Source organism: Budorcas taxicolor, chromosome 22, assembly GCF_023091745.1.
Source record: "Budorcas taxicolor isolate Tak-1 chromosome 22, Takin1.1, whole genome shotgun sequence".
Taxonomy (NCBI): domain Eukaryota; kingdom Metazoa; phylum Chordata; class Mammalia; order Artiodactyla; family Bovidae; genus Budorcas; species Budorcas taxicolor.
In genome coordinates, this window is record NC_068931.1 from 16,515,711 (window position 1) to 16,587,799 (window position 72,089).

Sequence of the window (72,089 nt, forward strand, 5' to 3'; positions counted from 1 at the left end):
AAGGGTCTTTTAATTTCATGCCTGCAATCACCATCTGCAGTGATTTTGGAGCCCAGAAGAATAAAGTCAGCCAATATCCCCATCTATTTACCATGAAGTGATGGGACTGGCTGCCATGATCTTAGATTTCTGAATGTTGAGCTTTAAGCCAACTTTTCTTTTCTTTTTCTTTTTTTTTTTAATAGTTTTTTATTTTTTTAATTTTAAAATCTTTAATTCTTACATGTGTTCCCAAACATGAACCCCCCTCCCACCTCCCTCCCCATAACATCTCTATGGGTCATCCCCATGCACCAGCCCCAAGCATGCTGTATCCTGCGTCAGACATAGACTAGCGATTCAATTCTTACATGATAGTATACATGATAGAATGCCATTCTCCCATATCATCCCCACTCTCCTCTTTCACTTTCATCAAGAGGCATTCTATTTCTTCTTCACTTTCTGCCACAAGGGTGGTATCATCTACATATCTGAAGTTATTGCTATTTCTCCTGGCAATCTTGATTCCAGCTTGCACATCCTCCAGCCCAGCGTTTCTCATTATGTACTCTGCATAGAAGTTAAATAAGCAGGGTGACAATGTGCAGCTTTGATGTACTCCTTTTCCTATTTTGAACCAGTCTGTTGTTCCATGTCCAGATCTAAATGTTGCTTCCTGACCTGCACATAGGTTTCTCAAGTGGCAGGTCAGGTGTTCTGGTATTCCCATCTCCTTCTGAATTTTCCACAGTTTAATGTGATTCACACAATCAAAGGCTTTGGCATAGTCAATAAAGCAGAAAAAGATATTTTACTGGAACTCTCTTACTTTTTGATGATCCAGCAGATGTTGGCAATTTGACCTCTGGTTCCTCTGCCTTTTCTAAAACCAGCTTGAACATCTGGAAGTTCATGGTTCACGTATTGCTGACGCCTAGCTTGGAGAATTTAGACCATTACTTTACTAGCGTGTGAAGTGAGTACAATTGTGTGATAGTTTGAACAATCTTTGGCATTGCCTTTCTTTGGGATTGGAATGAAACCTGACCTTCTCCAATCCTGTGGCCCCTGCTGAGTTTTCCAAATTTGCTGACATACTGAGTGCAGCACTTTCACAGCATCATCTTTTAGGATTTGAAAAAGGTCAACTGGAATTCCATCACCTCCACTAGCTTTGTTCATAGTGATGCTTCCTAAGACCCACTTGACTTCACATTTCAGGATCTGGCTCTAGATGAGTATCAATGATCACACCATCATGATTATCTGGGTCATGAAGATCCTTTATGTACAGTTCTTCTGTGTATTCTTCCCACCTCTTCTTAATATCTTCTGCTTCTATTAAGTCCATAGCATTTCTGTCCTTTATTGAGCCCATCTTTACATGAAATGTTCCCTTGTTTCTAATTTTCTTGAACTGATCTCTAATCTTTCCCATTTTATTGTTTTCCTCTATTTCTTTACACTGATGGTTGAGGAAGGCTTTCTTATCTCTCCTTGCTATTCTATGGAACTCTGCCTTCATGAATATATCACTCCTTTCCTTCTTTGCTTTTCTCTTTTCTTTTCACAGCTAATTGTAAGGCCTACTCAGATAGCCATTTTGCTTCTTTGCATTTTTTTTTTTCTTGAGGATAGTCTTGATTCTTGTCTCCTGTACAATGTCATGAACCTCTATCCATAGTTCATCAGGCACTCTATCAGATCTAATCCCATAAATCTATTTCTCACTTGCACTGTGTTGTCATAAGGGATTTGATTTAGGTCATACCTGAATGGTCTAGTGGTTTCCCCCACTTTCTTCAACTTAAGTCTGAATTTGGGAATAAGGAGCTCATGATTGGAGCCACAGTCAGCTCCCGGTCTTGTTTTTGCTGAATGTATAGAACTTCTCCATCTTTGGCTGCAAGAAATGTAATCAATCTGATTTTGGTGTTGACCCTCTGGTGATGTCCATGTGTACAGTTTTCTCTTGTGTTGTTGGAAGAGTGTATTTGCTATGACCTGTGCGTTCTCTTGGCAGAACTCTATAAGTCTTTGCCCTGCTTCATTCTGTACTGCAAGGCCAAATTTGCCTGTTAGTCCAGGTGTTTCTTGACTTCCTACTTTTGCATTCCAGTCCCCTATAACAAAAAGGACATCTTTTGGGGGTGTTACTTCCAGAAGGTCTTGTAGGTCTTCATATAACCATTCAACCTCAGCTTCATCAGCATTACTGGTCAGGGCATAGACTTGGATTACCATGATACTGATTTTTTGCCTTGGAAACCAACAGAAATTATTCTATAATTTTTGAGAGTGCATCCAAGTACTGCATTTCAGGAAACTTTTGTTGACTTTTCTGTCTACTCCATTTCTTCTAAAGGATTCCTGCCCATGGAAGTAGATATAATGCTCATCTGAATTAAATTAGCTTCAAGGTCTTTTCAAATGAGTCAGTTTTCTCATCAGGTGGCCAAAGTATTGGAGTTTCAGCTTCAACATCAGTCCTTCCAATGAATATTCAGGACTAATTTCCTTCAGGATCCAGTGGTTGCATCTCCTAGCTCTCCAAGGGACTCCAAGAATCTTCAACACAATAGTTCAAAAGCATCAATTATTCGGTCCTCAGCTTTCTTTATAGCCCAACTCTCACATCCATACATGACTACTGTAGGAAGATCCAAAGCTTTGACTAGTTGGATCTCTGTCAGCAAAGTAGTGTCTCTGCTTTTAAATATGCTGTCTAAGTTGGTCATAACTTTTCTCACAACGATCAAGTGTCTCTTAATTCCGTGGCTGCAGTCACCATCTGCAGTGATTTTGTAGTGCAAAAAAATAAAGTCTCTCACTGTTTCACCATATTTGCCATGAATTGATGGAACCAGATGCCATGATCTTAGTTTTCTGAATGCGGAGTTTTAAGCCAAATGTTTCACTCTCCTCTTTCACTTTCATCAAGAAGCTCTTCAGTTCTTCTTCACTTTCTGCCATAAGGGTGGTATCATCTGTGTATCTGAGGTTATTGACATTTTCCCGGTCATCTTGATTTCAGCTTGTTCTTCATTCAGTCCAGCATTTCTCACTATGTAATCTGCATGTAAGTTAAACAAACAGGGTAACAATCTACAGCCTTGATATGCTACTTTCCCAATTTGTCAAAGGCTTTGGCATAGTCAATAAAGCAGAAACAGATATTTTTCTGAAACTATCTTACGTTTTCATTGATTGAATGGATGTTGGTAATTTGATCTGTGCTTCCTTGGCCTTTTCTAAAAACAGCTTGAACATCTGGAAGTTCATAGTTCATGTAATGTTCAAGCCTGGCTAGGAGAATTCTGAGTACTACTTTACTAGCATGTGGGATGAGTGCACTTGTGCAGCAGTTTGAACATTCTTTAGCATGGTTTTTCTTTGGGATTGGAATGAAAACTGACCCTTTTCAGTCTTGTGGCCACTGCTGAGTTACAAATTTGCTGGCATATTGAGTGCAGTGCTTTCACAGCATCATCTGTTAGGATTTGAAATAGCTCCACCTCTACTAGCTTTGTTGGTTTGTAGTAATTCTTCCTAAGATCCACTTGATTTTGAATTCCAGGATGTCTGGCTCTAGGTGAGTGATCACACCATCATGATTGTCTGAGACATGAAGATGATTTTTGTATGGTTCTTTTGTGTATTCTTGCCAATTCTTCTTAATATCTTTTGCTTCTGTTAGGTCCCTACCATTTCTGTCTTTATTGTGCCCATTTTTTTTTTTTTAATTTTTATTTTTACTTATTTTACTTTACAATACTGTATTGGTTTTGCCATACATTGACATGAATCCACCACAGGTGTACATGCGTTCCCAATCATGAACCCCCCTCCCACCTTCCTCCCTGTGCCCATCTTTGCATGAAATGTTCCCTTGGTATCTCTAATGTTCTTGAAGAGAGCTCTTGTTTTTCCCATTCTATCATTTTCCTCTATTTCTTTGCATTGATCACTATGGAAGGCTTTCTTATCTCTCCTTCGTATTCTTTGGAACACTGCATTCAAATGGGTACATCTTTCCTTTTTTTCTTTGCCTTTCACTTCTCTCCCTTTTTTTTGCCTCCTCAGACAACCATTTTGCCTTTTTTCATTTCTTTTTCTTGCATATGGTCTTGATCACTGCCTCTTGTGCACAAACCTCTGTCCATAGTTCTTTAGGCACTGTCTATCAGATCTAATTGCTTGAACCTATTTGTCACTTCCACTGTATAATCATAATGGATTTGATTTAGGTCATACCTGAATGGTCTAGTGGTTTTCCCCACTTTCTTCAATTTAAGTCTGAATTTGGCAATAGGAAGTTCATGATCTGAGCCACAGTCAGCTCCCAGTCTTATTTTTGCTGACTGTGTAGAGCTTCTCCATCTTTGGCTGCAAAGGCTGCAAAGAATATAATCAATGTGATTTCTGGAAGTTCTCAGTTCATGTATTGTTAAAATCTAACTTGAAGGATTTTGAACATAACCTTACTAGCGTGTGAAATGGGTGCAATTGTGCAGTAGTTTGAACATCCTTTGACACTGCCTTTCTTTGAGATTGGAAAGAAAACTAATCTCTTCCAATTATGTGGCCACTGATGAGTTTTCCAAATTTGGTAGGATATTGAATTCAGCACTTTAACAGCATTATCTTTTAGGATTTGAAATAACTCAGCTGGAATTCATCACCTCCACTATCTTCATTGGTAGTAATTCTTCCTAAGGTCCACTTGACTTCACATTCCAGGATATCTGGCTCTAGGTGAGTGATCACACTATCTTGGTCATCTGGGTCATTAAAACCTTTTTGTTTGTTTGTTTAGTTCTTCAGTGTATTTTTGCCACTACTTCTTAATCTCTTCTACTTCTGGCAGGTCCTTGTTATTTCTGTCCTTTATTGTGTCCATGTTTGTAGCAAATATTCCTTTGGTAGCTTCAATTTTCTTGAAGAGATCTCTAGTCTTTCCCATTCTATTGTTTTCCTGTTTCTTTGCATTGTTTACTTAGTGCTCTCTTATCTCTCCCTGCTATTCTCTGGACTATGCATTAAGTATGGTATATCTTTCCCTACCTACTTGCCTTTTAATTATCTTCTTTTAACTATTTGTTAGGCTTCTTGAGACAACCACTTTGCTTTCATGAAACCCTTTTTCTTGGGGATGATTTTAGTCACCACCTCCTATAACATGTTGAGAACCTCTTTCCATAGTTCTTCAGGCACTCTGTCTATGATATCTAATCCTTTGAATCTACTGACCACATACACTGTATAATCAAGGGATTCCCTGGTGGCTCAGATGGTAGAGTCTGCCTGTAATTCAGATAGACCTGAATTTGATCCCTGGGCCAGAAGATCCCCTGGAGAAGGAAATAGCAACCAATTTCATTATTCTTGCCTGAAAAACCCATGGATGGAAGAACCTAGAAGGCAACAATCTATAGGGTCCCAAAGAGTGAGACATGACTGAGTGATTTCACTTTCACTTTTCACTGTATAATCATAAGGTATTTGATTTAGTCAAACTGAATGGTCTAGTGTCCAAGGAAAGGTGGCTGCACAGGCACAGGAGGGCCTAGAGGAACTATTACACATCAAGGTCAGGAGAGGTGGCAGTGAGGAGATACTCTTCATCCAAGGTAAGGAGTAGCAGCTGCGCTTTGCTGGAGCAGCCTTGAAGAGATACCCAGGTCCAAGGTAAGAGAAACCCAAGTAAGATGGTAGGTGTTCCAAGAGGGCATCAGAGGGCAGACACACTGAAACCATACTCACAGAAATCTAGTCAATCTAATCACACTAGGACCACAGTCTTGTCTAACTCAACGAAACTAAGCCATGCCCATGGGGCCACCCAAGATGGGCAGGTCATGGTGGAGAGGTCTGACAGAATGTGGTCCACTGGAGAAAAGAATGGCAAACCACTTCAGTATTCTTGCTTTGAAAACCCCATGAACAGTATGAAAAGGCAAAATGATAGGACACTGAAAGAGGAACTCCCTAGGTCAGTAGGTGCCCAATATGCTGCTGGAGATCAGTGGAGAAATAACTCCAGAAAAAATGAAGGGATGGAGCCAAAGCAAAAACAATACCCAGCTGTGGATGTGACTGGTGATAGAAGCAAGGTCCGATGCTGTAATGAGCAATATTGCATAGGAACCTGGAACGTCAGGTCCTGAATCAAGGCAAATTGGAAGTGGTCAAACAAGAGGTGGCAAGAGTGAACGTCGACATTCTAGGAATAGGTGAAATAAAATGGACTGGAATAGGTGAATTTTACTCAGATGACCATTATATCGACTACTGTGGGCAGGAATCCCTCAGAAGAAATGGAGTAGCCATCATGGTCAACAAAAGAGTCTGAAATGCAGTACTTGCATGCAATCTCAAAAATGACAGAATATTCTCTGTTCATTTCCAAGGCAAACCATTCAATATCACGGTAATCCAAGTCTATGCCCCAACCAGTAACGCTGAAGAAGCTGAAGTTGAACGGTTCTATGAAGACCTGCAAGATCTTTTAGAACTAACACCCCAAAAAGATGTCCTTTTCATTATAGGGGACTGGAATGCAAAAGTAGGAAGTCAAGAAACACCTGGACTAACAGCCAAGTTTGGCTCTGGAATAAAGAATGAAGCAGGGCAAACACTAATAGAGTTTTGCCAAGAGAATGCACTGATCATAGCAAACACCCTCTTCCAACAACACAAGAGAAAACTCTACACATGCACATCACCAGATGGTCAACACCAAAATCAGATTGATTATATTCTTTGCAGCCAAAGATGGAGAAGCTCTATACAGTCAACAAAAACAAGACCAGGAGCTGACTGTGGGTCAGATCATGAATTTCTTATTGCCAAATTCAGACTGAAATTAAAGAAAGTAGGGGAAACCACTAAACCATTCAACTATGACCTAAGTCAAATCCCTTATGATTATACAGTGGAAGTGAGAAATAGATTTAAGGGACTAGATCTGATAGATAGAGTGCCTGATGAACTATGGTTGGAGGTTCATGACATTGTACAAGAGACAGGGATCAAGACCTTCCCCATGGAAAAGAAATGCAAAAAAAGAAGAATGGCTGTCTGAAGAGGTCTTACAAATAGTTGTGAAAAGAAGAGAAGTGAAAAACAAAGGAGAAAAAGAAAGATATAAGCATCTGAAAGCAGAGTTCCAAAGAATAGCATGAAGAGATAAGAAACCCTTCCTCAGTGATCAGTGCAAAGAAATAGAGGAAAACAAGAGAATGGGAAAGACTAGAAAGCTCTTCAAGAAAATTAGAGATGCTAAGGGAACATTTCATGCAAAGATGAACTCGATAAATGAGAGAAATGGTATGGACTTAATAGAAGCAGAAGGTACTAAGAAAAGGTGTCAGGAATACACAGAAGAACTGTACAAAAAAGATCTTCATGACCAAGATAATCATTATGATGTGATAACTCATCTAGAGCCAGACATTTCAAAATGTGAAGTCAAGTGGGCCTTAGAAAGCATCACTATGAACAAACCTAGTGGAGATGATGGAATTCCAGTGGAGCTATTTCAAATCCTAAAAGATGATGCTGTGAAAGTGCTCCACTCAATATGCCAGCAACTTTGGAAAACTCAGCAGTGGCCACAGGACTGGAAAAGGTCAGTTTTCATTCCAATTCCAAAGAAAGGCAATGCCAAAGAATGCTCAAACTACCGCACAATTGCACTCATCTCACACACTAGTAAAGTAATGCTCAAATTCCCCAAACCTGGCTTCAGCAATACATGAACTGTGAACACCCAGATGTTCAAGCTGGTTTTAGAAAAGGCAGAGGTACCAGAGATCAAATTGCCAACATCTGCTGGATCATGGCAAAACAAGAGAGTTCCAGAAAAGCATCTATTTCTGCTTTATTGACTATGCCAAAGCCTTTGACTGTGTGGATCACAATCAACTGTGGAAAATTCTGAAACGGATGGGAGTACCAGAGCACCTGACCTGCCTCTTGAGAAATCTGTATGCAGGTCGGGAAGCAACAGTTAGAACTGGACATGGAACAACAGACTGGTTCCAAATAAGATAAGGAGTATGTCTAGCCTGTATATTGTCATCCTGCTTATTTAACTTCTATGCAGAGGACATCATGAGAAATGCTGGGCTGGAAGAAGCACAAGCTGAAATCAAGATTGCCGGCAGAAATATTAATAATCTCAGATATGCAGATGACACCACCTTTGTGGCAGGAAGTGAAGAGGAACTAAAAAGCCTCTTGATGAAAGCAAAGTGGAGAGTGAAAGAGTTGGCTTAAAGCTCAACATTCAGAAAACGATGATCATGACATCTGGTCCCATTACTTCATGGGAAATAGATGGGGAAACAGTGGAAACAGTGTCAGACTTTATTTTTCTGGGCTCCGAAATCATGGCAGATGGTGATTGCAGGCATCAAATTAAAAGACCCTTACTCCTTGGAAGAAAAGTTATGACCAACGTAGATAGCATATTCAAAAGCAAAGACATTACTTTGCCGGCTAAGGTCCATCTAGTCCAGGCTATCATTTTTCCAGTGGTCATGTATAGATGTGAGAGTTGGACTGTGAAGAAAGCTGAGTGCCGAAGAATTGATGCTTTTGAACTGTGGTGTTGGAGAAGACTCTTGTGAGTCTCTTGGACTGCAAGGAGATCCAACCAGTCCATTCTGAAGGAGATCAACCCTGGGATTTCTTTGGAAGGAATGATGCTAAAGCTGAGACTCCAGTACTTTGGCCACCTCATGAAAAGAGTTAACTCATGGAAAAGACTCTGATACTGGGAGGGATTTGGGGCAGGAGGAGAAGGGGATGGCAGACGTTGAGATTGCTGGATAGCATCACTGACTCGATGGATGTGAGTCTGAGTGAACTCCGGGAGTTGATGATGGGCAGGGAGACCCGGTGTCCTGCGATTCATGGGATTGGAAAGAGTCAGACACGACTGAGCGACTGACGTGAACTGAACTGAATGGTCTAGTAGTTTTCCCTACTTTCTTCAATTTATGTCTGAATTTTGCAAAACGGAGCTAATAATCTGACACGCAGTCAGCTCCCAGTCTTGTTTTTGCTGACTGCATAGAACTTCTCCATCTTTATTGAACATTGGCGATGTCCATGTGTAGAGTCATCTGCTGTGGTTTTGGAAGAGAATGTTTCCCGTGACGAGTGCATTCTGTTGGTTAAACTCTATTAGCTTTTTTTCCCTATTTCATTTTTTACTTCAAGGTCAAACTTGCCTGATACTCCAGGTATCTCCTGACTTCTTATTTTCATATTCCAATCCTCTATGATTTAAAGAGCATTCTTTTCTTTTTATTTTCTTTAGTGTTATTTCTAGATGGTCTTGTAAATATTCATAGAATCATTCAACTTCAACTTCTTTGGCATTAGTGGTTAGGAAATAGATTTGGATTACTGTGATACTGAATGGTTTGCCTTGGAAATGAACTGAGATCATTCTGTCATTTTTGAGATTGCACCCAAGTACTACATTTTGGACTTATTTTATTTTTTTTACTATGATGGCTACTCCATTTCTTATAAAGGATTCTTGCCCACAGTAGTAGATATAATGGTCATCTGAATTAAATTTGCCCATTTCCATCCATTTTAGTCTACTGATCCCTAATATTTCAGTGTCCATTCTTGTCATCACCTGCTTTGACTGAGTCCAATTTACCTTGATTCATGAACCTAATATTCCAGGTTCCTGTGCAATATTGTTCTTGATAGCACTGGACTTTACTTTGACCATCAGACACATCCACAACTGGGCACCATTCTTTCTGGAGCTATTTCTCCTCTCTTCTCCAATAGCATAGTGCACAACTACCAACCTGGGGGATTCGTCTTCTGGTATCATCTTTTTGCCTTCTTATACTGTTCATGAGTTATCAAAGCAAGAGTGGTGAAGTGTTTTGCCATTCCCTTCTCCAGTGGACCACTTTTTATCAGAACTCTAAACCATGATTCATGTGTCTTTGGTGGCCTTACATGGCATGGCTCATAGCTTCATTGAGTTACACAAGACTGCAATCCATGTGATCAGTTTAGTTAGTTTTCTGTGATTATGATTTTCATTCTGGAGGGTCTGAGATTATACTTCTTATTTTTTATGTCTGTCCTCTGATGGATGAGGATAAGAGGCTGTGTAAACTTATTAGTGGGAAGGACTGGCTCTGGAGAAACCTGGGTCTTTTTCTGGTGGGCAGGGCCATGCTCAGTAAATCTTAAATCTAATTGTCTGCTGATGGGTAGGCTGTGCTCCCTCTCTATTAGTTGTGTGGCCTCAGGCAACCCAGTCCTAGAGTCGACAAACACTATAGTAGGGTTACTGGCAATATCCAAAAAGGACTTATGCCAACACATAGCTCCCAAGACTGGCAGTGCTAGTGTCTCTGTGCAGGCCATTGCTCTGGGTATTTATCATTATTATCTCTTTCAATCTAATATTTCTAAAATGTATGACTAGCCTGTATACTGTTCTTCAGCTTTAAACTTGCACTTTCAATGATCAAGTGAACATTGTCATCAGGTTATACTAAAGGAACCTTACATTTCACTCATTTTCTAAGCCCCTTTTCTGCTTTCAACCCCCAAACTTATTTGATATTTGATGTAATAATTAATGGAATTAACATGAACCCAGTATCACAGAACAGATCTTTCCATATCATCCTCAAGTGTTTCCTTTCACTTATCTCAACATACAATTATTTACTGATTCCTGCTTCCTAAATAAATATCCCCTACATCTAGCTATTCTTGCCATTCCAACAATCATTGTCCTACTTTCAATCTGTTTATCTCTCCTTGTACCTATGGGATAGCTTCTCAATTAGCTTTCTTGACTACAGCTTCTACCCATAAACAATGGAATTGCCTTTCTAGAGTACAAACATAATTTTGCACAGTACCATCCTTCACTCCTGCTTAGAGAACAGATAGAAGCTAAATTAAGAATTAGGCACCTCACAATTGTTTTCTCTTTTTCTAGTATATCCTTCTCAATTTTTGTTTACAAATTTTCCAACATTCTTTACCACAAAAATTATATTTCAGTAATACCTAAGTACATTAAATTATATTTCAATAATACCTGAGTACTATTTGCATATGCCATCTTGTGTCAAATCATTAGGCTATAAACTATGCCATATATACTACTTGAATTGTCTTTCCTACTTAACTTATAAACATTATTTTCAAGTTGAAGCTAAAGTATTCTCCATACTCTAAAATCTTTCTTATTTTTCAAGGGAAGAATTTACAGAAATTTGTTGTTTTTTAATTTTGTATATATTTCACTTTGATTATACATATTCTATTACAGTAATTTTTAAATCCTCTATTTATATTCCTATCTCTATCTTTATCACTATCTCTTTTGGGAGACTGCAATTTCATTAAGGGAAGTGTCAGATATATTTATTATGTTAGTCTCAATGTTAAGTATCGGAGAAGGCAATGGCACCCCACTCCAGTACTCTTGCCTGGAAAATCCTATGTACGGAGGAGCCTGGTAGGCTGCAGTCCATGGGGTCGGTAAGAGTTGGACACGACTGAGCGACTTCACTTTCACTTTTCACTTTCATGCATTGGAGAAGGAAATGGCAACCCACTCCAGTGTTCTTGCCTGGAGAATCCCAGGGACGGGGGAGCCTGGTGGGCTGCCGTCTATGGGGTCGCACAGAGTCGGACATGACTGAAGCGACTTAGGAACAGCTGCAGGGTAAAACAGCCACAGCAAGGTTAGAAGCATAACTTGAAACACTCATATTGTATCCCCTTTGACTCCTCAAGGAACAATTATAGAATTTCCTTCATTTCTCTTGATTACATATAAGAAATAATATTTCATCCAGGTCCTCTTTGCATAAAGACCACAAACATGTGGGTTCCATATGAGAACTGTCACCATTCAGTCTACATGTAGGAGCCCTATTGAAAAGAATAAATGAATAATTTTTATATTTGGCTTAAAGGTATCTTAGTGTCTAATTTAGTCTGTAGCATGATGAGTTTCAGTCAGCTGAACTATAAGGCAGCTGCAAATCTGGATAATGCAGAAAATGCTCAATTTTTTGGCCATTTGTAGGCATAGACTTTGTGTTGAATAAGCAAGACTAAACCAAGCTTTTTCTTAAATGAGAAATGCACATGCATGCTGATGAGCTGTAAGATCCTCTGTTGATTCAGGAAAGCAGAAAAGGAAGTCATACAAATCCATCTTTTACAAAAAGAAAGTGTACAAATTTTCATTGAGTTTAATTTCCTAGAAGTTTAATTTATTCATACCTGTTAAGGACACAAAAGCCACTCAATCTATTCACACCTAGAATCAGTAAATTTATTGCTAAAGATTTATACATGGAAAATGTGATCAATAGAGGGAATTCACTTCCATGGGCCAATGGGACACACTGGTGGCCAATTCTCTAAAAGAGGAGTGTCATTCTAAGGCTACATTACTCTTTGTAGTTAAACAGGTACATACTAAAAAGAAAACAAACAAACAAACATCATTTCCCTGTATGTTAAGTCTCTTCAGTTGTTTCCAACTCTTTCAGACCCTATGGACTGTAGCCTGTCAGGCTCCTCCAAACATGGGATTGTCCAAGCAAGAATATAGGAGTGGGTTGCTATTTTCTTCTCCAGGAGATCTTCCCAATCTAGGAATTGAAACCATGTCTCTTATGTCAGAGATAGGCTAGGAAGACAGCCCACATTTCATACTCTTCTGTCTCAAGTCTTTTGACTTCTGATCTGGCAAATAAAGTTATTTCCCAGTGCCCTCTAGCAGTCTCTGTTCTAGATGGCCTTGGTCCTTGACTGACCCAGTGTATGCCAGGCATGCTGTGAACAGCTGTGCTCCAGCTGTGCCATGGATGAAAGAGAGCCTATTCTGTAGCTTGTAGGCAGAATTTCAAAATGTGAAAATATGTCTTTAATGTCCTTCTAACCTTAATTCTGCCTAATCTTCCTGTTCCTTCAGGTATCCTGGAATTACATGGTGCCCCTCCCTCATGGTTCTGCCACTTCACAAGAGAATTTCATCTAAGATCATCACTACAAAGTAGGAACATAAACGGTGACTCTTTTCTGAATTTCCCCATCAAAACCACGCTGTCCTTTCCACAAGCTATTGCTTATGCACCTTCCTGTCAGCAAGAATTACTTTTACCAAATACATCAGGTAAGTTTAGCTAACAAGGTCTATGATCATCTTAATCTGAAGAAGAAATGTTTTTGGCAGTGTACAAATAAATATAATTTGGCAAAAAGGAATTGTGGAGGCTTTAAATCATACTACTTTTATGACTGTGGTATTTGGCTCTGAGATTTGCCACTCTCCATCAGAAAAAAACAGAACACCAGAGAAGCTTTCTAACTTAGCTCAATTCTTACTCCAATTGAAAATAGCCCCTGAATTATTTAACTCACAATGATCCTGCCTAAGAGATTGCAAAGACAAATTTAGTGGTAAATAGCATACCCTTCATATGTTAAAGAGGACCTCATGTTTCACTGAGTTTGAAGATTAATGTTTTGTTTGCTTATTTACAGTTTTCCATCCATGTTGGACACTGAGAGTATTTTTCATATATAACTCCTCATAACTAGGAGCCATTTTTCCCTGCCCTGTGCTCATGTTTTCAATGGGGTCATTTGGGAAAAAAAAAAAAAAAAATGTGTAGAGAGTGCATTCTAAGTTCCCAAAGGCATCTTGGTTTGCATAAGGCTGAAGACTGCCTTCAGGGCTTGCAAATATGAAGGAGAGTGTTTCACCTCAGTATCCCTGAATTTCAGCCAACTTGGGTTAATAGTGCCCAAAAGTCGTTTTCTCGCCTACTCACATGATTGGAAGGGGATGATGTGATGGCGGCAGTTTCAGACATCCACCTCCCAGATGAGCATTGCCATATGGACGCAGAGCTGGAAGGGAAAGTATGATGAGTTTGGAGGCAGCGGATATGAATGGGTAAGGAAGCAATTTGAGCCAGGATGCCAGGAAGAGCAGGGCACAAATGAGGGAAAATCGTTTAGAGAAAACAGCTTATGGCTAGAGATCAGGATACCTGAGATTTTCTGGCTGTACCTCGTTTCAGCTAAGTGACCTTGGAGAAGCTATTTATTCTGTCTAGGTGTATGTATGTGTACGTGTGTAACAAATGAATTTAGCTATTTATCTCTACAGTTTCTTACAGCATCAGACTTCTGAGGGAAGAATTATTGAGCAATGTTTTATTATCAAATAATTATGCTTTGTAAATCAGTAAAAGAATCTGCATCTCAGTTTTACTCACTTATATGAATAGAAGGTATTCATAGATGCTTTGCAAGTTCCTTAAGACAATCCAATCACTAGTAATAATACATGTGCATTATAAGATATATGTACATTATAATTCACTTTACATATGCTCACATATAATCTTCTCAAGAATCTTATGTAGTATTATTATTCCTTTTTTGTGGATGAGAAAATTAAAGGTCAGAGAATATAACACTTTACAATGTCATATAGCAGATAAGAATCCAGGATTTTCTGACATGAAGGCCAAACTCTTTTAGTATGAAACAATATTAATTCCATCACATGTTTAAATTTTATAATAGACATGAAATGTGTCCAGTCTCTCTTCTTTATAGAGCTTATGAATTATCCATGGAATCAACACACACCCAGCACATATTTAAACATCAACATGAATAACATTAAGGGTATAATTAATACACATGAAAAGATCAATAAAACATAATAATACAAAAATTATTAATTGGCAATAAGTGTCATTGATGACCAAAATTTGGGGAGATGTAAGTACTTACTGTGTGTTGAACACCCTGCTATATGTGTCTGCTTCTCTAATTAGTATTATAAATATGATTTAGTACTATAAATATGATTCTTCAACTTAGACACACACACTCATGTCCCAAATTTTGTGTTAAACAGTATTATCTTTTTCCACATGATAGAATTATAGTTCAGAATAGTGAACTGTCTTGCATAGGACTCACAAAATTACAAAGCCAGGATTTCAGTTACAATTAATAAATGGTGCAGTTCTTGAATTTTTTCCAAGGGCCAGTTATGTTGGAATATCTTCATAAAGAACTTGAAGGCCATGATGGTGGGGTAGGGAGAGCTTTCCATGTTGAAGCAATGGTGTGAGGAAATGCACAGAAGTTAAAATTAATCTTGGGAAGAAAAATCCAGATATCAGTTGCCATTCAGAAAACTTATATATAGGAAATTTTGACTGATACAAAGGTGATCATTCCAAAGAAAATTGAATTAGTTATAAATTTTAAAATAAAAACATAGACAGGATCTGTATGCCAAAAATTACAATATGCTAATAAAATAAATATTAAAGAATGGAGAAAAGATTTAACATGGAAAAGAGATCAGTTCTCCCAAAATTGACCTATATTTTTAATGTGCTTTCAAGTAGAATCCCAGCAAGAGTTTTTGTAGACATAGACAAATTGATATAAATTTATGTAGAAAGACATAGGCCTTAGTGAAAAGAAAAAAAAATGGATAAAATAGAAAGAATTACTCTTTGTTATATTATCTTACTATGTTGTTGCTGTGTCTGTAGCTCAGTCATGTTTGACTCTCTGCAACCCAGTGGAGTGTAGCCTGCTGGGTTTCTCAGACTGAAATTCTCTAGGCAAGAATACTGGAATGGGTAGCCATTCCTTTCTCCAGGGGATCTGTCTGAAGCAGGGATTGAACCCATGTCTCGTGTATTGCAAGCAGATTCTTTACCATCTGAGCCACCAAGGAAGCCCACTATATGTAAATATATATATAAGAACTTGATATAAACTTGATACTTAAAAAAAAAATAACTCAGAATCAGTCACTAACTTAAGTGTAAGCATAAAAGTATAAAACTTTTAGAACAAATAATTGGAAAATCAGAACTGTGTAGGAGTTTCTAGATTTAACTCCAAAAGGCTTGATCAGTAAAAGGAAAAGATAGATAAGTTGGATCTCATCGAAATTAAAATCATTTAATCTGCAAAAGATCTTGATAAGAGGATGAAAGATCAAGCTACAAAATAGAAAAAGAAAAGAAAAGAAACAAATAGGACATTTCAAAGCAAAAAATAAAAAAAAAAACAATTTCATTATAAAATGAGCAAAAGATATGCTGTTGCATACAGAGGGTATACAGATGAGAAAAGAAAATAAAATGATATTCAACATCCTACTAGCCACTAGGGAAATGAAATTAAAGCAAGAATGAGGTATCACTATATAGTTATTAGAATGTTTTAAAAAATTACTGACATCAGCAAATTAAGGTGAGAATAAACGTGATCACTCCACTTTCTCAATCATTAGTACAATGCTAGTGAATATATGAAAAGGTCCAGCCATTCTGAAGAACAGCATGACACTTTCTTATAATGCTAAACATGCAATTACCACATTCCCCAACAATTCTACCCTTAGCCATTTATTCCAGAGAAATAGAAATACATGCTCAATAAAAGAATCTGTATAGAAATATTTATACTAGCTTTATTCTTAATAGCCACAAACTGGATATTATCCAAATATTCTTCCCTGGGTGAATGATTAAATGAATTGGTATTTTCATGTCACCAAGTATGATACAGGAATAATTTTTTAATGTATTGATACAAATAATTTGATGATTTTATAGATAATTATGCTGAAAGAGAAAAACTAATTCAGAAACATTACTTATCAAATATTACTTATCATATGATTCAATTTTTTAACATTCTTAAAATGACACCTTATAAAGATGGAGAACAGTTATAGTAGCCAGAGGTTAAAGAAGAGAGCAATGAGGAAGATGAGTATGGCTATTAAAAGATACAGGAGTGATTCTTGTGGATGAATGTGTTCTGTATTTTGACTGTGGTGATATTACATGAACCTATGCATTTGGTTAGAATGGCATAGAGCTAAATACATACACACACACATAGGAGTATATATGAAACTGGGAACTTTAATCAAGGTCAAAGGAATATATCCATATCAATTTTCTGGGTTTGACATTGTACTATGACAATGGAGGAGGTTGCCATGAGGTTACTGGGCAAAAGGTATACACAATTTTTCTGTATTATTTTTACAAGGAGAGGGTGTGGACAAAAGGGAACCCTCTTGCGATATTGGAGGGAATGCAAACTAGTACAGCCACTATGGAGAACTGTGTGGAGATTCCTTAAAAAATTGCAAATAGAACTGCCTTATGACCCAGCAATCCCACTGCTGGGTATACACACCGAGGAAACCAGAATTGAAAGAGACACGTGTACCCCAATGTTCATCGCAGCACTGTTTATAATAGCCAGGACATGGAATCAATGTAGATGCCCATCAGCAGATAAATGGATTAGAAAGCTGTGGTACATATACACAATGGAGTATTACTCAACCATTAAAAAGAATACATTTGAATCAGTTCTAATGAGGTGGATGAAACTGGAGCCGATTATACAGAGTGAAGTAAGCCAGAAAGAAAAACACCAATACAGTATCCTAATGCATATATATGGAATTTAGAAAGATGGTAATGATGACCCTGTATGCGAGACAGCAAAAGAGACACAGATGTGTAGAGCGGACTTTTGGATTCTGAGGGAGAGGGAGAGGGTGGGATGATTTGGGAGAATGGCATTGAAATATGTATACTATCATGTAAGAAACAAATCGCCAGTCTATGTTTGATGCAGGATACAGGATGCTTGGGGCTGGTGCATGGGGATGATCCAGAGAGATGATATGGGGTGGGAGGTGGGAGTGGGGGTTCCTGTTTGGGAACTCATGTACACCCGTGGTGGATTCATGTCAATGTATGGCAAAACCAATACAATACTGTAAAGTAAAATAAAGTAAAGATAAAAATTTTAAAAAAAGTATTCTGTAATCATCTCAAAACTGAAAAGTTTAAATTAGAAAATAAAAATGAAGCTCTGAAAAAAGTCGAAGTGTCTTGAAAACATTCAAGTGTGTTGTGTATAAAATTTGGGAACTTTAGCTAGCAAAGAAGTGATATATGAGGACCAAAGCCATTAAATCTTACGTTCATGTAGAGATTTTGTGATAACATATCCTCACTTTTGAGCTTCCATTCTTTCCACTCAAAGAAAAGTTGTCATACTTATCTGTACAGTCCTTCTCTCCCCAGGCTCTTTGATCCCACAGGTACCAGACTACCTGGACTGATCCTACTCTCTTGCCATAGAATTGACTGAAAACATTATTTTTGTGTTAACTCATGCATTTTTTGTCAAGTTTATCAATTTTTCTGTCCTTTTCTTTCCCAAAGCAGGGATGAGTGGAAGAATTTCCTGCTGTGAAATAGAGCATATTTTTCCTAATTGTTAAGCAGCTCTTCTTCATGTTTCTATATAGACCAGCAATAACTTATCATCTTTCCTGTCTTATTGCAAAAATGGGTCCTGGCGGAGTTGCACGTACATCCCAAATGCTATATATTACAATTGATTACACCAAAACAACTATTAGGCTTTAAAAGGAATAATGTTTTAAGCCTACTCAACTAAAATACTATAGTCTATGCACAATCAAACCTCTCTGAGGAGATTAGACAGAAAGCATTTTAATTTATCCATTATGGAGCATGGTGCCAAGAGTGCTTCAAAGGTAAAAACAAAGAAACCTCTAAGTTCACTATTTTGTTTTTTTAATCCATCAACAGCAGTGTCCCTTGCTTTGGAAAAATAAGGAAGAGCACCATGCTTCATCCAGCTCACTCAGTAACAGATGGAAGGACCTCCTCTAATCAAGTTCCTAAATGACTCTCATTTACATATATTTAAGGTTTAGAGAATTTGTGTTCAGGTGTCCTTTTCCTTTATTTTATCAGAGCCTCCTTTAGACAGAGTCCTCACAACAGAGCTCTATGTTACCCAGATTTCTGCACGTCCTAAAATCAGCTTGTTGATACTGCTATTTCTATAAATATGAATGCCGAATATCATTGTTAATTTGACATTGAAAACTTTATAAAAGTGAATTATACAAAGTGTCCCATAGTTGAATAGGAATCACACCCTAATCAGTTTACTTAGTAAGACCATTTTTTTAAGTTCAGTTGGCTAGAACATATCAGACAGCTATGCGTATGATTTCTAAGTTAATATTACTCTTCTGAGGTCCTGCAATAAGTGAGGCAAAAATGTTTGAGACTAGGAATCAGATGCACAAATACCTTTAAGGAGGACTTGACATGTCACATGCATAGTCTGCCGATATAGATGGAAGGAAAAGTTGAAAATAATTAAAGTTGAAGCAACTAGTGAAGGGAGTCTACACTATTAAAATATTTGTAGAGCTATTTGAATGGAATAGTAATAGCTATCTGTAATTGAGGATCTTCTGAGGAATATGGTAGAAATTTGAGAGTCTCAATGATTTTTTATAGAAGAACTTTGCTAAGAAAAATGACACTTGACTTCAATATTTTCTATTCCTTTATAAATTAAATAACTTAATATATCTATTGTTGTTTACTCAGTAAGTTGTATTCGATTCTTTTGTGACCCCATGGATCTTAGCCTCCTGGGCTCCTCTGTCTATGAGATTTCCCAGGAAAGAATATTGGAGTGGGTTTTCATTTTCTTCTCCAGAAAATAATATATCAAAAATTAGTTGTTATTGTCATTCTTTACTATTAAGCATTGTCAAGATTACCATAGGCAGCTATCACATTTGTTCCTATAAAGAAAATTTGAACCCTTACGTTCTATGGCAGGCAGTATCCTACCCCACACCACTCTGCCCCATTTCTTCCTGGTGGAGTGTGGATTTGACCTTCCTGGTGTCCAAGTACAATCACCCTTTCTCATGTCTCATTGCTGGCATTTTTTATTATCAGTACAGGACAGCACTGACATTGTTTTCTGTGATCTCAAACTCTCAATAACTAATATTGTGGCTAGACTGGCTCTTGTGACTCTTATTATGTTCTCAAGATACCCTTCAGTGGCAACTATCAGGAACAAATAAAAGTTTACTACTTGCAAGACCTAGGAATTACATAACACACCTGTGCCACATAACGAAGTCATGGTGGGAGAGAGAGAGCACATGGGCCTTGGGTTCTGCCTTGACTAGGGTCAAAGGTGGGGGCCTAGGATCTCACAGGTTTACTCTTTGAAATGAACGTCTCAGCAGTCAAAGCTTAAATCAGGCACTTGCATTACAAAAAAAAAAAGAAAAAAAAGAAAAAGAAAGAAAAGAGAGAGCGAGCAAGCAAACAAGCAAACAAACCAAAACAAAACAAAAAAACAATTCTGTCAGTCAGGGTTTATTTTATAGATATATTTCCTGAAACATCCACAGTAATTTTCCTTCTAGGTAAACATTGTGCATATGTGATAAATCGCTTCAGTAATATTGGACTCTTTGAAACTATGTCAACTGTACCCCACCAGGGTCCTCTGCCAATAGGGTTCTCCAGGCAAGAATAACTGGAGTGGATTTCCATGCCCTCCTCCAGGGGATCTTCTGGACCCTGGGATCAAATCATATCTCTTACATCACCTGTATTGGGAGACAGGTTCTTTACTACTAGACACACCTGGGAATCCTAACATGGGAGACAAGTGAAGCAATTTCAAATTATGTGCATTTTACTTATTTGAGGGGAAAAAGTGAGAAGAAACCAGAAGATAGTAATGCTTTCACTGTTGTATGTAGTTTGTCACATATAGACTGTTCAAATTTTCAACTGATAGAAGCACACTGTGGGGCAGAATGTTCTGATTATGGCCTTCTAGAACGGCAGGCTGGAGTGTTCACAGGTGTTAATAAGAGCATCTAAAGAGGAAAGAATTCTAAGATGGAGTTTCTTAGCTAGTTTTCCACATGCATGACTGGAACTATGGTGAATTTCAGAAAAGTCTTTGAGATACATTTACATATGTTTTTGCATTCCACAGTTCAGTTCAGTTCAGTTCAGTCACTCAGTCGTGTCCAAATCTTTGTGAACCCATGCCAGTCCTCCGTGTCCATCACCAACTCTAGGAGTTCACTCAAACTCACGTCCATCAAGTGGGTGATGCCATCCAGCCATCTCATTCTCTGTCATCCTCTTCTCCTCCTGCCCCCAATCCCTCCCAGCTACTGAGTCTTTTCCAATGAGTCAACTCTTCACATGAGGTGGCCAAAGTACTGGAGTTTCAGCTTTAGCATCACTCATCAATAACCTCAGATATGCAGATGACAACACATTTATGGCAGAATGCAAAGAAGAACTAAAGAGCCTCTTGATGAAAGTGAAAGAGAAGAGTGAAAAAGTTGGCTTAAAACTCAACATTCAGAAAACTAAGATCATGGTATCTGGTCCCATCACTTCATGGCAAATAGATGGGGAAACAGTGGAGACAGTGTCAGACTTTATTTTGGGGGGCTCCAAAATCACTGCAGATGGTGACTGCAGCCATGAAATTAAAAGACGCTTACTCCTTGGAGGAAAAGTTATGACCCACGTAGACAGCATGTTAAAAAGCAGAGACATTACTCTACCAACAAAGGGCTGTCTAGTTAAAGCTATGGTTTTTCTGGTGGTCATGTATGCATGTGAGAGTTGGGCTATAAAGAAAGCTGAGCACTGAAGCACTGATGCTTTTGAACTGTGGTGTTGAAGAAGACTCTTGAGTGTCCCTTGGACAGAAAGGAGATCCAACCAGTCCATCCTAAGGGAGATCAGTTCTGAATATTCATTGGAAGGACTGATGCTGAAGCTGAAACTTCAATACCTTGGCCACTGGATATGAAAAACTGACTCATTGGAAAAAACCCTGATGCTGAGAATGACTGAAGGTGGGAAGAGAAGGGGACGACCGAGGATGAGATGGTTGGATGGCTTCACTGACTTGATGGACATGAGTTTGAGCAAGCTCCAGGAGCTGGTGATGGATAGGGAGGCCTGGCATTTTGCAGTCCATGAGGTCACAGAGTTGGACACAGCTGAGTGACTGAACTGACCTGAACTGAATGATCAGAAAATTCTTTCTGTCAAGAATGCAAATAATAAGTATTTTATGTTTTGTAGGTAATGTAACATTTTTGTCCCTTATTCTTTTTCATCTTCTTTTTTTTAATCCTCTTTTTCCTTTTATTTTTTTCATCTTATCATCTTTAATAATAAACATTCTTAGCTTAAGGAACGAATAATAAATTGAAAAATAGAGTTTTGATCCACCAATGATAGTTTTCTTGTCCTTGCTGTTTTTCTTTTTTAACCTAGACAAATATACCATTTAAAATTAAAGATAGATACATTATTTCCTTTCCAATATGGAGAAATGTTAATTATTTCCTTTTTTTTCCTTACAAAATGGTATGTACAAGTAGTGACAGTGGATCTCCTTGTTTAATTTTTGGTCTTAAGGACAAAACATTTAGTATTTTCATTGTGCCTTTTATTAGATTGAAGATGCTCCATCAAAAGAAATTTTAAAATATAGGTATGAATGCAAGTGACATATTTCCTTCTAATACTGTAGTGAGTTATATTGTAAAATTTATTGTACAATATTGTTATTGTTATATTGTAAAGAACACTTAATTGTAAAGAACATTGTAAAGAACACTTTATAATATTGTTATATTGTAAAGTTTTATTGAAAACAACACTTGAGTAGAAAATTATATGCCCAGCCCCAAATTCATGTCATATTCTTTTGAGAAGTTTACATTTGCATACAGTGAGTCATCATTTATATGAGAGAAAATATCAATAAAGCCATATTTTCCCAGACAAAATTTTACACATTTTATTCAAGCACTGAAAACATGACCTTTTATTCACCCTAAAATAATTTCCATTTATCAAAATATCCCTAAAACTACAATAAAACAAAAGAAATTAGAATTGCTGTCAATTTTGCAATTCCTACAAAAGCCATCTCAGTTTAAATGGCCTGGTTGATAAATGTACATGTTGTTTTATCAAAAGCTCTACCATGTTGTTTTATCAAACAGGCTGATGCCATTCCATCCTAATCAATTACTGTGTCATGAAAATATAAGGTTATTTGTTTCAATAATTATCAATTTTATAGATTAATAATGATGTTTTTACCCTCATTCCACTACACTAAAACGTTAGGCACGGTCGTGCCACCTTGCTGTTTATTTGTGGACAATAACTTTACCTTCTACACTATTTGGTGGAGTCAAACTCATTTTTAAAGACATAGGTCCCATAAAATGATTGTCTACTCATCTACCCTAGCTACAGTTTCTCCTTTTTCTATTCTCCTAGATGATATGATGTGTTTACCTGTCTGCTCACCTCAACTAAACCACAGTCATTTTTTTTTTCTTTTTGCAATAAGACCTAAAAACAGAGATCTGTATTCTTCATGTCCAGTAGACTGTTTATGAAAGTCAGCAGTGATGTTTACTCTGCAGTGATTTGTTTCCTTTAATGAATAGTAAACTTTGTCTTAGGAGATGGCAAATTTTCTAAGTGTCAAGGGAAATCAGAAAATTTAATTAAAAAAGGAAGACTCATCACTTCCCCTAACATACTCAAGACTTTAGTTAGGAAAAACCCTAAATAGGTAAATACAAATCTATAACCACTAGCAAGATTGTCAGTGACCTTGAACAGAACACATAGATAAGGGATAGGAATCTGAAAATCAGTGGGACTGAAGTAAACATTGACAAAGGACTGGCAAAAAGGTTTTGGCCTTGGACCAGGAAGAACAGAACAGAGCTTTAAATTAAGGGCAATAGAAGAAAAAATAATTGCTTAGGTGGGCTTGTAGCAGAAAGAGAATGTGGGGGTGAAGTGCAGTGTGGGTTGCAGAAAGAAGAAAATAGATGTTGCTAGCTTTGTATTTTTGTGCCTGTACTTGACTAACTTACATGTGCCATTGTTTACATTGATCAGAGAACTAAACTTCAAAAACTTGTTAAATTTTTTAAACATATGGCATAAAAATGTTATTTCTTTATTTCATTGTAGTGACATAATGAGGAAGATAAGTTCTCACTGGAAAACAAATTCAGCTGTCAATACTCACTAACTCTTTACAAACAAACAAACAAAAAATACACTTTGGTTGGAAATGAAATAATTCAATCACAAAAAATTCCTGTTCCTTGACAGATCAATTTGAATTTGCCCCTCAGCCTGACTGTAAGAATATGACTGAAGAGGACACATTTCCAGCAGGGTACCCGAAGCTCTAAAACATTTCACACTTTATAACACTAAAAAGGAAATTTGACCAACCGGGAAAAATGCCCTATTGGCAACTTGACAAAATTCTTGGGAGAAAAAGCAAACCTATGTGTTCTTTGAGTACTTTATGTAAATGTGTTGATGTATATGCACATGTTAGTGGGAAAATAAATGCAAAAAGATGGAAGTTCCAACGAATGAATATGTTGAATTGCTAAAAGCAACATATTGCAACTTACGTTCTGAGAGCTCTTTGCTCGCTATGAAATCCCCAAGCTGAATGTATCCAGAAGAAATGCAATAAGGTATGGAATAGTTCCAGGTTCAGATGTGAACACAGATACAAACACAGTGAACGTCGAAATGTGTATTTGATGCTGTTATGCAATATTGAAAAAATAAATTGGATGTTGTTCATGTTGCTAACGCAAAAACAGAATGAATGCTAAAATGAAGTTATCTGCTGATTTTTGAATCTCATTTATCCCCTGCTGATTCATATCATCTGTTTTGGTTATACACGTGATACAAACATTCGTTTTGTGAAATCCCACTCCTAAGTCTTCAACGTTACCCCAGCTTTTGAAAATTAGCACTAGTTCAAATACCAGGAGTGTGAGATAATTGATTTCCAGCTGGTTAAGAAAGTATTTTCTGGAGTTGACGCTCTGTGGAAATAAAAGTTTATTTTTTTTAAATTTGTTTATAAAAGAGAAGTATGCTTCTTTCACCTAATAGGCATACCAAAATATCTGTTTACTGAAGAAAAATATAAACAAATAAAACCTTTTGTCTCTGATCTAAAGAATCTGAAGATACAACTGGAGTAGTCAAGGACTATATCTTTTTATACCATTAAACTAAACCATAAAACCAAGCCAAACAATTATCACAATACAGAGCAATGCCTGTTTAGGTGTCAATCTTAGTCAAAATCCATTTCAATAGGAATTTAAGGAAGGACAATGTCAGAGATTGGATTTAAAATGAGATTTCCTGAAGGATTTTTATGCTTGAATTATAACATAAGAAGAAATATAGCTAATCTGTAAATATGAGGGAAGTCACTTTTGATAGTGGATCAATCCAAACAGAGAAGAGATAATGATGGATTCAACATGCACAGGAGATTAAGGGAAAAATATCAATTCATCATGTATCTTCCTTTTGAATTTCATATTTAAATATGGGATTCTAGGCCTCTTGAGAAACTCTGGAGTACAGATTAAAGTTGGCTGCTTGAAGATACTTACAACTTCTTTTGCCTGCAATTGTCCAATTAGATAGTTAAAATGTAGTCTGTTTGCTTTGTTTTAGAATTTAATAATAAATTGACCTTTAATAGAATTAAATGAATATTTTCCTATATAAAATTCATACACTGTACAATTAAGGTTAGAGAATTCATGCTGTGGTGGTGGTTGGCCTAGATAGCCTCTAAATTTAAAGTCTTTTGAGTTTGCAAATTTAATTTGATATTAGCACATTTGTTGTTTTTTAATCAGCTATAATATTTCACTTATTTTTGCAAGTAACTTCTCCCTGATGAACCAGAGAGTGGTAACTGAAGTTCAACATAACAAAAAGGTGTCAGAATTGATTGACAATTTGAAGAAGCCAGATAAGAATTTTGGGGAAAAATCATTTGATTCGTCATGACCTCTATAGAGACAGTCTCTATAAAAAGTGCGTGTTGTCTAAGCAGTCATCCAATTAATGCTAATTACTTGGTAATTTCCAATCCAGGTAATTTCCAATCTGAATATATTCTTACAAATAAAGAAAACACCAAGATTTGTCACCATGGCAGACTGAGCTGATATAAGCATCCTCTCTACTTCAAACACAAAGAAATTTTGAATAAAATATTCAAAGGGATCCCAAATGGATACCAGAGCCTGAATGAGATCAGAATTGGGAAATTAAACCTGGTGCACATTTAGGAAGTGAGGTTTTTACACTCATGGATGTCTTGAGACAAAGCCAAAGACCATGGCAGGGATAGGAAGGCAATTGCCTAAATATGAAACCACATATGAAGGTGGAACCACAAATGTTTGTATGATCCTGAGTTTTCTGGTTTGCTCGTTTTGGTTTTATCCATCCACTGAACAAACAATTTTGGGTGTAATGCATGCTAGACACTGGTACTACACTGGAAAAAAAAAAAAGAGAGAGAGAGAGAGAAGAGGAAGAAAGAAGGTCCCATTTGTGCCCCTGAGAAGTGTGTATTCTAGTCATAGAGGAGAGGGAAGCTCTGTACATCATCTTGTGATGCCATAGAAAAAATAGACAGAAAAGAGATATAAAGAATATGAGGATTTCCACAAATCTAAATGAAGTCATTTGATATATCTTGATTTTAAAAATGACTTTAATTAAAGAAGGTTAGTCAAGATCTCAAAGTCATATCTACACACATGCCCAAACAGAAGAAACCAGAATTACAAAAGTCTTTAGTCAGAATACTTCCAGGAACATTCAGGAACAGTAAAAATTACCACTATAGGTGAAACAGATTAATGAAATATAAGGAAATTAAGTTAGACTATTGATGAAAACCCAGATAAAGTGGGCACTTTTAAGAGAGAAAGGGGTGTACATGGGAAGTTTAATTCTTAGGCTATACTAATCATCCAAGTGGGAGATGATAGTGTACTTGGACCAGTCTAGTAAGAGTAGAGGTGAAAAATAGTGATCTTATTATGGATATTCTAAAATGAAGTCACCAGGATACGTGTGAGACAGAAGAGTCAAAGTCTGTTTCGGTGCTAGAAAGATGAGGAAAAATACAGGAATGCCTTTTTTTTTTTTTTTTGAAAAATTTGATCACAGTCATAAGGTATGCTATGTTGAGACACCTCTTAGAAAATTAAATAGCTATCTGGTAGACAGTTGGATCGGAGAAGACAATGGCACCCTACTCCAGTACTCTTGCCCGAAAAATCCCATGGACAGAGGAGCCTGGTAGACTTCAGTCCACGGGGTTGCTAAGAGTCAGACACGACTGAGCGTCTTCACTTTCACTTTCATGCATTGGAGAAGGAAATGGCAACCCACTCCAGTGTTCTTGCCTGGAGAATCCCAGGGATGGGGGAGCCTGGTGGGCTGCCGTCTCTGGGGTCACAAAGAGTCGGACACGACTCAAGTGATTTAGCAGCAGCAGCAGCAGACAGTTGGAATACGGGACTGGATTGAAAGGGAGATGTCTGTGTTAAAGATGTGAATATGAAAGTCGTCAGTGTATAGATAATATTTAAAGCCATTAGACAAGATGAAATCACCAAAGAAATAAGTATAGATAGATTCATGGTTGTGAAATCATGTTCTTGAAAGCCTATATATCCTGGGCAGGGATAGACTGAAAATAGGATGCCCAGGGCTGTGGCTAGGAAAAGATTCATGCATTTAAAATTAGAAAAGCAAATCTGATGCATGTGGAAGTGTGTTATCTGAACTCCTACTACTCTTCTGTAGCAAAAAGCTTATATAAGTAGCTTGGCATTTGGCCCCATCACTTCATGGCAAATAGATGGGGAAACAATAGAAACTGTGACAGACTATTTTCTTGGGGTTCAAAATCACTGTAGATGGTGACTGCAGCCATGAAATTAAAAGACAATTGTTCCTTGGAAGAAACGCTATGGCCAAATTAGACAGCATATTAGAAAGCAGTGACATTACTTTCCTGACAAAGCTCCATCTAGTCAAAGTTATGGTTTTCACAGTGGTTTTTTATGGATGTGAAAGCTGGATCATAAAGAAGGCTGAGCACCAAAAAACTGATGCTTTTGCTCTGTGTGTTGGAGAAGACTCTTGACAGTCCCTTGGACTGCAAGGAAATCCAATCAGGCTATCCTAAAGGAAATCAGTCCTGATATGCATTGGAAGGACTGATGCCAAAGCTGAAGCTCCAATACTTTGGCCACCTGATGCAAAGAACTGACTCATTGGAAAAGAACCTGATGCTAGGAAAGGTTGAAAGCAGGAGAAGAAGGGGACACCAGAGGATGAGATGGTAGGATAACATCACCAACTCGAAGAACATGAGTTTGAGCAAGTTCTGGGGTTGGTGCTGGAGAGGGAAGCCTGGCATGCTGCAGTCCATGGGGTCACAAAGAGTCAGACACAACTAAGTGACTGAACTGAACTTACCCAGTTTCATGTAACCTGTGAGTTACCGGAGAGAGAGAAAGACATAGACCTTAAATACTTCCCAAGGACAAGTGTGTCTTCATAAAATAACCATAACCCATTAAAGATGGCATAGTTGTCAGCATTTACAAACCACCATAAGGTGTCAGTTGTTTGGTACCTAAGTCATGTCCAACTCTTTTGTGACCCCATGGGATCTTCAGACTCCTCTATCCATGGGATTTCCCAGACAAGAATATGGGTTTGTGTTGCCATTTCCTTCTGCAGGGCTTTTTCTGACCCAAGGATTGAATTGGTGTCTCCTACATTAGAAAGCAGATTCTTTACCACTGAACCACCAGGGAAGCCCAAGGTATCAGTAAGTACTATTAAAAAAAAAAAAAAAAGAAAAGAAAAAAGTTAGATATGAAGAACAACTCTAAGGAGAGGATATTATGAAAATAACAGAATGTCATATTTGAATACTGTCATTTATAATCATTAAAATTATTTTTAAACTGATAGACGTATTAAGGTAGTTACATATATATAAAGCAGGGCATAGACATTAAAAAATAGATTTGAGGAAGCTATTCATGATGCATTCCAGAAAGATAAAGGAATTAATATATGAGGAAGAAACTAATAGATTCAGAGAACAGAATTAAAAGCGCCAAGTTAACTTTAATGAAAAGCTATGATAAACCTAGACTGTATTAAAAAGCAGAGACATCACTTTATTAATAAAGTTTCCTACAGCCAAAGCTATGATTTTTCTAGTAGTAATGTACAGATATGACAGTTGGACCATAAAAAAGGCTGAGAGCCAAATTGATGTTTTTGAAGTGTGGTGCTGGAAAAGACTGAAAGTCCCTTGGACAGCAAGGAGAACAAACCAGACAATCTTAAAGGAAATAAACTCTTAATATTCCCTGGAAGGACTGATGCTGAAACTGAAGCGCCAGTACTTTTGCCACTGATGTGAAGAGCCAACTCATTGGAAAAGACACTGATGCTGGGAAAGATTGAGGACAGGAGGAGAAGGGAGTGACGGAGGATGAGATGGTTGGATGATATCATAAACTCAATGGATATGAGTTGAACAAATTCCAGAAGATAGTGAAGAACAGGTAAGCTTGGTTTGCCAAAATCCACGGGCTTTCAGAGTCAGACATAACTTAGTGACTGAACAATAAGAACAACAGGACAGAAAGGAGAAAATGGAATGATAAAAGGAAATGTCAGAGAAATTTCAGAATTTAACAAAATTAAAAGTCTTCAACATAAAAGAGAATCTTAGTGTCTCAAGAAGTGTGAATAAAAATAATTCAATATCTAAATATATAATGGAGAAAGTTGAAAATTCAAAAGCAAAGAGAATATATCAAAAGTATCAAAGGAAGATTTAATTAAAAAAAAATAACTACCAGGGATAACAATCATATTCACCTTAGAACTTCTTCTGGAGAAGGACATGGCAACCTACTCCAGTATTCTTGCCTGGAGAATCCCATGGACAGAGGAGCCTAGCGTGCTAAAATCCACAGGTTTACGAAGAGTCAGACATGACTGATGCGACTTAGCATGCATGCATAGATGTTCTCATAACCAACAATTGTAAGAAAATAGTTTAATATGTTCAAGAAACTAAGAAAATCATTATCAATCTAGAATTAATATAAAAGTTTCACCCCCACCATCTAGGAGTGAAATAACAGCATTGTCAGGCAAAGAGAGAAAGAGTTTACCATATGCAGACCTTCCTTGAAGATCTAATGGAGATTGGACTTTAGATTTTTGATTTTGTTTTCTTTTTGGTCCAAATTCTGGTAAAACCTTTTGGGGGAATCAAAACAGGTATCACCTTATTGAGAGAAAGGGAGAGATTTAGAGATTTATGGAAAAACTAGTCATATACTTATAGATTTTGGATGCATTTGGTTTCAAGAAACAGAAAACTAAAATGGCTTTAATTATTTTAAAAAAAAAACAGTTTAACAGAAATTAGGAGGTAAGGTAAGCTTCAAGTAGTAAATCATGAATAACTGATATTAACAAAGACCCAACATAATGCTTTAATCTTAGATGCAACCTGAATTTGACTGCAAGCAAACTTCAGAGTCATAAATTAACTGCAGCAGTTCCCTAAATGATGGGGAGGAATAAAGAGCCTCAGGGGAATAAAAGGCTCTCTTTTTCACCTGCATATATATATATATATAAAGGAAATTTTGCTTCTAGAAGCCCTAGATGGACCTTCCCTCATGCTTCATTGACTAAGATAAGAACACATGTCTATCCTTAAACATGTTATGAGAGAAAGAAGTCATTATAATTTGCTTAGACCTATCCACTGGGGATGGATTTAGTATTGAGGTATCAGTTACAAAGAGCAGAAGAGGATCAGGTAGGAAGTGTAGAATTTTAGGTTTTTTCTTCATTCAGAGGAGGACAAAATGATTGTTACATTTATCTATATATAATTTAGATACAACCAGATAAATAGTAACAACAACAACAAAAAAAGATGGTGAGTAACGAATAAAGGAACATGAGTAATATACAAAATCAGGTTGAAAGGAGAAAGGATTATAAGAAATAAAGAGGTATAACTTGATGATAAGATAATCTATCAAGAAGATATTATTATGACAAACTTTTACACAAAGATTGTAGTTTCAAATACAGAAAGGAATTAATAGAATTTTCATAAGCTTATCACTTAAAATCCATTTTATATTTTTCTTAAGGAAATACAATCATTATTATAATAAAGGGCTTTGACCCCTCTCTTGGGTCTCTGCCGACTTGCAGTTAGCTCAAGAGCCAAGGAAGGCAGATGTTTGTAATTGTACAATTTAGCAAAAGTGCCTAATCTGCTAGTGCAAGTATTTCCAAAATAATAATGTTGTTCATAGTAAAATCATTGGCATATCAGTATATCAATAATGTTGCGTTCAGTTTCAATTCATTTGCTCAGTTGTGTCCGACTCTTTGCAACCCCATGAATTGCAGCACGCCAGGCCTCCCTGTCTATCACCAACTCCCGGAGTTCACCCAAACCCATGTCCATCGAGTCGGTGATGCCATCCAAGCATCTCATCCTCTGTCGTCCCCTTCTCCTCCTGCACCCAATCCCTCCCAGCATCAGGGTCTTTTCCAATGAGTCAACTCTTCGCAAAGTATTGGAGTTTCAGCTTCAGCATCAGTGCTTCCAATGAGCATCCAGGACTGATCTCCGTTAGGATGGACTGATTGTATCTCCTTGCAGTCCAAGGGACTCTCAAGAGTCTCCTCCAATACCACAGTTCAAAAGCATCAGTTCTTCGGTGCTCAGCTTTCTTCACAGTCCAACTCTCACATCCATACATGAACACTGGAAAAACGAACATGTTGTGTTAAAATATTGTTAATTTATAGTAATGTATGTGGGGTGCATGTATCTTCTCAAATTAGTGGTTTCATTTTTCCAGATGTATACCCAGAAATAGAACTGCTGACATATATGGTAAAAAAAAAAAAAAAAAAAAAATCATTCTAATAGGACAGAATAAAAGTAGGAGAATTATTGAGGTTACATACATAGTAAGAAAAACAATCAAGAGCCAATTCACTTAAAAATATGCTCCATCTGTCTTTGTTCTATATAGCAAACTCATGATATTGAACTCAGTGTAGGTGTAGCAGAGACTGGGGAACTGGAGTTTCTAAGGCATATAGCTCAAAGGCAATGGTACCACTCAAGTCTCTGCAACACCTATTGCAAGCAAAACATGTGTTCACCAGCTATGTCCTGTTTCCTGTGAAAAGTGAAAGTAAAAGTTGTTCGGCCATGTCTGACTCTGGACTTCTCCAGGCTAGAATACTGGAGTGGGTTCAGTTCAGTTCAGTTCAGTCGCTCAGTCATGTCTGACTCTTTGCAACCCGTCGGACTGCAGCACACCAGGTTTCCCTGTCCAGCACCACTCCTGAAGTTTGCTCAAACTCATGTCCATTGAGTCAGTGATGCCATCCAATCATCTCATCGTCTGTCATCCCCGCTGGAGTGGGTAGCTCTTCCCTTCTCCAGAGGGTCGTCCCAACCCAGGGATCAAACTCAAGTCTCCTGCCATTCAGGTGGATTCTTTACCAGCTGACCTACCAGGGAAGTTCTGTTCTCTACTGCCTATAAATTCACTGCTTCTTTACTATCTTATGATTATACATTTTGCAGTTTGGAGAAAGGAACTGTAATGACAAGTTTTCAGAGAAAGTCTCAAAGTTGACCAATGTATGTACACTACATTTTTAAGTGCTAGATTAGTCCCTGGGCTTCAGTGTTGCCAATCACTACAGGGAAGTCATTTGGGTACTAAAATGGTTTCTTAGATAAGAACCTCAAATTAAATGACAGGGCTGGGGCTTCTGGGAAAATTAAGTCAGAATAAGGGATTTTAGAATTTGTATTTATGCAAAATAGAACTGACAAGTAGCCTACCATGTGACATCAGGAAATAAAGGTTAAAAAAAAGCTTGGTATGCAAAAAATCACGTGACTGTTGCTGCCATTTTCACTTGGAATGGAATTCTTTTTCTGACACTTACTAGATAATATGATTTTCAGAAAGTTACATTTAACTCTTTTAACAAATACCCCTTCATCTGTAAAATAAAGGTTGCTATAAGGAGTAGGAAATGTCTTTATAACATATCTTCTAGATATTGCTAACTGACATTTGTTGAGTGCAATTATTAATGAACATATATCATCTGATTTAATGAGAATTAAGAATGTTAGCAAAGATAGTAATACAATTTCTCCACTTCTTTTGAATTTAGGACTCTTGGACTTAGTACTTCTAGATCTAATAAAATATGTCTACTCTTTCTACAGCCACAGGAATCAGAATTTGTGATTCCCTTTGTCCTTAAATGCATCTCATTTTTGAAAATATTAAAATGTCAAGTGGAATACAGTTACCAGAGGTTTTCCTTTATGGGCCAAAACTTCAAAGGGAATCTATGAGATCCTGGGTAGATGGTATTGCTGAGGATTTAAGACAGAAGAATCATGTTAAGTGGAAATGAATCAAAATGATTTGTGTTAATCTATCATTGGAGAAGGCAATGGCACCCCACTCCAGTACTCTTGCCTGGAAAATCCTATGGATGGAGGAGCCCGGTAGGCTGCAGTCCATGGGGTCACAAACAGTCGGACACAACTGAGCGACTTCACTTTCACTGTTCACTTTCATGCATTGGAGAAGGAAATGGCAACCCACTCCAGTGTTCTTGCCTGGAGAATCCCAGGGACAGGGGAGCCTGGTGGGCTGCCGTCTATGGGATCGCACAGAGTTGGACACGACTGAAGTGACTTAACAGCAGCAGCAGCAGCAGCATCAGAATATTTGTTTCCAGGGTTTGTTGGTTTGTTTTTTAAGTGAAGCATAAGTTATACTAGCACATATATTTGTGAAGACATTTCTTTAACTCCTCATGTTAAAAAAAAAAAAATTAAAACTTTATGATTAGTCAAAGAGAACAGATGAGTAGGAAAAATTAAAATATGGAATCAATAATGAGATTTAAACCTCGATGCTTAGAAGGACTTAAATATGTAATTGGCGAAAAGTGGAGGAAGCATACATATGCAACAATAGAGTAAAAAATAATATTAAATATTCTAAAATTTTTCATAAGTTTAAAAAACTGTCATAGGACTGCAAGAAAAGAGGGATCCACAGTGCCTTAAGAATCCAGGGAATGGTTGTATGGAAAGTGTATATCTTAGTGCACAAAACATAGAAACAGAGATTGCTACCTAAACTATCCTGCTTCTCTTATTTCTGTTCTCATATTTACCTACAAAATGATAGTGTTTCTATTCCTAGTATAAATTTACTTTTTCGGAATCATAAGCCCACAAAACAACAATACTTAAAACTGAAATAACTGTTCTAACCCTACCTTCTTAGCTCCATGATGTTTGGTTGATTAATTAGTTCTCTGCCTTTGTTTAACCACACATAAAGATTGCAACTGTACTAGATAATTAATAATGTCTTTTTCAATTATGAATTTATGAAAACTAGTTTTAAACATAGGTCAAATAGAAACTCCCTCAGATCTGACCAGTGATTTTCAAAGTGCTAGAAATTCTTCCTAAAATAAGCCATTTCTTTATTGCCAACTGATCTATCCTGGCATCTTTTAATATGCAAACTTCTATGGGAAATTTTGACCTTTGTCTTCCACCTTAAATTGTGAGAGTCTAGCATCTCCTTTGTCTTGATAGTCTCAAGTCCATGAGAAATAATGCAGAACTAGAGGAAGTCAAGAGCACACAAAAGAGAAGCAGAGAACGTTAATGACTTTCTGCTGCATTAATGATGAATTAAAAGATATAACCCAACCAGGTCTCAGAGGAAGTAGATTTGTAAAGAGGGGTTGAATAGCAACTTGGTATTATAACTGTAAAAATCCACAAGTTAAAAATCTGAGATTTCTATATACACACCAGTTAAATTAATTTCCAACCTTGTTACTGAGACTTTTTCAGAGACAAATTCTTGATATCTCTGAAATGTTACAGAATGGAAGTGAAAAGTCTAATTAAGTAAACTTGTTCGAAGTTGTATCCATTAGTCAGTGATGTGAGTGTCACCAAGTTGATAAATGTATGAATCTTTCATAAAGTATTTTAATGTCTCCCTCATAGTCATTCATCCTAAGATGTAGTTATCTATGCTAGGATATAAGATTAAGGCATTTCAAAAAATATTTTTTTTTTTATTGTGGAATATAGCACGTACTGACATAACCCATGAAAGTACCAGTTAGATAATCAAATGCTCATTTAACTAGGTCAAGAAATGTGAAGTTGTCAATACTGCAGAATCCTAAGGGAAATCCTAAAGGAAATCACAACTGAATATTCACTGGAAGGGCTGATGCTGAAGCTTAAGCTCTACACTTTGCACCTGATGTGAAGAGTCAACACACTGGAAAAGACCCTGATGCTGGAAAAGATAGAAGACAGGAGGAACAGGGGACAGCAGAGGATGAGATGGTTGGATGACATCACTGACTCAATGGACATGAGTTTGAGCAATCTTATGTTTGAGATGGTGAAGGACAGGGAAACCTGGCATGCTGTTGTCCATGGGGTTGCAAAGAGTCAGACATGACTGAGTGATTGAACAATAACAATACTCCAGAAGCCACTGCATGATTTACCAATAACTCCATTCCTCCTTCTCTTCAAAGTAAAGCTAATTTTTAACCTTCAGTTCAGTTCAGTTTAGTAGCTCAGTTGTGTCCGACTTTTTGCGACCCCATGAATCGCAGAACGCCAGGCCTCCCTGTCCATCACCAACTCCCAGAGTTCACGCAGACTCACGTCCATCGAGTCAGTGATGCCATCCAGCCATCTCATCCTCTGTCGTCCCCTTCTCCTCCTGCCTCCATTCCCTCCCAGCATCAGAGTCTTTTCCAATGAGTCAGCTCTTCGCATGAGGTGGCCAAAGTACTGGAGTTTCAGCTTTAACATCATTCCTTCCAAAGAAATCCCAGGGTTGATCTCCTTCAGAATGGACTGGTTGGATCTCCTTGCAGTCCAAGGGACTCTCAAGAGTCTTCTCCAAAACCACAGTTCAAAAGCATCAATTTTTTGGCACTCAGCCTTCTTCACAGTCCAACTCTCACATCCATACATGACCACTGGAAAAACCATAGCCTTGACTAGACAGACCTTAGTCGGCAAAGTTATGTCCCTGCTTTTGAATATGCTGTCTAGTTTGGTCATAACTTTTCTCCCAAGGAGCAAGCGTCTTTTAATTTCATGGCTGCAGTCACCATCTGCAGTGATTTTGGAGCCCCCAAAAATAAAGTCTGACACTGTCTCCACTGTTTCCCCTTCTATTTCCCATGAAGTGATGGGACCAGATGCCATGATCTTTGTTTTCTGAATGTTGAGCTTTAAGCCAACTTTTCCACTCTCTTCTTTCACTTTCATCAAGAGGCTTTTTAGTTCCTCTTCACTTTCTGCCATAAGGGTGGTGTCATATGCATATCTGAGGTTATTGATATTTCTCCCAGCAATCTTGATTCCAGCTTGTGTGTCTTCCAGCCCAGCATTTCTCATGATGTAGTCTGAATATAAGTTAAATAAGCAGGGTGACAATATACAGCCTTGACATACTCCTTTTCCTATTTGGAACCAGTCTGTTGTTCCATGTCCAGTTCTAACTGTTGCTTCCTGACCTGCATACAGATTTCTCAAGAGGCAGGTCAGTTGGTCTGGTATTCCCATCTCTCTCAGAATTTTCCAGTTTATTGTGATCCCCACAGTCAAAGGCTTCTAACCTTATGGTGATTATTTTCTTGTTTTATCCTGGAGACCACTTATCTTTATCATTTCCTTCATTCTCATTACATTTATTTTGCTATTCTTTTTCAAATTTCTTGGATCCTTGAATTTTAAATATGTTTTGTTTTAAGTAAACAGTTAAGACTGTAGATGTTCATTTAAGCACAATGTTAATAGTCTATCACATATTTTGTTATGTAGTATTTGCAGTTGTAACTTCAAGATATTTCCTAATTTCCTATGTGAGTTATATATTGTCCCATTTATTTAAAAGCATACTATGTAATTTTAAATATCTTGTTTATTTTTTCAATTTTAATTTTTTATCTATTTCCTGCTCTTTTGCTTTGTAGCCAATTGATCACTAAAAATTTGTTAATAATAACTTCAGGAAGAGTATATAATCACCTTTTTCAAATTCTTCTTCTGTGCTGAAAAAAATGTGTAATGTGTCTTACGGGGGCTGTGTTCTATATGTATGACCAATTATATAGGTCATATCTTCTACATTCTTAGTGATGCTTTGTATTCTTCATATATGCGACTGAAATGTATGGTCAAATTTCTCACTATGGGGATTCAATTATTTCTTTATATTTTGATCAATTTGTATCTTAATGCTTTCAGGCCATGATATAGTTTAAATGTTTGTCTTATAAGCATCTAAGTTTTTTCTGGCAATCATTGTCTTTTAATTTGATTTACGTACTTACACTTATGAGATTACGATAAATATTGGCTTAAAGCTGTCATCCTACTGAAGACAACTGACTAAAAAATTGATAAATGATTTTCTTTTGAATATCTCAAAATACCAAATAACTAACAAAGATTAAGATTTTTTCAATCAAGATTCCAGGGAATCTTGAATTCCAGAAGACTGTTTTTGGCATTTAAAACTGTTTTGCCCTGAAGATAATTACCCGCTCTGTAGTCTCTCTTGTTTAAAGGTCACTGGGTCACAAGTAACTGAGAAATTTCATGAAAAATTTGTGTTTATATTCATACATCAATAAAATTTCCCAGGTAGTAGTTTAAATCTAACTTCCTTAGATTTACATACTCCAGGAAGTTTAACACTTTGCAGAGTCTCAACTGCAAATGTAGTTTCATGACATTATGGAATAATGACATATAAACAAGAGAGAAGGGAGAAAGCAATGTTCTTGTCACAATTATAGCCCTAAGAGATAGTGTTTGATTTTGAAATAATAAAAAAATCTTATTAAAAAAGGCAACATTATATTCTATAAGAAAATTATGATTTAATCTTCCATTGATCTGCAAAAGGATAAAGATATTTAGGAACATGAAGTTTCATAAGTAAGACTGTAGAATGTCTCCAGAATTTGGCAAAATTTCATGCAATATATTTATTTATATATGTCTACAAAATAGAATTGTAAAACTCAGAGTGTTATTCTCTTGCTCCCACTTTTTTTTTTCTTTTTTGGTTTGATTTTTTGTTAGCAAAGATAGTGAATAAATTAGCAGAGGATAGAAGGAAAATGTGAGAAGAAGAAAATAAGTAATGTAAGTGATGATAAAGAGCAAAGAAAAACGAAAGGCAATTAAAAGAGGGAAATATTGATATATGAGTGGTATGAAGACATAAAGAAATCTGAAGGGATGGAATTTCCACAGTGGTCCATTGGTTAAGACTCTTTCTTCAAAGGCAGATATGATACAAATAAATTCCCTTATGATTATACAGTGGAAGTAACAAATAGATTCAAGGGATTAGATTTGATAGACAGAGTGCCTAAAGAACTATGGACAGAGGTTTGTGACATTGTACAGGAGGCAGTGATCAAGACTGCCAAGAAAAAGAAATGCAAAAAACAAAATGGTTGTCTGAGGAGGCCTTACAAATAGCTGAGAAAAGAAGAGAAGTGAAAGGCAAAGAAGAAAAGAAAAGACATATCCATCTAAATGAAGAGTTCCAAAGAGTAGCAAGGAGAGATAAGAAAGCCTTCCTCATCAGCAGATGAATGGATAAGAAAGCTGTGGTACATATACACAATGGAGTATTACTCAGCCATTAAAAAATATACATTTGAATCCGTTCTAATGAGGTAGATGAAACTGGAGCCTAATTATACAGAGTGAAGTAAGCCAGAAAGAAAAACACCAATACAGTATACTGACACATATATATGGAATTTAGAAAGATGATAATGATAACTCTGTATGTGAGACAGCAAAAGAGACACAGATGTATAGAACATTCTTTTGGACTCTGGGAGAGGGAGAGGGTGGGATGATTTGGAAGAATGGCATTGAAACATGTGTAATATCATATATGAAATGAATCGCCAGTCCAAGTTTGATGCATGATACTGGATGCTTGGGGCTGGTGCACTGGGATGACCCAGAGGGATGGTACAGGGAGGGAGGAGGGGGGAGGGTTCAGGATGGGAAACATGTGTATACCTGTGGCAGATTCATGTTGATGTATGGCAAAACCAATACAATATTGTAAAGTAATTAACCTCCAATTAAAATAAATAAATTTATATTAAAAAAGAAAGCCTTCTTCAGTGATCAATACAAAGAAATAGAGGAAAACAATAGAATGGAAAAGACTAGAGACCTCTTCAGTAAAATTAAACAAAATGGGGTCAATAAAGTACAGAAACAGTATGGACCTTACAAAAGCAGAAGATATTAAGAAAAAGTGTCAAGAATACACAGGAAAACCATACCCCCCTCCCCCCCCCCAAAAAAAAAAAACTTCATGACCCAGATAACAACAATGGTGCAATCACTCACCTAGAGCCAGACATCCTGGAGTGTGAAGTGAAGTGGACATTAGGAAGCATCACTATGAGCAAAGCTAGTGGAGATGATGAAATTCCAGTAGAGCTATTCCAAATCCTAAAAGATGATGCTGTGAAAGTGGTGCACTTAATATGTCAGCAAATTTGGAAAACTCAGCAGTGGCCACAAGAATGGAAAACTTTAGTCTTCTTTCCAATCTCAAAGAAAGGCAATGTCAGAGAATGTTCAAACTAATACAAAATTTCATTCATATCACATGCAAGCAATGTAATTCTGAAAATTCTCCAGTCAAGTCTTCAACAGCGTGTGAACTGATAATTTCCAGATGTTCAAGCTGGATTTAGAAAAGGCAGAGGAATCAGACATCAAATTAGCAACTTTCATTGGATCATTGAAAAAGAAAGGGAGTTCCAGAAGTACATCTGCTTCTGATTTACTGGCTACACCAAAGCTTTTGATTGCATGGATCACAACAAACTGTGGAAAATTGTTCAGAAGATGGGCATACCAGATCACCTTACCTGCCTTCTGAGAAACCTGTATGCAGATCAAGAAGCAATAGTTAGAACTGGACATCAAAAAAAGGACTAATTCCAAATTGAGAAAGTACATCAAGGCTGTGTATTGTCACCTTGCTTATTTAACTGATATGCAGAGTACATCATGGGAGATGCCAGTCTGGATGAAGCACAAGATGTAATCAAGACTGGTGGGAGAAACATCAATAACCTCAGATATACAGATGACACTACACTTACGGCAGAAAAAGAGGAACTGAAGAAAATTTCGATGAAAGTGAAGGAGGACAGCAAAAAAAAAATGGCTTAACACTCAGCATTCAAAAAACTGAGATCATGGCAACTGGTCTCATCACTTCATGATAAAAATGGGAAACAATGCAAACAGTGACAGACTTTATTTTCATGGGCTCCAAAATCACTGCAGATGGTGACTGTAGCCATGAAATTGAAAGACACTTGCTCCTTGGAAGAAAGGCTATGTCCAACCTAGACAGCATGTTAAAAGCAGAGACATTACATTGCTGACAAAGTCCATCTAGTCAAAGCTATGGTTTTCCAGTAGTCATGTATGGATATGAGAGTTGGACTTTAAAGAAAGCTGGGAGCTGAAGAGTTGATTCTTTCGAACTGCGGTGTTGGAGAAAACTTGTAGTGCCCCTTAGACAGCAAGGAGAACAAACCAGTCAATGTTAAAATAGATCAGTCCTGAATATCTCACAGGCTAGTAAACTAATGCTCAAAATTCTCCAAGCCAGGCTTCAGCAATACATGAACGGTGAATTTCCTGATGTTCAAGCTGATTTTAGAACAGGCAGAGGAACCAGAGATCAAATTGCAAACATCTGCTGGATCATGGAAAAAGCAAGAGAGTTCAGGAAAAACATCAATTTCTGCTTTATTGACTATGCCAAACCCTTTGACTGTGTGGATCACAATAAACTGTGGAAAATTCTGAAAGAAATGGAAATATCAGACCACCTAACCTGCCTCTTGAGAAATCTGTATGCAGGTGAGGAAGCAACAGTTAGAACTGGACATGGAACAACAGACTGGTTCCAAATAGGAAAAGGAGTACGTCAAGGCTGCATATTGTCACCCTGCTTATTTAACTTATACGCAGAGCACATCATGAGAAATGCTGGACTGGAAGAAACATAAGCTGGAATCAAGATTGCTGGGAGAAATATCAATAACCTCAGATATGCAGATGACACCACCCTTATGGCAGAAAGTGAACAGGAACTAAAAAGCCTCTTGATGAAAGTGAAAGAAGATTTCTTTCATCAGTGTTTTATAGTTTTCTATATATAGGTCTTTAGTTTCTTTAGGTAGATATATTCCTAAGTAAAGAGGACACTAATAGATGGAGAAATATATCATGTACATGAATCAGAAAAATCAATATAGTGAATATGAGTATACTACCCAAAGCAATCTACAGATTCAATGCAATCCCTATCAAGCTACCAGCGGTATTTTTCACAGAGCTAGAACAAATACTTTCAAGATTTGTATGGAAATACAAAAAACCTCGAATAGCCAAAGTAATCTTGAGAAAGAAGAATGGAACTGGAGGAATCAACTTGCCTGACTTCAGGCTCTACTACAAAGCCACAGTCATCAAGACAGTATGGTACTGGCACAAAGACAGAAATATAGATCAATGGAACAAAATAGAAAGCCCAGAGATAAATCCACACACCTATGGACATCTTATCTTCTACAAAGTAGGCAAGAATATACAATGGATTAAAGACAATCTCTTTAACAAGTGGTGCTGGGAAAACTGGTCAACCACTTGTAAAAGAATGAAACTAGATCATTTTCTAACACCGCACACACAAAAAATACTCAAAATGGATTAAAGATCTAAATGTCAGACCAGAAACTATAAAACTGCTAGAGAAGAACATAGGCAAAACACTCTCTGACATAAATTACAGCAGGATCCTCCATGATCCACCTCCTAGAATACTGGAAATAAAAGCAAAAATAAACAAATGGGATCTAATTAAAATTAAAAGCTTCTGCATAACAAAGGAAACTATAAGCAAGGTGAAAAGACAGCCTTCTGAATGGGAGAAAATAATAGCAAATGAAGCAACGGACAAACAACTAATCTCAAAAATATACAAGCAACTTATGCAACTCAATTCCAGAAAAATGAATGACCGAATCAAAAAACAGGCCAAAGACCTAAATAGACATTGCTCCAAAGAAGACATACAGATGGCTAACAAACACATGGAAAGATGCTCAACATCACTCATTATCAGAGAAATGCAAATCAAGGCCACAATGAGGTACCATTTCACACCAGTCAGAATGGCAGTGATCCAAAAGTCTGCAAGCAATAAATGCTGGAGAAGGTGTGGAGAAAAGGGAACCCTTTTACACTGTTGGTGGGAATGCAAACTAGTACAGCCATTATGGAAAACAGTGTGGAGAGTCCTTAAAAAATTTCAAATAGAATTGCCTAATGACCCAGAAATCCCATTGCTGGGCATACACACTGAGGAAACCAGAACAGAAAGAGACACATGTACCACAATGTTCACCGCAGCACTGTTTATAATAGCCAGGACATGGAAACAACCTAGATGTCCATCAGCAGATGAATGGATAAGAAAGCAGTGGTACATATACACAATGGAGTATTACTCAGCCATTAAAAAGAATACATTTGAATCCGTTCTAATGAGATGGATCAAACTGGAGCCGATTATACAGAGTGAAGTAAGCCAGAATGAAAAACACCAATACTGTATACTAACACACATATACGGAATTTAGAAAGATGGTAATGATAATCCTATATGCAAGACAGGAAAAGAGACACAGATGTATAGAATGGACTTTTGGACTCTGAGAGAGAGGGAGAGGGTGGGATGATGTGGGAGAATGGCATTGAAACATGTATACTATCATGTAAGAAACAAATTTCTATGTTCGATACAGAATATAGGATGCTTGGGGCTGGTGCACAGGGATGATCCAGAGAGATGATATGGGGTGGAAGGTGGGAGGGGGGTTCAGGGTTGGGAACTCATGTACACCCATGGCAGATTCATGTCAATGTATGGCAAAACCAATACAGTATTGTAAAGTAAAATAAAGTAAAAATTAAAATTTAGAAAAAAAAAAAAAAAAGAAGGTGAAAGTGAAAGAAGAGATTGAAAAAGTTGGCCTAAAACTCAACATTCAGAAAACGAAGATCATGGCATCCGGTCCCACCACTTCATGAGAAATAGATGGGGAAACAGTGGAAACAGTGTCAGAGTTTATTTTGGGGGCTCCAAAATCACTGCAGATGGTGATTGCAGCCATGAAATTAAAAGACGCTTATTCCTTGGTAGAAAAGTTATGACCAACCTACATAGTATATTCAAAAGCAGAGACATTACTTTGCTGACTAAGGTCCGTCTAGTCAAGGCTATGGTTTTTCCTGTGGTCATGTATGGATGTGAGAGTTGGATTGTGAAGAAGGCTGAGTGCCAAAGAATTGATGCTTTTGAACTGTGGTGTTGGAGAAGACTCTTGAGAGTCCCTTGGACTGCAAGGAGATCTAACCAGTCCATTCTGAAGGAGATCCAATCATTCCATTCTGAAGGAGATCAGCCCTGGGATTTCTTTTGAAGGAATGATGTTAAAGCTGAAACATCATGTGAAGAGTTGACTCATTGGAAAAGACTGATGCTGGGAGGGATTGGGGGCAGAGGAGAAGGGGATGACAGAGGATGAGATGGCTGGATGGCATCACGGACTCGATGGATGTGAGTCTGAGTGAACTCCAGGAGTTGGTGACAGACAGGGAGGCCTGGCGTGCTGTGATTCATGGGGTCGCAAAGAGCCGGGCATGACTGACTGATGGAACTGAACTGAACTGAATATTCTTTGGAAGGACTGATGCTGAAGCTGAACCTCTAGTATTTGGCAACAGCACGCGAAGAACTGACTCATTGTAAAAGACCCTGATTGTGGGAAAGTTGAAGGCAGGAGGAGAAGGAGATGACAGATGATGGGATGGCTCAATAGCCTCACCGACTCGATGGACGTGAGTTTGAGCAAGCTCCAGGGGTTGGTGATGGACAGGGAAGACTGGCTGCAGTCCATGGGGTTGCAAAGAGTGGGACACAACTGAGTAAATGACTGAACTGAACTTCCAAGGCAGGGAGCATTGGTTCCATCCCTGGTTAGGGAACTAAAGTCCCATGTACTATGGGATTTGGCCAAAAATTTAAAAAAAAAAAAAAAAAAAAAAGATTAGAAAAAAATAAATGTTAAGAAATAATGTTCTTCATCCTTTAACATTCAATTTATTTTCTTATGCTCCCAAGCTAAAAGAACAAACATTATTTGACTTAAAAGCAAGACAGCAAGAGACATAGATGTATAGAACAGTCTTTTATACTCTGTGGGGGAGGAAGAGGGTGGGATGATTTGGGAGAATGGCATTGAAACATGTATAATATCATATAAGGAATGAATCATCAGTCCAGGTTCGATGTAGGATACAGGATGTTTGGGGCTAGTGCACTGGGATGACCCAGAGGGATGGTACGGGGAGGGAGGTGGGAGGGGAATTCAGGATGGGGAACACATGTACACCCGTGGCAGATCCATGTTGATGTATGGCAAAACCAGTACAATATTGTAAAGTAATTAACCTCCAATTAAAATAAATAAATTTAAATTAAAAATAAATAAATAAACTAAGGAAACAAACACAAAAAAGAGTATTATGAAACTCTGTGGTGCCTCCATGGAGTATTTACCCCTCTCAGTGGTGCTTCCCTGATCAATGTATAGATAGGCTTTGAATTTAATGAAATCTGCATTTCAGTAAATGCAACCTAGAATAAAAGAACCAGAGGCACTAATGAAGCATAAACTCAAAGCAGAACACTAAACTTTAATACTGGAAAGACCAAGCTCAAACACAATTTCATCTCAGCCAAAACTGAGGTTATAGAAGCAAGAGCTTATTTCATATATTTATGGGATAAGACTGGAATGGTTTGGGATGGAGGAAGAAGACTTATAACATAATGGCTGTAAACATCACTGAATTTTGTCTACCTGCACTGTGGATGACTTAAGTAAAAATCAGAGGAAATTTTATATTCCGTTGCTAAAACATTTAATATGACTGCTTTACATAAAACACCTGCTTTTGTTTTTTCTAACATGCTCTTTCAGTTCAGTTCAGTCAGTCATATGTGACTCTTTGCCACCACGTGGACTGCAGCACGCCAGGCTTCCCTGTCCATAACCAACTCCTGGAGCTTACTCAAACTCATGTCTATTAAGTCGGTGATGCCATCCCACCAACTCTTCCTCTGTCATCCCCTTCTCCTCCTGCCTTCAATTTTTCCCAGCTTCAGGGTCTTTTCCAATTAGTCAGTTCTTTGCATCAAGTGGTTAAAGTACTGGAGTTTCAGCTTCAGCGTCAGTCCTTCCAAAGAATATTAAGGACTGATTTCCTTTAGTATGGACTGGTTGGATCTCCTCACAGTCCAAGGGACTCTTAAGAATCTTCTTCAACACCACAGTTCAAAATCATCAATTCTTCAGTGTTCAGCTTTCTTTATGGTCCAACTCTCACATCCATACATGGCTACTGGAAAAACTATAGCTCTTTAGCATTGGTCTAATCACTAAATTTAGAAACTTGGGCCTTCTAAATTAAAATTACTTGAAAGCGTATGAAATGAAAAGAATGGAAAACAATACATCCAGTATAAAAATACCCATTCTCTTAGACTTTGCTTTTGCTTTATCATTTTTCTGAAATGCCTGCACATACACCTCTATTCCCTGGCCTCAATCCCTCCCTGCTCATGGAAATCATCTCTTTTGTACCCTATAGAGTATTAGTTATATCAGTTTCAGGCTGTAACAGTCTATTCTTTACATTGAAATTTTTCATTTTCTTTAAAATACAATCAGTCATATGCTACCATCTTTATCTTGAATTTATTATCTCTCCTCAATAAATTTTCTCTAATAACTAATAAATTAGTTTTAATATGATTTTGTACCAATATAATTTTTAAATTGAAATACAGATGATTTATAATATAGTTTTAGTTTCAAGTTTACAACAAAGTGATTCAGCTATATACATATATATATGTAAAGACACAAAACAGTTATATATATATATATATATATATATATATATATATATATAGAGAGAGAGAGAGAGAGAGAGAGAGAGAGAGAGAGAGAAATGTTGAAATGACAACTATCTAAGAAAGAAATTTTAATGTTCTATTTTTAGTAAACAGTGAATCATTAAAGGTCAACTCAAGATAAAACCAACTAGAAGTTAACCTCTGCTTGTGTTATTGTGGTCATAATTGATACAATAGAAGACCTGATACTTAGGGGAAGTAGACACAAGAATTATTTGAAGTCTGTTACCATGAAGTTAGGTTATTTTTTCCTTTGGGTACTACAAAATGGTGCTCTTCTATAGAATTGAAGCACTCTGGATTTTCTATAAATGTACCACAACATCTATACTTTAAAAACAGAATTGGTAGTGTGAAGAATTTTTTCACACTTCTGTAATTTCCTTTCCACAATTCCCACATGCCTTATCAATTTCCACTGTTACCCCTAGGAGACTGTGTTCTTTTAGAGAATTGTTTATCCCATGAAGGAGTATTATCTCTCATCTTGAAAAATATCAATAAAAAAACAAATTATATTTGTTCTCTAAGATGTTTGCTACAAACCATGACTGATTAGTGCTATATGTGACATCCACAAGAACAGTAATGAAGGTTATGTTAGCATTGATTTTTACAGAGGTGAAGTCCCTTTGATGTATTACTCCATCAACACCTGCAATGACAAAATTTTCACATGAAATTAATACCAATTAATTACACAGTTTGTAGATAACTCTGATTCTTTTATGTTGCAAAATAAATATTAATTTAATGACTTTTCTCACCTTGTTGCTTATATATTTAAGAGAAGGGCCCCTATTGATCAGGATCCTGACATATAAAAGAAAATTTAGACAACTGAAGGGGCCTGGAAAATTAATCTAGTCAGTTGGGAGCAACTCAAGTCTTTAGGCATTGTAACACTATTTTATATTCACTGTTACTATGTTAGCTTTGAATTCAAGTTTCTGATTAAAAGTGCTCCATCTTCTATTACCTATATTCAATATTGACATTTACCACACATGAATGTATTGTTCTTCTTCATATACCTTTTAACTTAACTACCGTGACTAATGGCCTGAGCATCCTCCAAAACTGGGAGGAGGGACAAGAAGAAATTCATAAAGTACACAATAACAAATAGTTGGCTCAGTGGTAAAGAATCCATCTACAAGATAGGAGATGCAGGATACATGGGTATGGTCCCTGGGTTAGGAAGATCCCCTGGAGGAGGGCATAGCAACACACTCCAGTATTCTTTCCTGGAGAATCCCATGAAAAGAGGAGCCTGGTGAGCTAAAGTCCATATGTTCACAAAGAGTTGGACAGGAATAAAGTGACTGAGCAAGAGCACATGAGCATAAATCTAAATTCTCACATTACTGTGCACTCAGAAATCAATCATAACATCTTAGGTATATGGTTAAATTCTGGATGACAGAATTGAATAAGAGTCTGGCCCTGTAAATTAACATAGACATCTTTCTTCTGGATTCACTTTAATGTACCATGCATTATTGAAATTGCCATACTCTAATTTATCCAACTGAAACTTCTGGGCAGACATGAGTTTACCTATAGCATTGACATTGAAACTGTCCATCAGTGAACTGAGTTATTATAGTGAATTTTGATTTAAAACATTATCAGTTCCACTCTCAATAGACAAAAATTTCTATTGTTTTATCTAAGATGTCTAATTATTAATATCCTCTAAAGTTAAAAGACTCTTGAGAGTCCCTTGGACTGCAAGGAGATCCAACCAGTCCATTCTGAAAGAGATCAGCCCTGGGATTTCTTTGGAAGGAATGATGCTGAAGCTGAAACGCCAGTACTTTGGCCACCTCATGTGAAGAGCTGACTCATTGGAAAAGACTGATGCTGGGAGGGATTGGGGGCAGGAGGAGAAGGGGATGACAGAGGATGAGATGGCTGGATGGCATCACTGACTCGATGGACGTGAGTTTGAGTGAACTCTGGGAGTTGGTGATGGACAGGAAGGCCTGGCATGCTGCAATTCATGGGGTCACAAAGAGTTGGACACGACTGAGCAACTGAACTCAACTGAACTGAATGTTAAAAGGCTCTCCAGGTATATGTATATTAACAGCTGGGCAACTGTTGAACAGCTGGATGTGATGTGTCATCTGTTTCAGTGACATAATATTGTGAGGGAAAATGTAGCATAAAAAAGATTAGATGCTGAAATCAGATATTTTATTCATATCTAGCTTTTATAATTACTAATATACACAACTTAAGCTAGTTGTGTATATTAAGTTCCTTTATATCACTTTTATACTTTTAAAATATTCCCTAAAGCAAAGCCTAAAAAATAGCAATTTCTGTCATTATATTCATTGTGAGAACTCAAAATGTTGTGTTTTCACTGAAAGTTAGGTGATATTTTGGTTGGTGCTGTGCAGTCACTAAGTTGTGTCCAACTCTTTGTGACCCCATGAACTGTAGCATGCCAGGCTTCCTCTTCCTTCACTATCTCCCTGAGTTTTCTCAAAGTCATGTCCATTGAGTCAGTGATGACATCCAACTGTCTCATCCTTTGTCATGCCCTTATGCTCTTGCCCTCAATCTTTCCCAACATCAATGTCTTTTCCAGTGAATCAGCTCTTCATATCAGGTGGCCAGAGTACTGGAGCTTCAGCTTCAACATGAATACTTCCAGTGAATATTCAAGGTTGATTTGCTTTAGAACTGGTTTGATCTCCTTGCAGTCCAAGGGACTCTCAAGAGGCTTTGCAAACACCATAGTTCAAAAGCATTAGGATTCAGCCTTCTTTCTGGTCCAACTCTCACATCCGTACATTGTCGCAGGAAAAAACATAGCTTTGCTGACATAGACCTTTGTTGGATGTTTCTGCTTTGTAATACAGTCTAGTTTTGTCATAACTGTTCTTCCAAGGAGCAAGGGTCTTTTAATTTAGTAGCTGCCATCACAGTCCACATTGATTTTGGAGTCCAAGAAAATGAAATCTGACACTGTTTCCACATTTTCCCCATCTATTTGCCATGAAGTGATAGGACCAGATGACCATGATCTTTATTTTTTGAATATTGAGTTTTAAGCCACCTTTGTCTCTCTCCTCTTTTAGTTTCATTAAGAGACTCTTTAGTGCCATTTCACTTTCTGCCGTTAAAGTGGTATCAGCTGCACATATGAGGTTGTTGGTATTTCTCCTGGCAATCTTGATTCCAACTTGTAATTCATCCAGTCCAGCATTTTGCATGATATACTCTGCATATAATTTAAACATATAGGGTTGCAATACACAGCCTTGCTGCACTTCTTTGCGAACTTTGAACCAGTTTGTTGTTACATGTCCAGTCCTAACTGTTGCTTCTTGCCCTGCATAAAGGTTTCTTAGACATTTTAAATTATCTTCAATCTTCAAATGACCCTGTAAGGTTGGGACCATCACACTGCATTCATTGTAAAATGGGTTTCTTTTCAAAAAAAAAAAAATTCTCGAAGGACTCATTCTCAGTAAACCAGTTGTTCTATTGGCCTTCAAAAGTAGTGCCAGCATAAGAATATTCAACAGGGAAAGGATATTCATGCCCCGAGGACAGAAAAACTACAGTAGCAATGAATTTCTATCCCCTGGAAGGTGGAAGAAATATGATGTAATCAACTTGCCGGATGGAAATCTCCCACTTCTCAAGGGGAGTACTGTGACGAGGTATCATCTGATTTCTGTGGCTGACTGCACGATATTCAGCAACAGTGGTAGCCAGATCAGCTTGATGATATGAAATCTATATGTGAACTCATTTAGAGTATCCATCTTTAAAACTATTGTTATTTCATCTAAGAATTCATTGTGCAAATACTTGCAGAAGCTGAGGACAGTTCTAAGCAATACCCAGTAGACAAGCCATATATTCATGTAGTGATTTAAACTCCCATGCAGTGGTTGATTTCTTGTGGGAACTGAAGTGAGAGAAGAGGTCAGTCAGTCCAGTCACTCAGCCTTGTCTGACTCTTTGCAACTTCGCGGACTGTAGAATGCCAGGCTTCCCTGTCCATCATTAACACCCAGACGTCACTTAAACTCATGTACATTGAGTTGGTGATGCCATCCAACCATCTCATACGCTGTCATCCCCTTCTCCTCCTGTCTTTAATCTTTCCCAGCATCAGGGTCTTTTCCAGTGAGTCAGTTCTTCACATCAGGTGGCCAAAGTATTGGAGTTTCAGCTTCAGCACCAGTCCTTCCAATGAACATCCAGTACTGATTTCCTTTAGGATTGACTGGTTGGACCTTCTTGCAGTCCAAGAGACTCTCAAGAGTCTTCTCCAACACCACAGTTCAAAAACATCAGTTATTTGGTGCTCAGCTTTCTTTATAGTCCAACTCTCACATCCATACGTGACTACTGGAAAAACCATAGCTTTGACTAGATGGACCTTTGTTGGCAAAGTAATGTCTCTGCTTTTTACATGCTGACTAGGTTGGTCATAGCTTTTCTTCCAAGGAGCAAGTATCTTGATAGAAGAAGATTGGCATACAATTGCTCAGTCCCAGAAGTGTGCTCACATGCCCCTTCCCAAGATCTTACTGTCTTGGATTTTCAAATCCTACGGTTTCCAGGCCCCTGATTGATGGGTTTTTATATATTTTCCCCTCAATCATGTCTCCCTTCATATAGAGTTCTCAGCCAATTTTAATATTTGAATTTCTGCCCACTGCTAGAATTCTCCTCATCTTTACATTCTAATGATTGATCCTGCATGTGGCTATGGTGCAACTGTTTCCAAGATAGCAAAACAACCCATTCCTGAACCAGCCCTGCTTTTTTATTTTTTCTTCTTTATCCAATGTAAAAACTCTCAAGAGGTCATAAATATGAGTTGAGAGAGAAAGAATAAGAGGTCATGAATCTGCAGCAAAGGGTATGAAGTAAGCATTTGCATAACTAACACGGAGACTCTGGATATATTACCATTATACAATATTTGTTACAAGGTTTGTACAACCTCCTCACATGGTGGGTATGTCAGTACCCAGATTCTGAAGGGGAGCTCATGACACAAAGCTTTAATGCCAGTTCAGTTAAGTTCAGTCGCTCAGTAGTGTCCAACTCTTTGCGACCCCATGAATCGCAGCACGCCAAGCCTCCCTGTCCATCACCAACACCCAGAGTTCACTCAGACTCACGTCCATAGAGTCAGTGATGCCATCCAGCCATCTCATCCTCAGTCGGCCCCTTCTCCTCCTGCCCCCAATCCCTCCCAGCATCACAGTCTTTTCCAATGAATCAACTCTTGGCATGAGGTGGCCAAAGTACTGGAGTTTCAGCTTTAACATCATTCCTTCCAAAGAACACCCAGGGTTGATCTCCTTCAGAATGTACTGGTTGGATCTCCTTGCAGTCCAAGGGACTCTCAAGAGTCTTCTCCAACACCACAGTTCAAAGGCATCAATTCTTCAGCACTCAGCTTTCTTCACAGTCCAACTCTCACATCCATACATAACCACAGGAAAAAGCAGAGCCTTGACTAGATGGACCTTAGTCAGCAAAGTTATGTCTCTGCTTTTGAATATGCTATCTAGGTTGATCATAACTTTTCTTCCAAGGAGTAAGCGTCTTTTAATTTCATGGCTGCCATCACCATCTGCAGTGATTTTGGAGCCCCCAAAAACAAAGTCTGACACTCTTACTACTGTTTCGCTATCTGTTTCCCATGAAGTGATGGGACCAAATGCCATGATCTTCGTTTTCTGAATGTTGAGCTTTAAGCCAACTTTTTCATTCTCCACTTTCACTTTCATCAAGAGGCTTTTTAATTCCTCTTCACTTTCTGCCATAAGGGTGGTGTCATCTGCATATCTGAGGTCATTGATATTTCTCCTGGCAATCTTGATTCCAGCTTGTGTTTCTTCCAGTCCAGCGTTTCTCATTATGTACTCTGCATATAAGTTAAGTAAGCAGGGTGACAATATACAGCCTTGATGTATTCTTTTCACTATTTGGAACCAGTCTGTTGTTCCATGTCCAGTTCTTTAATGCCAGTTATTGGATACCAAATCCCAACTGGAGACCATTTGTACACCCGGAATTACTTTTCAATGTCTCATGGAGTTATCTTCCGTGGAAGAAAGGATTGGTATGGCTTCAGCTGGAATTAGAGATAGATATGATTTCAAAAGTCATCAATGAAACAAAACATTTTGTAAAAAACTATGCTACCAAGCACTCTCATGTACTGTGAAAGGCATAAGGTCATAGGCTGTAAACGTATGTGATCTGAAGCAAAGCAAACCAAAACCAAAACAGATATAAAGGATTCAAGAAAAGTCAAGTTAGGCAGTATAAATTTGTGAGAAACCTGCACAGAAATAAAAGAGAGGTTTTTAGAGAGTTAATTTTGCAGTTTGCACAGAGTTAAAAATTAGGACTTAAGCCTCAGGATTCATGAACAAAAACAAGGGTAAGTGGTAGCTACAGTTACTGAGTCCAGCCCAAGTCAAGAGTTTACAGTACTGGTGAGTCAGGAAGTTCACTCCAAAACTGAATGATCAGATCATGCATGGTGCTAACATCAATGTTGGTGCTTCCTAAAAGCAGCAGGGCAGGGAGCAGGTGGTTTCACATATCAGGAGTTATTTCTTCTGATTCAGCAGGTCACAAAATTCTCTGATCTTAAATTTCTTCTATAAATGGAAATTAGATATGATTAAAGTGTGAAAGTGAAAGTCATACCTGACTCTTTGTGACCCCTTGGACTATACATTCCAGGGAATTCTCCAGGCTAGAATATTGGAGTGGATAGCCTTCCCCTTCTCCAGGGGATCTTCCCAACCCAGGGATTGAACCAGGTCTCCCATATTGCAGGCTGATTATTTACCAGCGGAGCCAGAAGGGAAGCCCAGGAATATTGGAGTGGGTAGCCTATCTCTTCTCCAGGGGATCTTCCCAACCCAGGAATCGAACCAGGGTCTCCTGCCTCGGAGGTGGGTTCTTTACCAATTGAGCTATCAGGGAAGCTCTGATAGAAAAGATGATTGATGCCAAATATTCGTGGATTTTTTTTTTCCTTTTTTCTTTTTTATGATTATCTCTTCAATACTGTTGTACTCCCAAAACATCTAACACTAACCCTGGAGTAGAAAATGAGACAATGGTGCTTATATCATCAATGAGGAATGTGGTGTTTGTGGACAGTGTGAGTGCAGAGCAGTAGTCCAAGACATGGGCCTTGAAAAATTGTAAACAATTTATATATAGACATAAACATGGCATAAATGAATGGAAGAGATGGGAATTTAGAATACTGATTTCATTTGTTGAAGAAAAGGGCTTAATTGGAATCAGAATGATGAGTTAATACTAAATTATAAAGGAAAGTGATTACCACAATGGGAGGTAGATTTTCTTCATTAGATAAAAGAGAAAAGGGTAGGAATTTTTAATTTTAACATATTATAATCATATGCATAGGACCAGATTATGACTGTTTTTACCTTCTGCTTCCAATGTTATATTTTTCATTTTTTAGACATCGTTGTTGTTGTCACTAAATTGTGTCCAGTTGTTTTTAACACCATGAACTGAAGCATGGCAGGCTTATCTGTCCTTTATTATCTCCCAGAGTTTGCTCAAATTAACAACTATTGAGTCGGTGATGCCATCCGACTATCTCATCCTCTATCATCCTTTTCTCATTTTACCTTCAATCTTTCCCAGCATCTGGGTTTTTCTCATGAGTTGGCTCTTTGCATTAGGTGGCCAAAGTATTGGAACTTCATTCCAATAAATATATAGGTTTGATTTCCTTTAGGATTGACTGACTAGATCTACTTGAACTCTAAGAGACTCTCATGAGTCCTCTCCATCGCCACAATTCAAATGCTTTCTTCTTTGGCACTCTGTCTTCTTTATGGTCCTACTCTTAGATCCATACATCACTACTGGAAACACCCAGCTTTGACTATACTGACCTTAGTCAGCAAAGTGATGCCTTTGCTTTTAATGCACTGTCTAGGTTTTTCGTAACTTTTTTTAAACCTATATGCATACATTCTACTGACCCATAAGTAAAGACTATCAACTTGAAAGGGGCAAAAAACTGCTAACAGGTTTTCCTTTTCCTTCTGTTTCTGTTGTCGGTACAAACTAATTTATATCTCGTGAGAGATCTAGTAGAAGCTATGCATATGCTGCTTATCAGTGGCCTTTACCAAACTGTAAAGTTTAACCACAATTTCTAGGGACCTTATGAGATACATAGGTCTGTAGCTCACATATTTACTATCAGTGCCTTTTACACACCCAAATATGCCAGTAACAAATATAATGCACCCTTGTTGATACATGTTAGTATGTTCAGAGAATTTAGGCCCTGTGGTTTGCATATGAATGTGAAATAATTCTATGAATGTGCATGTGGGATTTCATTGTTTTTTTAAACAATATACTCTTATCTTTCTGGAAGCAATTCAGGCCATCAAAGTGTTGTCAGTGGAGCTTGCTAATTGCTTTCTGATTTTCAGGCTTGTATTTCTCTTCTTTAATGGTGCTCTGCTCCCTCTAGTTTTGTATCACTATCAGAAATTTCATTTAGAATCCAGTCAATCTTCAAGTGCCAATTCTGTACTTTAAAATTTTTATTCAACAAGGACAAAATGGGAATAATCTTTGTAGCTGCCAAGGAGATAATCATAAACTTTTCCTCCACTGTCTTTGCAAAATTTCATGGAAAATATAATTCTGAAAAGAACAGATTACAGCTATAGAGTATTTGGAACAGCAATTGTCGTTCTGGGCCAGAAGACAAATGAAGACAAGATAAATCAGCACATTAAATTTGTATTTTTTCTATGACATGGAAGCTGACTGTTAAGTTTTACTTACCTCCTCTTTTGTTTTCTAGGTCTTTGAAGGTAATTAACAGATCAAAAGGAATATAGTAGGATGATTTCATGTCTAGTAGAATCTCATAGAAGCAACTGCAGAACTGATGTATTTCTGATTTTCTGCTTGCTCTCTGGACTGTGCATGGCAGGAAAGGTGTATAAAAGCATTATTAACAAAATAGATTATCTGAGAATAACATTATCTCTTTCAGCAGACTTGAATATGTGTTTACATCATGCCACTTATAGATATTTCCAAACATCTGCTCTTTGAATATCAAATCAATACAATATTTGTATAATTGATTATCACTGTAATTGCTTTTATAATAGTGTAGATGCTACATATTTTTAATTTTTCCTCCAACTGAGATAAAGGTAGATTGTTTAGCAGTAGGTTCAGATTCAACATTTGGAGTTTTATGGCTTGCTTTCATGATGAAGTGCTCAAATAAGGTTTTTCATGTGTATAACTTTGCACACATTCACAATTGCTGATGAATAAATTTAAAATCATAACAAAACTTTTCAAGTAGTGAAAGATGTGCAGGTAACATGGGAACAATTAGGGCAGTCAAAGATAGATTAAGACTGTGATGGCAGTTTATCTGAAAGATGATTATAGGCAAATACCAGTAAACCTGTTAGATACTCACAGTTTTGATGAGGGTTCAGAGCTTGTGTGATACTGAAAATGAAACACTTGAACCATGTGTGAGTCCAATAAAAGGGAATGGCCAAGGAGAGCGAACAGAATCACAGTCTTATTTTCAGACTTGCATATTAAGTGGTCAAAGCAGGAGAGTCATTTGAGCCAGTGAAACATGACATTCAGAACACATTAGGGTTTAAACCACAGTGGCTTGGATAATGTCAAAAATTCTTAAATTGTCCATTTTTAACCTGAAGAAAAAGTCAGGTGGAATATACTTACTATGCTTGAAACCTTAACAGAAGATATCTCTTCTTATGTGGCTATTTCTACACAGTTTATTTAGAGGAATTCCTTAACCTGACACAGTTATGAAAGCTGTCTGTCTCAGTCTACCATGGATCATTTTCTATGCATAAAGTCCAAGTGTGTGCAGAAGCTAGGCAATAAAATTTAAATAATTCCTTCAGCAAATAAGCATTCCAAGTACTTGGTTCAAGTAAGCTAAAAGGACCACAACTATGATAAACTAAGTATACCATGCCTGAGTGAATGATATTATAAGACTTTGAATTTTAACTCAGACTTCAGGAAGACAATGTATGTCTCTATAATAAATATGGCAGAACTGTCTATAACAAAGTACACTTGTATTGCAGTCATACAAATAAAATGATCTTTTAAAGGTAATTTTATTTTCTTTTCCAATTCTATATTTTACCATTTTTAGTTATTTAACCAGAAGCCTCAGAGTCTTATCCAGGCCACTTACTGACCATGAAAACAATGCTCAACTAATTATTTGTCTCCAGAATGTGGGGAAGGTTTCCCCTTGAATTTCTTTGAGTGAGCCTAACACGAGTATGTCCTACGTGAGGTGAAATGGAAAAATGGCTCTCAGGTTAAAATATGAATTGGCAGGAAAATCTAAGCCAAATAAACAAAGATAAGCTCAAATATCTCACCATCCAAATAAATTTTTCTTATATGCCAGTAATGACCTAACAACTTTATGACAACTGTAGTTTGTGTGAAACTCCAATACTTTGGCCACCTGATGTAAATAACTGACTCATTTGAAAAGACGCTGATGCTGGGAAAGATTGAAGGCGGGAGGAGAAGGGGACAACAGAGGATGAGACGGTTGGATGGCATTACCAACTCAATTAACATGACTCGAGTAAACTTGGAGTTGGTGATGGACAGGGAGGCCTGGCATGCTGCAGGCCATGAGGTTGCAAAGAGTCAGACACGACTGAGTGACTGAAATGAACTGAACTGAACATATATATGGTAAATCTGTATTCCCTGATGAAAGGTGTCACATTGTCTTATATCTTTAAATATTTTGTATTTATGTGGCTGATATAATTATGTAGTAATGAAAAGATCTTCATGTGAAAATTATTGAGCCAAACGATTTATTTGATATAGTCACAATTTCAAGGGCTTCACCTCTAGCAAACTAAGCCATCAGGGGACAAGACCTAGGTGTTCAATATTGTGTTTAAATGTTTAAATTTTTACTTTCACTCATAACACACAATATGTGCTCAATAAATAAGAACACACTTAGGTTCTCAATATTATTCAGAACACACATTAGGTGCTCAATAAACAAGCAACTGTGATGGTTGAAGAATTTCTGAAATGATGATGTTGTGATAGACAATATTGAGAATTCATTAATATTCATTATAGCCATGTTCTTTTTGGTTTTACATAGCTCTTTTTTCATGAATTGCAGGCAGACCAAAAGTGTGAAAAAAATAAAGAGACTGGTTGTGAACAGTTGCATACAACAGTGGAGAAAGCAGTAAGGAACACGCTAAGGCATATTAAACTAGTTACTGAACCTCACTTTTTTTTAAAATTCACATTGAAGTAAATAATTTCTGTCCTATTTACTCTAGAAGTTTGTAGTAGGGATAAAACTTAAAAATGTGCAGAAGATTTCAAAAAGCAGCTTTTGCTAACAATGTAAATACTATCATATTGTTATATTAAATCTATTGAAGAATCTAAGGAGATAGATGATTATTGATTCCAGGCAAAATATTTTGATCTGAAATAAATCAGCATATGTTAAAGTCACATGCTATCCGAGGACGACACCCATCTCACATGCACTACATGCAGAAAAGCATTTGGGAGAGGAGGTAAAAGAAAGAAAAAGTATTTTTTTAAAAGTTCCAATTATAACCGAACACAAAAATAAAAAAATATCTTCAATTTTCTCATTTATTTTTATTAGTTGAATAGAAAGAGAAGTGTGTAGATGTTCTGACAACTATAACAGTTTATGAACCATAAAGTTAGGTGATAGAAGTTGTTGATTAAAAAATACATGTTTTTTTGAAAAGTATTAAAAATAATAAGACACCCTGATGTTTTAAAGGTTTGAGTGCATAAATCTCTTGTTTTGACATTTATATCATCACTGAAATGCTTTGATTAAACATTTAACCATCATTTGGAATTTGTTTGTCCTTAAATTTTATTTCACAATCTGATTCAACCTCTTGCTTCACTGATTTAATAAAAAATACTATTAAGTGTTTGCAAATTATTAAACTGCAGGGCTTTATTGTAGATTGTTAACACATCACATGGACATAAAATAGCAGCTAGCTTGGGAGAAAGGTAATACTTGTATGCTTTGTTTCTCACTTTCCTGACTTGGATGGTTTTGCTATAATGACAACTGTTAAAGGAAAAAGCTGTTGATTTTGTTGTTGTTGCTGATTGCATCAAAAAGTAAATTCTTAGCTGAGAAAAATAGTAGGAATGGTGTGTTTGCGCTCTTCATCACTAACTGATGGAAGGGAAAAGTCCCAGTCTTAACAGTCTTCAGTAGTAAACATATATAAGTGCATTACTCACACTGAAATACATTTAAAAACTGAAAAAAAAAAAGTATTTTAGATTTCAATTCCACAGATGAGTCTATTAAAGAGTAATACTTATTTCTGAAGACCAAGATAGTTTTTTCACAGCCTCTTGATGAAAGTGAAAGAGGAGAGTGAAAAAGTTGGCTTAGAACTCAATATTCAGAAAACTAAGATTATGGCCTCTGGTCCCATCACTCCATGGCAAATAGATGGGGAAACAGTAGAAACAGTGACAGACTATTTTTCTGGACTCCAAAATCACTGCAGATGGTGACTGCAGCCATGAAATTAAAAGACACTTGCTCCTTGGAAGAAAAGCTATGCCAACCTAGACAGCATATTAAAAAGCAGAAACATTACTTTGCCAGCAAAGGTCCATCTAGTAAACACTATGGTTTTTCCAATGGTCATGTATGGATGTGAGAGTTGGACTATAAAGAAAGCTGAGCACCAAAGAACTGATGCTTTTGAATCGACCCTTGAGAGTCCCTTGGACTGCAAGGAAATCCAACCAGTCCATGTGAAATGAAATCAGTCCTGAATATTTATTGGAAGGACTGATGCTGAAGCTGAAACATCAATACTTTGGCCACCTGATGAGAAGAACTGACTTATTTGAAAAGACCTTGAAGCTAATTTAACTCAGATGAGCATTATGTCTACTATCTTCTCAGTAATGGAGACTAGAAATCCAAGATCAAGTTGCCAACAGGGTTTGTTTCTGGTGAGACCTCTTTTCATGACATGTAGATTGCTGCCTTCTCACTGTGTCCTCACATGACTTTTTCTCTGTGCCTGTGCATGCATGCAAAAGATGGGGACTCATATTCTCTTCTTAGAAGGACATGAGTCTTCTTAGATTAGGGTTCCTGCGCTGTGATCCTGTGACCTCACTTAACCTCAATTACCTCTGTTAGAGTCCGTCATCTAAACACAACACTTTGGCAGCAGAACTTCAACATAAGAATTTTGGGGGCATTTCTTACATCTGCTGCAATGTCAGACGGGTTCTTTACCATTAATGCTACCTTGGAAGCCCCAAATTAATTTATAGGGAACCCCTAATCATAGTTATCATTTATGGAATTCTGTTCACACTGACTTCATTCTGACTCCAATTAACAACTAGTAATTCAATCACCTGAGTAGAGGTGAACATGTGAGGAGGTATAGGGGACCTGCAAGAGACTCAGAAAATAATCAGTGGGATAGAAAATATTCATGATTCTGATTTGAGGTGGTTGCAAAGATCCAGAGTCAGTCACCAAAATGGATTTTAGCTGCTTCAATAAAGATTTAGATTCACTAAGACATTCATTAACTGTTTCTGCTGTTGTTGCTGTTATAATCAGGGAAGGTAGCACTCAAGGGGCCAAGAGAGCAAGTGACATGGATAATCGGATGCTAATTCCTTAGGTAGGAAGGATGTAACTATGCATCTGTTTCCCAAAGCTCTCACACAGAGGTAAATCTCTAGGCTAAATGTAGTTTATATCTGGGAAGTACGGTTTTTCTCAGGTTAATTGGGAAAGATATCCCCTCTTCATAGTCTATGCTGCTGCTGTTAGACCTCAGACTCCACCTCAGACCTCCTTCAGGGGCCCATTTCTACTATAAAATCAGAAATCAGCAGTGAGTTAACTGACCCCACACCCTTCTGTCCTCCTGTGTGTAGTGAAATCTCCTGTTCACATATACATCATGCAAGTTTGAATCTCTCAATAAGAGTTCAGATAACCAACCCCCAGTATGCACTCATGCAAAATTTTCTTTTTCAACTGATTACGAATCTCTCACACTACCTTGTTCCACAAAGGCACAGAATTTCAGTGACCCAGTTGCCTTTGTATGGATTGGAGCAAATATGAGGCTGAGGAATATGAGGACCATTACACCAGACCACAAACGCTGGATATTTCAGGGTGCATGTTACTTTAAGGAAAAAAAAAAAAAAAAAAAAAAAAGGTTCTTTCTGTTTAAGAAAATGCTCCATGGCCTGGGTTGGGGCTTGGGGGGAGGCTGGAGGGAGAAAGTGAGAGAATGGGCTGAAGCTCTGAGAGACTAGATGTCTTTGGTACAGTTATTAATCTTAACAAGTTGCAATTAATCCACCAGGAAAATCCCCTAGAGAAGGGAAAGTCTCCAGTATTCTGGCCTGGAGAATTCCATGGATTGTATAGTCCATGGGGTCACAGAGAGTCAGACATGACTGAGTAACTTTCACTTCAGTACAGGGATAAGAGGAGGATTTCCTTCATATAATGGGAAGCAAATAATGGCGGTCCTAACCCAATTCCAGGGCTTCCCTGATAGTTCAGTTGGTAAAGAATCCACCTGAAATGCGGGAGACCTGGGTTTGATCTCTGGGTTGGGAAGATCCCCTGGAGAAGGGAAAGACTACCCACTCCAGTATTTTGGCCAGGAGAATTCCATAGACTGTATAGTCCATGGGGTCGCAAAGAGTCCACACAACTGAAAGACTTCCACTTTCAACTCAATCTTAAGAGTCAGGGAAGAGTATCCATATAAGGAATCCCAATATAGGTTTCAGCTTCATGTGATTCTTTATCTTCCTGCTCATCTCTGGCTCTGCAACAGGTTGCTCAATATAAGAGTCAAGGAACTAAGAGTCAATAACTAAGTTGAAGGAAAGGAGCTTCTATGAGATGAATGTCATTCTGGTCAATATAAGCATCAATAGGACAAATCCCTTGCTTACATAAAGCTCTTTCTTTATAACAGAGAAAATGGTATATAGATATATAACTTAAGGTAAAGAGCCTGGCAGCTACAGAACATGGGATCTCAAGAGAAGAACATGACTTAGGGACTAAACCGCCACCACCACCATAAAAGTAGGGGCAAGTTTTTTGACAAAAAAAATAAAGTAGATTGAGAGAATGTACTTAATAGTAGAAAGATCAGGCTGCTTAGATTGAGTAGTCAGGGGAGGACATATTATGAAGTGAATATTTGAATAAAGGTGTAAATAAAATAAGGAATGAAGAAAGTGAAGATTTGGGAAAGAACATTCAAGGTGGAAAGGGGGACAAGTGAAAAAGCCACAAGGATTTCTCAAAGCTCAGGGAACATAGAGTGTCTCAGTGTCACAGTGATATGGGGATGGAGCTAAGCCAGATTTAGAGGCAGGAGAAATACTGCATAGTCTATAGACCCTGGAAAAGGCACTAGCAAGTTCAGGTCAAGCTGGCATTTAGGGAACTTCAGAATATATAGACTCAGACAGAGCAGACATTGGTTCCTCCCTAGTGTTATGTTCTGGAGGTGAGCAACCTAAGGCTCTTAGGTGGTCCTGCTCATAAATAATCCAGTTTTTTGTCACATATTACCCTGCCACTGGGTGATATCCTAATCTACCACATCTAGGTTTTAACTGATGAGAAGAAAAAAGCAACCACACATATACTATTTACAGATGTGACTACCAAGTCATATGTATCGATACCTATGCTGGTCCACAAAGGAAGCCAGGTAACCATTTTCCACTAGACTTTCAGAGAGCCATATTATTAGCAGAAAACAAGGGCAGGGAGGGGGGTAGTGACAATGGAACCCCATTGCAAGTCTCTTCCATGGCAAATGATGTACATTTTATTCTAAATGAGTTGGGAATCTACTAAAATGATTGAATTTATACTCAATGAGTGAAGCTATTTAATTCATGGAATTAGAAGTTTGTGTGTGTGTGTGTGTGTGTGTGTGTGTGTGTGTGTGTGTGTGTGTTTTAACTTTTAGGCAATGTTAGAATATAGAATCTATTTATAGAATTTAGAAAGAGAAGATAAGAAGAAAGGAAACAAGAGAGGATTGTAGTGACCCAGATGAGAAAGGAAGGTAATTTGAGTCAGGGTGATGGGGCAAAGTAACCCACTCCAGTATTCTTGTCTGGAGACAAGACAGAGGAACCTGGTGGGCTATGGTACATAGGATCGCAGAGAGTCAGACATGACTGAAGTGACTTAGCACACATGTACATTATAAGTAGAAGTTTCAGATTTGGGATATGCTGAAGGTAAAACCAGAAGTATTGCTAATGGTTTGGCAAAAGAAGAAAAAAATTATAATGAAAGGTCCTTTCTAAGATGTTGCACTGAGAACTATGTTTACCATTACTTTTGAAAAACTTGCTAAGAAATACATTTATTAATGTACTCAATATAAAGTGGGACTTATGTTTCATGAGTAGGTGTGTATATGCATGTGTGTTTAACAGAAAAGATGAATACATGTGCTAAGATCTAGGTTAATGCCAGTTTAACTATTCTGTGATATCAAAATACACTATCCCTTCATAGTTTCTGGGTATTATTAAGGATAGTATCTATTTTCTGAATAGTAGACAGCAGAATTGAATAGATGAAGCCCTGAAAGAGAGAGAGGACTCCAGGATCTATTTCTAGATTAAATATTGCCTGACCTTAGGCAACTCATTCAACTTTCAAGGACATAAATATCCTCATCTGTAGAGTGGGGACAATGAAACTAGTCTTACCTACCTCAGAGGATCATTGTGGATTTCAGTAGGATACAAGATGCAAAAAGACTGTTTAAAATGTTAATATTGTGGTGAATAATTTATATCCCATTTTAAATTTCACACTGATTCCTCCCATGGTAATTCTTGGTAAAAGCAACCACTTTTCATGCGGTTCTGTCTGATTCCCATGGCACTTTGACTTCTCAAAGCAGGGCAAGTAGATACCAAAATAAACTTGAAAAGTTAGAATTGGTAGGTTTGAGAGAAGTTGTTATTTCTTTTAATTTTTTTTAAAGAATCTAATTCATTATTTGTAATAACTATATCAAGCAACATTATTATAAGGACTAACAGTTGCAGTTTTCTGGACCACCTTCTTCATTTTAAAGAATGAACATCATCTTCATTTTAAACATTATGAGCAAACTATCATAAATGCTTGACCAGAGTCTTTTACACAGTCAGTAAGCCTGGTTATTTTTAATGCCTCTTAGGTGCAAAGTAATTAGTGTTATAAATATGTGACTAGATTTTGGATTTAGAACCAACAAGGTAAACTAGATTTGGTAAAGTATGGGAGGACAGTTAGAGGGCTTCTTCGGTGGCTCAGACTGGCAGGAGACCCAGGTTCAATTCCTGGGTTGGGAAGATCCCCTGGAAAAGGGAATGGCTACACTCCAGTATTTTTGCCTGGACAATTCCATGGTCAGACGAACATGGCAGGCTGCAGTCCCTGGGGTCACAAAGAGTTAGACATGACAGAGTGACATGCGCACATGCACACACACACACACACACACACACACACACCCCAGAACATTTCTTAAATGGCATAATTGGAAAACAAAGGAATGAAAATGACTAGAGACCTGACAGAATCCAAAGAAATTTAACAATATACTTTCAACTCTTACTTTTTAAAAATCATTTGTCTTCATTCTTATGTGTAGTCACATATATTTTCTACTACACAAGCTTTTCCTACATTTGATCAGGGAAAATAACCACTGGACAGATACAGACCAGATCCTTTAACTTAGCAACCACGTTGCAGAAGGAGGGTTTTTTCTTCTCACTGATTGCCTGTCTAGAGATGGAATCTGGTTGTTCTTACCTAATCCAATCATTTTTGCCACAATAATGTAATGAGATATTTATAACCCTTCAGTTTCAACATGTGCCCACACTGATTGCCAAGTTGTCTGTTTTCTATTAGAATACTAACTGGAAAAAAGGGTAGTGTAAAAGAGTAGACAAAACAGTTACTACCACAATGAGGAAAATCCTGTAGACAAACACTACACTGCAGCTTTGTTTTGTATCTTTGTTTCAATCAGAGTAGTGGGTTTGATTTTTAACATGAAAGAGTCTACAATAACCAGGATTAATTCCCAAGGTATTAATCTCTTACATCCCTGGCATACTCAGATTCACTATTTTTGTTGTTATTGTTGTTCAGTCACTCAGTTGTGCCCAACTCTTTGCAAACCCATGGACTGCAGAACTCCAGGCTTCCCTGTCCTTCACTGTCTCTTGGACTTTGCTCAAACTCATGTCCAACTGAGTCCATCCAACCATCTCATCCTGTCACTCCCTTCTTCTTCTGTCCTCAATCTTTCTCAGCATCAGCATGTTTTCCAGTGAGTTGGCTCTTCATTTCAGGTGGCGAAAGGATTGGAGCATTTTACATGATGCACTCTGCAAAGAAGTTAAATAAGTAGGGTGACAATATACAGTATTGGCATACTCCTTTCCTAATTTTGAACCAGTCCATTGTTCCATGTCCAGTTCTAGCAGTTGCTTCTTGACCTGCATAAAGATTTCTCAGGAGGCAAGTAAGATTATCTGGTATTCCCATATCTTTAAAAATTTTTTCACAATTTGTTGTGATCTACACAGTCAAAGGTTTTAGCGTAGCCAATGAAACAGAATTAGATACTTTCCTGGAATTCCCTTGCTTTTTCTATGATTCAACAGACACTGGCAATTTGATCTCTGGTTCCTCTGCCTTTGTACATCTGGAAGTTCTTGGTTTACCTACTGTTGAAGTCTAGCTTAAAAGATTCTGAGCATTACTGTTGGGAGCCAGCGTGAGGAACTCCACCCATGGTAAAGGTCATGAGGAGGAAGCTTGGCATACGCAAAGGCGTGATCAAGCCTCAGGAAACCCCCTGTTCTCGAGCATCTACCCCCAAAACAGAGTACTTTACGGGGAGCTCTCCCCCATAACCATTTCTCTCAGAGAAGGAGTTAACTTGCAGCTCCAGTTAATAAAAATTCCTGTGTGTGACAAGAGTGTTTCAACTTACAAACTCTGGAGGTTCTCTGGCTTGCCTGATCAGGCTTGTCTGGCCACATGTGATTGTTTACAGCCTCCCAACTGTGAGAGGCACGGGATGTTTTTTCTAAATACAGACTCTTTTGAGAAGTTAGAAGATCATTAGTATAGTATTAGCAGGATGATTAAGAATTATATTGGTGAAAGGTTTTTACTTCATTTGTGGTGCCAATAATTACTGCTAATTCCCTGCCCTGGGTGTGACAAGGGTGTCTCAGGTCAAACCTCTCTGCTGACAGACTAGCTTGTGTGACAGCCTCTCAGCCATAAACAGCACAGAGAGTTTGGAGTATTAGCATAGGGCTTTTTTCATTGATGAGTCAATGATTGCCATCAGGCCTCCATATCCTTAGGCACCTGGGAATATATTAATCAATGTATTTGGAATATAGAAAAGGAAATATAGTAGTTTTTTGATGTTAGCAATCCTAGACTTTTGAGTTAATGAATCTTCTCTTTTGTTATAGATCACTGTACTTTGTTATAAATCACTATAAATCACTATGCTATGTAACTTTATCACTATCTTAAGACAAAATAGATCTTAAGGGGAACATTGGTAAAGGGTTTACATTTGTTGAGCCAATATTTGCTGCTAAAACTTCATATTCCTGCCCTTATAATGAATATAACTAGCATATAGGAGAAATAAGTATTAACCTTTAAGATTAATCATGTTAAACCTTAGGTTAAGTAAATTCCTTTCTTGATTGTAACGCCCTATACCCTTACCCTATAGGAATGCAACTTTATTTGGAGGGTGGCGCCTGATTTAAGAAAAAATCACCCCTGGAAAAATAAGTTTTCTGGTTAACTGACCGGTATCAGAAAGGGCCATAAAATGTCAGCAGACCTCATGGCTAAAAGATGATGAAACTCATAAGACCTCTGTATAATTTTATATGAAGCACCTGATTGTGACAAGGGTCAGGTCTGCTGACCCCCGCGTGACTCTGTATTCATCCCTATGTATAACAAAAAGGTATATAAACAAACCTGAAAAATAAAGAAATCGGATCAGTTTCTGGAAAGACTGATCCCCCCGTGTCATTTCTTTCTCGCTCCCCGTTTTCCTGGCTGAATTCCCATCTGAAATGTGGGTACTCACCAAGCCTGCTAATTCTGCCTGGGCTTCTGAGATCAGACCGGGGAGGCCTCAGTGCCTCCTCTCCTTCAGGAGAATGGAAAGACACCTGTGGCCTACATAGGTGGTGATTGGTATTCCATGTAAACCAGTTATTCAGCCTCTTTTCTCCACTAATTCTCCTACTACACTATCTGTTTCTAATCTCCCTCTATATCTGTAATTAAATAAGTTTTTTTCCAGGACGCCGACTCCTTCCCCACCTTAGAATCACCCTGGATCCACCGGGGCTGGACCCTGCACATTACCTTGCTAGCATGTGAAATGAGTGCAATTGTGCAATAGTCTGAATAATCTTTGGTAATGACCTCCTTTGGGATTGGAATGAAAACCAACCTTTCTCAAGTCTGTGGCCACTGCTGAGTTTTTCTTTTAAAAAAAAATATTAATTTATTTAATTGGAAGTTAATTCCTTTACAATATTGTACTGGTTTTGCCATACATCAACATGAATCTGCAACAGGTATATACGTGTTCCCCATCCTGAAACCCCCTCCCTCCTCCCTCTCCTTACCATCCCTCTGGGTCGTCTCAGTGCACCAGCCCCAAGCATCCAGTATCATGCATTGAACCTGGACTGGCGATTCTTTTCATATATGGTATTATACATGTTTCAATGCCATTCACCCAAGTCATCCCACCCTCTCCCTCTCCCACAGAGTCCAAAAGACTGTTCTATACATCTGTATCTCTTTTGCTGTCTCGCAAATTCACTGACATATTGAGTGCAGCACTTTAACAGAATTATCTTTGAGAATTTGAAATAGCTCAACTGTAATTCCATCACCTCCTCTAGCTTTATTTGTAGTAATGCTTCCTAAGGCCAAATTGACGTCACACTGCAAGATGTGTGGATCTGGGTGAGCAATCACACCATCGTGGTTAGCTGGGTCACTAAGATCTTTTTTTGCATAGTGCTTCTGTGTATTCTTGCCACCTCTTCTTAATATCTTCTGTTTCTGTTAGGTCCGTGCCATTTCTCTCCTTTACTGTGCCCATTGTAGCATGAAATTTTCCCTTGGTATCTCTAATTTTATTGACGAGATCTCTAGCCTCTTCCATTCTACTATTTTCCTCTATTTCTTTGCACTGCTCACTTAAGAAAGTTTTGGAACTCTGCTTTTGGATGGATATATGTTGTTTTGTTTTGTTTTTTTTTCTCCTTTGTCGTTCACTTCTCTTCTTTTCTCAGCTATTCGTAAGGCCTCCTCAGATGACCATTTTGCCTTCTTACATTTATTTTTCTTGGGTGTGGTTCACTGTTTTATATGACAGCAAATATCTGTCCTGACTAGGCAGCACAATACATTTTTGGAAAATTTTGCTCATGATGTAAGCACAAATCTGCCTCTTGGTTCTAGTTTTATTTTCCGGAATGGCCTGGGCCAAACTGGTTTCTTCTCCTCATGTTAGCCCCTCAGCTTATTGAATATACTGTATAACTTTAAATGTTTTCATAGCTCAGTTGGTAAAGAATCCACCTGCAATGCAGAGCCCCTGGAAAAGGGAAAGGTTACCCACTCCAGTACTCTGGCCTGGAGGATAGTCCATGGAATCTCAAAGAATTGGACACAACTGAGTGACTTTCACTTTTTAATTATTTTTCACTTCCACTTGCATGGTCTTTTTTTCCATACACTTGCCATTCTGATTTACTTTCTCTGCACAATATTCTAGGAGGACTGATGCACATATGGCTAAGGTGGGGACTGGGAGGAAAAGAAAACAAACGAAAAGAAGGAAAGAGAAAGAAAGAGTAAAGAGGGCTAATGGGGACTAGTATCATAATGTGTAAGCTGATGGGGGACAGATGGAGAAAAACTGAGTGAGGGAGATTATTGTACTCACTCATCAGAGCACATCAGGTCGTGTAAGAATACTAAGCAAACTAAAGAAAATACAAATCTTTCCTGATGCAAAGAAACAAGATGATATTTAAATGAACAGGATTAACCAAATGAAGAAGAAAAATTGCTTGTAGTTCAATTATACCACAAAGCCGTTCCTAATTTCAAGGTTGCTATTCACTTAAGTCAAGTTAAGCACTGACTTACTACTAATTTCTTATTACACATGTATTTATCATTCCATTTGTTCATTTTACTGTATAGCCATATTTCTCTGGGATATGGAAATATCCAGGAATTTGTGATCATATTCTCAGGGCTATAAGTAATATGCTAACTGACTCTCTCTCTTTGGCCCAGCTCATGGAAGACTGTACTTAGCTACCAGATATGGTAGATTAAGGTGAAAGTAACAGATTTCTAACTGCTCAATTATCATTCCTTCTGCCCTGAAAATTTTTACAGGTAAACAATATTGTCTTCTCCCTAGAAAAATACATATATACTCATATAGAGATCATGAATTCTGGATTTAGACAAAAGAATAAAGGGAAGATATTGAAGACTGAAACTATTATATGAGCCAATGCCTGAAACTGAGAATGTGCAAAGTACATTTATAATACAGCTTAATTTTATATCTATATCTATATAATGGAGCTTAGTGGTTAACATGTGAATCCAGATGTTCAAGCTGGATTTAGAAAAAGCAGAGAAATCAGAAATCAAATTGCCAACATTCATTGAGTCTTAGAAAAAGCAAAATCAAAGCCTTTGATTGTGTAGATCACAACAAACTGTGGAAAATTCTTCAAGATATGGGAATACCAGACCACCTTACCAATCTTCTGAGAAATCTGTTTGCTGGTCAAGAAGCAACAGTTACATGAAGACATGGAACAACAGACTGGTTCCCAACTGGGAAAGGAGTTCATCAAGGCTGTATATTGTTACCTTGATTATGTAATTTACATGCAGAGTAAATCATGAGAAATGCTGGGCTGAATAAAGCACAAGCTGGAATCAAGAATGGTGGGAGAAAATATCAGTAACCTCAGATATGCAGAAAACAGGACCCTTATGGCAGAAAGAGAAGAGGAACAAGGGTCTTTTGATGAAAGTGAAAGAGAGTGAAAACTTGCCTTAAAACTCAATATTCAGAAAACTGAGGTCATAACATCCAGTCCCATCACTTCATGGCAAATAGATGGGGAAACAATGGAAATAATGACAGATTATTTTTGGGAGGTCCAAAATCACTGCAGATGGTGACTGCAGCCATAAAATTAAAATATGCTTACTCCTTGGAAGAAAAGCTATGACCAACCTAGACAGCATATTAAATAGCAAAGACATTACTTTTCCAACAAAGGTTCATCTAGTCAAACCTGTTGTTTTTCCAGTAGCCATGTATGGACGCGAGAATTATAGCAAAAAGAAAGCTAAAAAAAATGATGCTTTTGAACTGAGGTGTTGGAGAAGACTCTTGAGAGTCCCTTGAACAGAGAGGCGATCAAACCATTCAATCCTAAGGAAAATCAGTCCTGAACATTCATTAGAAGGACTGATGCTGTAGCTGAATCTCCAATACTTTCACTACAGGATACAAAGAACTGACTAATTGGAAAAGACCTTGATGCTGGGAATGATTGAAGAAAGGAGGAGAAGGGGATGACAGAGGATGAGGTGGTTGGATGGCATCACCAACTTGATGGGCATGAGTTTGAGCATGCTGCAGGCTTTGGTGATGGACAGGGTACCCTGGTGTTCTACAATCCATGTGGTCACAAAGAGTCAGACACGATTGAGTGACTAAGCTGAACTTAGTGGTTAATAATGTCACTTAACTATACAAAGGAATATAAAATACGATCTTAAGAGGTGTAAATAATGTATTCTACAGGATTTTAATATCTTTGTCAAGGAGATTGGATTCCTTTTTGTAGTTTGTGAGAAACCATTGATGTTTTCTGTGTGAATGAATGATGTGAAGAATGGCACTATAACACATGGTTTGGAAACTAGTTTATTGACAACTATGTGCAGACTATTCAAGAAGAAGAGCAACAAAGTAATTGGGAGATAGAAAAAATAAAAAGGACTACTTATGCAAGGCTGAGGCTAATTTTAAATGTTTGAAATCCATACTGTCTTTCCAAATGTCAGATATAAATAATTAACAAATTAATATTTCAATTTATGTCTATATGTATATTGTGCACATAAGTGACACTGAAGTATATTCCTACACAAAAATTTTAATTAATGTTAATCAGTTTATATTTATTCTTGGACAAATTAATTAAAACAATTTTAGAAACTAGAAGATAAATTTTAAAATTTATGTAGGTATATTTGGATTTTAAGGTTAGATATGTGTGATATCAGAAATATTTCAATAAAGGGGTTTTAAACATGCTTACTCTTATGAGGAAAAGTGTTTTGATTTCCATCAGTGACCTTATATGCATGTAAATTAGCCATGCAATGAGAGTTCTAGATGGAATTCTCCAGGCCAGAGCAATGGAACAGATTGCCTTTCCCTTCTCCAAGGGATTTTCCTAACCCAGGGATTAAACCAACCCAGGTCTCCTACATTGCAGGTGGATTCTTTACCAGCTAAGCCACAAGGGAAGCCCAGAGTTCTATATTATATCTCCTTAAATGACAACCTGCAGTTTAAAATATTTTTAAAGGATATGGAGACAAGACATTTTATTTGTCACACTATATCACAGATGAGCAAACTACAGCCAATATGCTAAATCTGGTCTATTGTCAATTTTAAAAGTATAGTTTATACAAACACGGATAACTCTATTTAGTTACCTGTTATCTGTGTCTGCTTAATGCTCCCACAGCAGAGTTGAGTAGTTGTGACCGAGACTGTATGGCCTGAAAAGCTAAAAACATTTATCATCTGGCTCTTTACATAGATGTTTGCCCATCCTTGCCATGTGTAGTGTTCCACACTGTTGAACTATTCATACAGATGAGGTATTTCCTGTCCAAAAAAGAAAAAAAAAAAAAATCAGTAAGGAGAAAATAATGATGTTAATGATGATCCTGATTATTAATAAAAAGATAGCCAAACTGTTAACATAAATCTCTTCCAGGAAACAAATTTTCAATGAGCTAAAAGGATAAAAACAAGGAAGGTGCTTACAAAGACTTCAGGATGTAAATATGGCCTGCCTGCAAAGGTAATCTCTCTGTACCGAATTCACAGTGAGACTAAGGATCCACACACACTTCACAGACTTTGGTATAGGTAACCCAGTCCTACAAGGCTGTGGAAAATTCCAATCACCTCCATATTCAGTGCTACTGCTGCTGCTAAGTCGCGTCAGTCGTGTCCGACTCTGTGCGACCCCATAGATGGCAGCCCACCAGGCTCCCCTGTCCCTGGGATTCTCCAGGCAAGAACACTGGAGTGGGTTGCCATTTCCTTCTCCAATGCATGAAACTAAAAAATGAAACTGAAGTCTCTCAGTGGTGTCCGACTCTTAGCGACCCCATGGACTGTAGCCCACCAGGCTCCTCCGTACATGGGATTTTACAGGCAAGAGTACTGGAGTGGGGTGCCATTGCCTTCTCCATTTTCAATAGAGACCTAAAATTTAGTAGGCAGGTCATAAATTTCGATAAATACAGAACATATCAAAT